The 72,089-nt window shown below is 44.8% G+C and overlaps 1 protein-coding gene across 1 annotated transcript; it reads left to right on the top strand.

Moving 5' to 3' along the window:
- The first annotated feature begins 55,690 nt into the window (after window positions 1-55,690).
- Window positions 55,691-57,214, top strand: LOC104656162. The gene is given in 4 exon segments (XM_030913277.1): window positions 55,691-55,752; window positions 56,065-56,272; window positions 56,275-56,394; window positions 56,426-57,214. Coding segments are annotated over 4 exon segments (438 nt in total). The 3' UTR covers window positions 56,474-57,214.
- Window positions 57,215-72,089: the final 14,875 nt, after the last annotated feature.

Here is a 72,089-nt window from a genome sequence, read left to right as displayed (position 1 = left end):
CTAACAAAGGTGCTGGTGGGCCATGCATCTTAAAACAGCTTCTTGGGGACTTTAATTGTCGGGATGTTCAGGAGAAGAATATGACCTTACGGGGCATTTTCCAGAATAGAAGAGTCTATATATTAAAAGGCAGCAAATGATTCATAACTGGTTAGCGGCAGGGCCTATGGGTCCATGTTTCCCATGTGAATTTTTTTTTTCTGCATTGCAAACTCTTACATTAAATTGTGATAAATGAAGAGTGGGGGCTACTCATACAAATCAATGACTCTAGTGTGTGTGTCATTAGCCTGAGAGATGCAGGCAGCGGTCAGTCCCATAAATCATGTGATGATCTGCTGTCTGCAACACGATGCAAGCAAGCAGGCACATTAGGGAGGTTAAGAAATGAAATTAATCTGTGCATTCTCCTCTCCCCCTGCCTCCTTCACCATCACCTGGTCATACGGAAAGAATTAAAATCACATGATCCGAACTAAACCAGCTCCAGAACAGTAAATTGGTTAAGTTTGACTTCACCTTTCAACTCCAAGTTAATTATATATTAGGGGATTAATTTATTCACAGGGACTGGGAAGGGAAATGGAGAATGGGAGAAACCTGCCAGGGCCTCTCATCCAGGTGCCAAAGTTATTAATTGCTCTGGCTATGCCACAGGCTACCTGGACAGACCCTGGGGTGGGGGTGGGCTGTGGGATCGGCCATGGATATGGCGCTGAGGATCAGCCAGCTTGGGTTGCAGAAGAGGCCCCAGTCTATGCTCCACAGGGATGCTTGTGATGCTTGGTTGCTGGAGTATCTTGGAAGCCTATGCTTTCCCCAGGGTGTATAGCCAGATTACACTTCAGATGGTAACTGATACCTCTTCCAGGGCCACTCGCCTTGCCTGGAACTCCTCCAGGTAGCTCTCCATTTGCAAAACTGCCCATTTTATACATGCAACTCTGATTTGCGCAACTCAAGCGTCCTACTCCTCCCACTTGGGATCCTATGGAATACCAGAACTACGTCTCCCTCACACATGATGCCCTCTGTTCACCCGAGGACAGGGAGCATGTTCTCCTCAAACATCCTCCAGGGTGCCTCTCCAGTGGCAGCCTTTGCAGACCTCTCGCCATTGTGGTCTTCTTGGGAGGTGGGAGGTCAGTGTTGATCTCTCTTCTGTGGTGCGGTGCCAACCAGTTGAGAACAGCTGCAGGTGCAGAAGTACCAAGTGGGGCTCCTGGAGATGAGACCTGGAGCAAGATAAGGGAGCTCCTTTCTCAGTGCTGCTACCTGATGGTGATTGGGCACCAGATCCAGCAGGATATCCCAGGAAACTCCCGCTTATTTAAGGGTCATGTCTGACCACACCAGAAACAGCCTCTTGAAAGAGCCCAAATGCTAGCATCGTCTGCATGGAGCCATGCAAGAGAAATTGTTAGGCACATTTGACCATTTGTTGTTAAGACACAAGGATACTGAATGGATTTGACACAGATCCTTTGCTTATAAAAACTCCCAACACCCAACACGAATGGTAGCGTTAATGCTCTGTGTGTGAACAGCACTTCACAACGTTCTGAACACGTTCCCATGTGTATAGGATATTGTTTAATCTTCCCAGCAGTCCATGAGTTAGGTCCAACAATTCCCATTTGACTCCCTAAGTAAACTGAGGTTCTGAGAGTTTGAAAGACTTGGCTGAGTTCACATGCCTGGGAAGTGGCTCAGCCACCATAAGATTTAGTTGCAGGAAGGGTGGGACCATCTAGGGGCTTTCTTCCTATCAGATCTACAGATGGAAAGTTCTCAGAGTCCAAGCACCCATGACCATCTCTAGAGGCTCTATGCAGCTCCCAGATCTGTGTGCTATGCTCCAAAGGGGTTACAAAAATAAGTTGAGCTAACATCTAAAAATTAAAAGCTTTCATAGAAGGAAGGGATTTGAGCTTCTCTTGAAAACTTGGAATCTCGCCATTGGGCTGACATTTCACTGTGGTGATACTGGGTGCATGATACTGGCTCCACTCAAAGGGGTCTGAGCTCTCACAGGCTCAAGAGACACATTTTGGCCAGTACACACATTGAGACACTGACCCCTCAAATCTTCACTCTGCTCAATGACCCAGTGGCCCTCCTCTAACCCTCCTATAACCGTCTTACTGCTTCGCCCTCCTCCTGAGGCACCCATGCATCACTATCCTGCCCATACACTTTCTCTGTCTCTGTCCAAGCCTTTCTTGGCTTCGAGTCAAGCTCTGATCATTTCAGCAGCTCCTCTGCCCGACTTCTCCTTCCTAAGCTCCAAAAGGATTTTTCAGCTGGTTGATGCAGGTGAGCACGCCAGAGCCAGATGCACCCTGGAGACATCTAAATCCAACCTTCTCGTCTGTAGTAATGAAATTAAGGTGAGACAGGGTGCCTGACCTTCTATGTCACTGACCCCATTCCCAGACCCTTTCCTGGCCCCAAGAAGTCACCCTGATCATATTGCTATCTGAGGGTTCACCTTGCTTGCTCTTTTTGGGAAAAAGTACCAAAAACACAGAGAAAAGGGAAATATCTAAATGCCCAACATTCAGAATTAACTAAAAATCAAAATGTCCTGTATTTCTTGCAGATGTTTAAAAAAATATGAAGGAATTCTGAGTCCCATCCAGGAAGCTGGCTGCATTATACTCTTAAGGTCTCTACACATCTCTTCCTGATCCCCTTCCGTTCTCTTCTTCCAGAAGGAAGCATTATTGTGACTTTTCCTCCAAATCCTTCTAATCTATGTTTACACACACACACACGTTTGTAAATTACATATGTTGTTTGGTTACATGCATGTGTTTAGATCTACGTAAATCACTTCTGCTTTTTTCCATCACCATTGCATTTTTTAGGTTGATGTGGTTTGGCTGTGTCCCCGCCTCCAAATCTCATATTGAATTGTAGTTCCCATAATCCCTACATGTCATGGGTGAGACCTGGTAGGAGACAACTGAATCATGGGGGTGGGTTTTTCCTGTGCTATTCTCTTGATAGTAAGTCTCACGAGATCTGATGGTTTTATAAAGGGGAGTTCCCCTGCACATGCTCTCCTGCCTGCCACCATATAAGATGTGCCTTCGCTCCTCCTTCACCTTCCACCATGATTGTGAGGCCTCCTCAGCCATGTGGAACTGTGAGTTCATTAAACCTCTTTCCTTAACAAATTACCCGGTCTTGGGTATGTCTTTATTAGCAGCATGAAAATGAACTAATACAGAGGTCGATTCCCACCTGCACCTGTAAATCCAGGTGCAGGATTTACCAAATCCCATCCTCTGAGGGATATACAATTTTGTTTACCTGATCTCCTTTATAATTAATTAATTATTTTTTTAGACAGAGTCTCACTCTGTTGCCCAGGCTGGAGTGCAGTGGCATGATCTCGGCTCACTGCAACCTCCACCTCCCAGGTTCAAGTGATTCTTCTGCCTCAGCCTCCTGAGTATCTGGGACTACAGGCGCTCACGACTATGCCCAGCTGACTTTTGTATTTTTAGTAGAGATGGAGTTGCACCATATTAGCCAGGCTGGTCTTGAACTCCTGACCTCATGATCCACCTGCCTCAGCCTCCCAAAGTTCTGGGATTACAGACGTGAGCCACCACGCCCGGCCCCCTGATCCCTTTTTGATGGGCATGTGCATTGTGGATTTTTTACTATCACCAATAAAGCTAGAACAACACTGCATCTTTTCTGGGGTTTGCTAATGAGGTTTGCCTAGAGTTTTATTTGCTCTCTAAATGTGTCATGGTCCCTCTCCCCAGTGGTACTGAGACCTTCTGGGGGCCCCTAGGGACCACATGTGAAGATACCCAGCACAGCCCCCAATTGGTCCCTCAGCATTTTCCCTGGCATGTGTGGTCACATCTCTCCCTTAGCTCTCCACTGAGGATGCACGTGCTGGTCACAGAGCCCTCCAGCTGGCTGTGTCCCCACATGCAAGCCCCAGGGAGCCCTAGCCCACGGCCTGTGCATCTCAGGCCCATTAAACCTCTCACTTTGTATTTCCTAATTCCTTTAAGAAATCCCAAACCTGTCTCCTTGGATAGAAATAAAATAAATGTAATATCTATTGCTATCGCTTAAACACAAATTATAGTATTTTTTATTAAATACTCTGTTGTCAAATGCTTGACATTCCTCATAATAGATAAAAAAGCAACTAAAACTAGTTATTTTCTGTTACCTTAGAGGCTTGCAACGTGGTTTGTATTGTATTTACTTGTTATGTTCTGCTTGTCGCATTTCATTATAAGCACGTGAATTATTTTCCCTATTAAATTAAAAGGCAATTCTCCCCGCCCCCAGCTACCCTTGAGCTTGTATAAAAGGTGAAGATCTGGAGCTATGGGCTCTGGGAAACCACCTGGTGATCAGGGTTACAGATCCTCTGCCAGCTCACCAGTCCTCCTCTGGCATAGGCTGGCCCAGCCCCCATGCTTGGTAATGGGGTCAGGGGAACCACCCCAATAAACTGTGCGGTGGGGAAAGGCTACATGTATCATTGTTCTAGCCTTACACTCTTTTCTACCCACTGTTTCTTATCATCATCATAGCACCCCTATAAGGCAGCAGGTTGGGACTACTGTACCTATTTTACAGATGAGGCAACAATCCTGAAAGAAGGGGCTTTTGAGTTATGGTCAGGCTTAGGGCTAGAGCCCTGCAGCTTCCACCACTTCCACCAGCACTGTTGCCACACACATGTGCCAACGGGAGGTTACCGTGCACCAGGCGCTTGGGGAATCATTTCACGTGCAATGCCTTCTTCGATCCTAACAGCAGTTCCTTGAGGTAGCAGTACTGTTACCTCTCTTTATAGTTTTTATGAAACTGTGGCTCATGGAGGACAAATAAGTGCCTCTGGCTGTGTAAGTTTCACATGGAAGAGCAGAGGTTGGAGCCAGGTCTGTCTGACTTTAGAGCCCAGTTCAGAAGCAGTGAGAAGAAACATCTTCAGCTCTTTGGGGTCACCATCTCTTTTAAGAATGGGATGAAATCTATGCCCCGACCCACTTCCCCCAGGAAGTACCTATTTCTCACATCACCGGCATTTTACCTATCATGTTATGATCTGCTAGGACTAGCTGGAGCTCATGTCTGGATCAACCCAAGTCTCTGTGATCCAGGTCAGAAACTCCCTCACGAGAACTTGGAATCAGATGCTTTTGTTGCATACACAGCCTAAATCAATTGCAACCTCACCAAATGCTCTGTCTCCTGCCCTGCCTTTCCTTCATAAACTCTTTCTGGCAGTTGAGATTTGCCAGACTCAGAATTTGAAATGGGTTCCAGTGGAACTTGGGGGAGTGGAGTTTCTTACAGTGCTGGGATTTGACCTGTTTCTCTGAGCCCATGGGGACTTGGAGAGTAATGAGTCTGTGCGCCCCTGTCAGATCCTTCCGCTCTCTCAGTGCTACCCTCCCTCCCGCCATGGCACTTCTTTGGAAGAGGACTAGATACCTGAGTAGTAATTCATGGTACAGATCCACGTTTTCCTTATCCACCCATCCACTGAGGAACAGTTAGGTTGGGTCCATATCTTTGCCATCGTGAATTGTGCTGCAATCAACACACACCTGATGGTGTCTTATTTATATAATGATTGCTTTTCCTTTCGGTAGACATCCAGCATGGGATGGCTGGATCAAATGGTAACTCTACTTTTAGTTCTTTGAGAAATCTCCATACTGTTTTTCCATAAAAGTTGTACTAATTTGTATTCCCATCAGCAGTGTCCGAGCGATTCCTTTTCACCACATCCACCCCCACGTCTTTTTTTTTTTTTTTTTTTTTCTCCTTTTAAAACATGGCCATTCTGACCAGGATAAAGTGGTATCTCATTATGGTTCTAACTTGCATTTCACTAATGGCTAGCAATGTTGAACATGTTTTCATCTTTGTTGCCATTTGTATGTCATCTTTTGAGAAATGTCACTCATGTCGTTCACCCACTTCATAATGCGATTATTTGTTTTTCTCTTGCTGATTTGTTTGAGCTCCTTGTGGATTCTAGATGTTAATCCTTTGTTGGGTGTACAGTTCCTTCAGGTCACCTGCAAGTCTGGCAGGTTCTCCAGCCAAGAGCCCAGACAGGCTTGGTACCTGGCAGAAAGTCATGAAAGCTCAGTTTGCACATCTGTAAAATGCAGAATCCTTTCCAGGCACTTCCATGTCAATGAGAGAACTCTAACTCCTTTATTTCTAAGGACTACATACCTTACTATTTCTCCTCTCCCTACACATTTAGACAGTGGGTCTCTGGTTTGACCTGTTCTTGCTGCTTAATCTTACAGAGAACATTCTCCGGATTCCTGCTATCTTGATGTGTCTCTCTGCACTAGCCACTCCATCACCTGAAAGCTTTGTAGTAACACAGCACTTCTCAGCTGAGGCTTGCTTCCCTAACACAAGTGCTTCCCAGCATGCACTGATAACACTCAGCCACGCAGGGAGAGAGGAGCTGATAAGGCCACATGCTCATCAGAAAATGATGCCTTTTAAATGCAACAGCCCCCTAACTCTCGTGCTAAATCACAGCACTGAAAAATATCTACAGGTACCTATGGAGAAGGAAGATGAAAGAAAAATACCTTTTGTTGGATGGAAAAGAAGTAGCCAAGAAGAAAAAGGTTTTCATGCATGGACTATGTCAAGGTCCCACAATTGTCACCAAGACCACCATGACGGAAGCATCTTCTTCATTGGCCAATGGACATCAGTGCAAGGATGGTTGTGCATGGAAAAGAGGAGGCAGAAGGGCAGGAGGGACCTGGTCAACCTTTGGAGTGAGCAGACTCTAAACTTGACTTTTGCCTGGCCCATCGGATCATACTGCTCAGGCAGTCTGTTTGGGTTTTGTTTCCTTTGAGGACCTCTCTCACTCCCACAAATATCCTACAACCCTTGAGTAGTAATTAAAACCCATCAGAGATTAAAATAGTCAGAACTGGTTATGGTAAAAGGGACCTGAAACAGTGAGAAAGGGAGGAGAAGGGAAGAAAGATTAAGGCAGACAGGGGAACCTATGGAGAGAGTGAGAGCTAGAGACAGAAGGAGAGAAGAGGCAGGGCCATGGAAACAGAGGCAGCGTCTCTCCAAGTCCTTCTCAAAGACACTGGAAGAGTTCTGGAAGCCAAACAGGTGTGTAACATGGCAAGCAGTAGAATGGAGGACTCAGTCCATTTTCTGGATTTTTAGGGCCTCAGATCACATACCCTGGAATTTCTCATGCTGTTCTCTTTATCTTTCTTACCCATCCCAGGCCTAGATTTTCAGCCTGCAAAAACACTCTTGCTTTCATCAAAACCAGAATTCTCTCTGTGTTTTTGTCAAGCATCTTTGCCTTCCTCCTGGGATTCTCATCTGCCTTTTTTGTTTCAATTCCATATCTGTCTACCCTTTCTTCTCCTTCTCCTTCTTTTTTTTTTTTTTTTTTTTTGGTCTCACTCTGTCACATAGGCCAGAGTGCAGTGGCGTGATCTCAGCTCACCGCAGCCTCCACTTCCTGGGTTCAAACAATCCTCGTGCCTCAGCTTCCCAAGTAGCTGGGATTACAGGCATGTGCCACCATGCCCAGCTAATTTTTTTATTTTTGGTAGAGATGGGTTTTCACCGTGTTGGCCAGGCTGGTTTCCAGCTCCTGGCCTCAAGTGATCCACCTTCCTCGTCCTCCCAAAGTGCTGGGATTACAGGTGTGAGCCACTGCACCTGACCAACCTTGTCTTCCTCTTTAGGTCAGAATTATCTTGATGCCTTCCCAAACCAAAGCTGGTTGGCTGCTTCTTCCACCACTGTGACGGAACTCAGCTCAGTCCATCATCTCCACTCCATACAAGGAACCCCAGTTGGCCAGCACGGTCTCCCTGACAGGGGAAGTGTTTCTCCAAGCTCAGAGGGGTTGACAAAGTGGAAACTGCCCACCTGGAGGTGGCCTCTTCTCCCCAAGGCCAGCACAGAATTCTTCTCGGCCGTGGCATTCTCTTGGAGAGCATCTTGATGCAGATGAAGGATGCTATATAAATCAATGGATCATAAGTCTGTTGGACAGCACTTAGATAGGTAAATGCATGTGTGTTATTCACTCAGTAAACCTTCCTAAAAAAGATAATATGCTCAGTATCTCACCGTGCTGACATATTTCAACTCAATTGATAATGGGTCAGGATTGCGCAAAACTTACAGAGTGAATTACCTTTTAGCCATCCCTTCCAGTTTAGGGTTGCAGTCACCAACAAAATCAATGTCGAAGGATTCTTGTTGTCTCAGACAATACCAACAGTGACTCCTAATGAAATAAACCATTGAAGCCTTTTAATCAGACCACCTGCCTAAAAGGAGGAAGCCATCCAGAGGAGGCTGGGGCTCTAGGGACCTATTTTCCCCTTACCAGTCAACGCATGAGTGATTCTTTAATTGTAGTAATGATGTGCTTACCCTGGACCCAGACACTCGGGCAGCAAGAGGCAGCAATTCTCTGGGGCAGAGGGTTGGCGTGACCTCAGCTGGGGCTGCACAGGTCCCAGAGCAGGGCTGCATCACCAGGGGCTGTGCAAATGCCTCCAGGTTAGGGGCCTGTTTGACTCCCAGACATGTGATAAATCTCTATTGAAAGAAAGCCCTGCAATAAATGAACCCTGCTCTACATCTGAATTCTAGGGTCACTGTTACAAAAATAGGAGCTGGCTGCAAATGTGACCGTCAATGGGCTTCTGCCCCTACCCCTTGCTCTTCCCTCCTCCCCAACCTGCAAATTTCTGAAAAATTAGCTAACATCACCTTAAATATATTTAAATATTAGGAAGCTGAAGGGAGTCCAGAAACATAAGAATTGACCTAGTAGCTCTCTGCAAGGCTCTCTTTTGTGTCCACTGATTCACTCTGAGGCACATTTATGATTTCCTTCTTCTTTACGGATCATCCCCAGATTTTCTTTGGAAATTCATCTTTTCCTCATGCTCCTGTCTGAGTGTGCTCTTCTCTTAGCTCCATGGTGGACCTAGGATTCAGGTCTGTATTAGTCTGTTCTGCATTGCTATAAAGGAATATCTGAGGCTGGGTAGTTTACAAAGAAAAGAGGTTTATTCGACTCATGGTTCCACAGGCTGTACAAGCACAGCACCATGAATTTCTTCTGGAGAGGCCTCTAGAAGATTTTACTCATTGCAGAAGGTGAGTAGGTAGCACTTAGATAGGTAAATGCATGTGTGTTATTCACTCAGTGAACCTTCCTAAAAAAGATGCTATGCTTAGTATCTCACCATGCTGACATATTTCAACTCAGTTGATAATGGGTCAGGATTGAGCAAAGCTTACAGAGTGAATTACCTTTTAGCCAGAAGGATGGGGGCAGGCAGGTCACATGGCAAGAGGGAGCAAGAGACATGCTAGGCTCGTTTAAACAACCAGCTCCCACGTGAACTAATAGGAGTGAGGACTCACTCATTACCATGGGGAGGGCGCCAAGCCATTGATGAGGGATCCACGCCCATGACCAAAACATCTCCCACCAGGCCCCACCTCAAACACTGGGGATCTCATTTCAGCCTGAGATGAGAAGGGTACAAAACATTCCAATGATATCAAGGTCTAACTTAGTAGTTGATTCCCTAATAAATCTCATCCTGTCAACCAGAGTGTCAACTCAGGACTTCTAATGGGGTGACTAACAGAGAAAGGCCTGGTTCTCTCTTTCTGAGCAGACATGGACCTGTGGAGTGTGTTTCCAGTTGGTCATTAGCTGATGGAAAGCCCATCTGAAAATGTGACCCACACCAAGAAGGTTGAGATAAGAGGCTAAGGCAGTGATTCCAAGCCTCAGGATTCCTACCTGAAGTTCTGACCCCCAAGCAAGATCTTCTTGGATTCTTTAGTTCGTGAGCCAAGAAATTCCCTCTTCACTCTGGCCACTTAGACTTGGTTTTATCTCCCTCCTTGTCCTCCTCCTCCCTCCACCTCCCTCCTCTTTCTTCTCTTCCTCCTTCATCTCTTCTTCCTCATCCTCCTTCTTCTTCCTCCTCCTCTTCTTCTTCTCTTTCTTCTTCTCCTACTTTTTTTTCTCTCTCTCTCACTCTCTCTCTTTCTCTCTCTCTGTTGTCACAGGCAATCAAAGAATCCTGATGGATTTCCCCCACCTACAAGGAAAAACCCATGAGCATTGGGAAATAAGGCTTTCTTTCCATCTGAGGAGGAAGTCCTTCCTGGGAGTCCTCTGAGGAAGGGCTCTTGTGCTCCTGTGACCACAGCACCAATCCATGACTACTGCTTTTGAGTACTAACCAGTAAATTTACAAAGAGCCTTTTTAAAAGCCCTAGGAAAGAATTAAGGGCACAGATAGGAAGGGAACTGCCTTTCTTAGAAACAAATTAAAACAAGAACCACTATCTGTGTAGTTGGTCATACTCAGAGGCACATGATCTCCTGAAGTCCCATTTTTCTGACTGATGATGATGGCTAGAGAGGAGCTCCTGCTATGGATAACTTTGTTGAATCCCCAGTGTGTCTAGAATGGGCGAGAATGAGTCTCTCAGCAGCCAGCACCCCTTAACTCTTCCCATGAAAGATCTTTCGGGTCCCTAGAAAAGATCCATTCATACTCTGGATAGCTGGATCAGTGGACATGACAAATAAGGTAACTGGGATCAGGCATGACAGCATGTTGGAAGAAGCCAAAGTCAAGCCAACAGCGTATGAGTTCTCCTTTCCCTTGAGTCTATGTGGAGGCTTCCTAGATATCTGAGCAGCCAGACCCCAATAACTTCCTCTCACCACCAGCCTTCTTTTGGGGCCAGTGCCACGGGACCAGTTAGTGCAATGGAGGTCCAGCATTCAGCAGGATCCTTGAGTAGGAAGCTGGTGGAGGGCCCACCGCCCTTTGTCTACCACGGTGATGAATGGTTGTTGACACGGCTAAACAAAGGTATTATTAGTAGATTACATCTGAGAGGCTGGACTCGTGCAGAAAGAGGGCAACAAGAGCCCTGGGCCCTGCTCAGCTCCCAATTAGTCCACAAAAGCCTAAACCACCAGGTCAGGGATAAAAGTGAATAAATGTTTCTAAATTCTTATCTTAAACACACTTAAGCTTAAAGCTATTTAACTGGGGCTTTAAAAGCATGTGAGCTTCCTGGAGCCCAGCTACCTGCCTCATTCTCTTGCTCTTATTTTTGCTTTTATCCTTTTAGTCTTGAAGAAGCCTAATTAGAAGCTTGAACAGGGCTCTCTCTCCCTGCCCTTAAATCAGTAATTGGCTTCAGTGCAGAGACTGTCAGGAAATTAACACATCACAACATGACAGCTGTTAATTTTTTCTCCTTATTTGTCATATGAATCACCGCTGATTTGCCAGAGTGCATAACAAATTAGTGGGCTGTAATCAGCGGCCTCTCTTCTGTGAGCTGCACCTTCCCTTTTTTTTCCCTTTTTCCCCCTCTCTCTCTTTTTCTCTCTCCCCCTACAGTCCATTACTTCACTGCCTCAGCAGAGATGACTGTTCCTAGGTGTGTCATTGTCAATAAATCAGAATAAGCAAATGCTAAAAGCGCAAGAAGCTCTTTAAACTTTGATGAAGGCTTTTAGTTACATTTTAAAACTTACACTCATAACTTGAATCGTTTTTTTTTTTTAAATTGTCACTCGCTGGTAGTGATAGACTGTCAGGTTTCCAGTCATTTCCTCATCCGACGTGCCAGGGAAGGTGGAACTCCAAGTGTCATTTGCACAAGTTCTGGCTGGCAGAGGAGGTGGAGGAGGTGTTAAGGAAGGCAGGGGAAGGGAGAGAGATCAGAGATTCCAACAGGGTCAGACCAAGGCACTTTCCCTTTTGAGTGAGAGGTTTAGTGGGGGCCAGGTATGGTGGCTCACACCAGTAATCCCAACAATTTGGAGGCCGAGGTGGGTGGATCACTTGAGGTCAGGAATTCGAGACCAGCCTGGCCAACATGGTGAAACCCGATCTCTATTAAAAAAATACAAAAATTAGCCGGGTATGGCGGCATGCACCTGTTGTACCCGGGGAGGCTGAGGTGGGAAAATCACTTGAACCTAGGGGCAAAGGTTGCAGTGAGTCAAGATCACGCCACTGCACTCCAGTCTGGACAACAGAGTGAGACCCTGTCTCAAAAAAAAAAAAAAAAAAAAAAAAAAAGTGAGACTTAGGGGAGAGAGAAAAACAGGAGGAAGAATGGGAGGTGAACACACAGGGTGGGAGGAAGAGATATGGATTCTGGAATCTCATCCTCCTCAACCTTTCCAACTTGACTTATTGTCCACTGTGTCTGGGTCATCTGAGGAGTGTGGGCTTTTAACCAGGACTACCAAGAAGAGTCATGGGTTCTCAGACTTTATTCCTCATTCAGCCTGCCAGAAGACCTATTGGTGGGCCTTAAATTCAATACTTATTGCCTCTGGCAAGGAGGGAGCATAGGAAGATTGGTACCACTGGAAGGCTTCACCACGTGGGTTTCAGTTCTAGAGTCTAAGATTTGCCAAACAAATCTATGTTCTCTGCATCCATACTGTGGATGCAGAAGGGGAAGGCACTTCTTCCTTCTCCTCCTGGATCTATTGTACTGACAAGTCCATGTCTTTCTAACCTGGGGCCAGTAGAGAGTTGGTGGTGGTGGCTTCACATTGGGGCACCGCCTCTCAGGGACCTATCAGCATGTTCTCTTGGTTATTACAGACTGATGTTGAACCTAGGAGTGAGAGTATTTCAGGGGTGAATTTCTTCTTTCCTTTCATTTACTACACATCCATCCATCCATCCATCCGTGCATCCATCCACCAATTCATCCTTTCATCCATCCACCAATTTATCCACCAACCCATCTATCCATTCATCCACCCATCCAACTGTCCATCCATCCATCCACCCATCTACCCATCCATGCACCCATTTATCCATCCTCCCATCCATCCACCTATCCATCCATCCATCTACCCATCCATCCACTCATTTATCCATCCATTTACTCATTCATCCATACACCTATCCATCCACCCATCCATCTATCCATCCATCCATCCATCCATCCATCCGTCCGTCCATCAATCCATTCATCCATTATCAGTGTATTTTGCATGCAGCAGCATGGCATGAGCCCAATGCATGAACAAGAGGGTCAGAGGGAGAGAGCAGAGGGAGAGTGTGGAAAATGCTATCTATCTCAAGATAAGCCCCTCTCAAGGTACTCCAGGATGTCCCCATGGTGGATATGGAGGAGAGTGAAAAAGCCTTGCATTCTTAACCATAGCCATAAGCAGATTTTATGTATCCATATTGGTCTTAAGTCACCCTTTTCCCAAGAGTTACTCTAATGACGTTTTTGCACTGAATTCCAATTTGGCTACTTGAGAATTGAGTTTAGTTCAGTTTATCAAGTACATTGGCAGGACTATTATGCACTGGATACTAGTTTAGGAGCAAAAAAATTCAATAAATTAGGGTCTATGCCCTTGAAAATTATATAAATTTTAGAAAAGCTGTCATAATTTTAAAACTGTGTTTTGTTTGTGTTTGTTTGTTTGTTTTTCAATTCTCAACACCCAGGACATGGAATGTATCTCCTGCAGACTGGTCTCTTTCCTGAGAGCTGAGATGTCCTGTCCTAAGGTACACAAAGCAGTTTTCTAAATATTAGTCATTTTAATAGACAGAGTCATTAGGTCTTGCTCATGTGAAAGCCACTGAAATCTTTTGGAAACATAATAATTGTCTTTTTTTTTTTTTTTTTTGCTTGTGATAATTTATGTATGTTCAATGTATTTAAATACAGTTTAATATGCTACATTTTATAAAAATCACCGCTGAGAAAGTTTCTCTCTAATGTCATTTTTGCAAGCTCCAAGAAAGGGTTTTTGAGCAAAATACCAATTTTACAATTACTCCGTTGAATCCTAATTTAAGAAAAGAATCATTTATTCATTATGTGAGGTGGAATGAATTTTCCAGGAGAGACTAAGATTGACAGTAATGAAGTAGGAGCTTCACAGAAGAAGCAGTAGTGGGAGTTTTGAAATTCTGAGACCAGCACCAGGCCCACCATAGGTATGGACACCTGGCGGGTCTTGAGGGCCCCCACAGGAGTGGGGTATATCAGGTTAGATGCCTCTGAAGACAATAGGGATGGATTCAATAAGTGTTTCCAACACTTGGTAGAATCCAACGGATCAATGAATCCTGTCGCCTGCTGGCTGGCCCTTCAGGGCAAGGGTGCTCTTCCTCCACTCACTAGTATCTCTCCAGTATAGGCTGACTTCACTGTCTTCCCATTCCTGCTGTCTTTGACCTCTAGTCATCTTCTATTCCTATGTTATACAGAGCTTGCTTTTCTCTGAGCACATACCTTGTGCTCCTCTCCGTTCTAAATTGATCTATGGAAGCCACGTTTCTTTATAAACAAACCTCCTTAAATACACCTTATATCTTCAATGTCCCTGTTCTGTCACAGTGAATGCTGTGGTCTTGGTGATACACTTTAGGAAGAAACTTTCCCTGCAGCCCTCAAGGGTGGCATGTCAGGATCAGGAGTTTGTGTCTTCTTTGTATCCCAAGCCTTTTGAGAACTATTTCTACTTCTGCCTCTGCACCTTTTAGATTAGCACCATCTGGCTCTGCTACCTTCTACTTCTTGTGATCCCCAGCATTTACCAATCTCCCGGGCACTTTTGTCATTCACTAGGAATCATGAGAACTGGGTCAACATCCTCCTTTATCACCAAATATTGTCATTATGAAGGGTGAACTCAGGTTTAACAAGGATGATCTCTAGCCCATCACTGTTGCATTACAGATAGTTGATCCACTTGCCCATCTCAGTGACCTCACCCTACTTTAGCCAGCCAGCCAGGTGCTGGGCCATCTGTGTACCTAGGTGCACCGTACCTTCTCCCCAAAACTACAACTCTCTCAAGTCTTAACTACTAGAACCATCTCATTCTCAGATCCAATGTCTTATCCTAGCTCCCTTAAAGATTTACTCATTTTTGTACATTTACTTCTATTTTTCTGAGACTTCTGGGTCTCAGATGCTGATATGGTTTGTAGTCCCACCCAAATTTTGACCTGTCATTCCAAGGTGTCAAGGGAGGGACCTGGAGGGAGGTAATTGGATCATGTGGGAGGTTTCTCCCATGCTGTTCTCATGATAGTGAGGGAGCTCTCACCAGATCTGATGGTTTTATAAGGGGCTCTTCCCTCTTCACTCATACTCTATATGCCTACAGAATATGTAGGGTAAAGAGAAAAAATACAATAAAACTCCAAAGGAATGACATATTGTGTGGAGAGAGAGAGAGAGACAGAGAGAATCTCACTCTGTTACCCAGGCTGGAGTGCAGTGGCACGATCTCAGCTCACTGCTAAGTCCACTTCCTGGGTTCAAGTGATTCTCCTGCCTCAGCCTCCCAAGTAGCTGGGATTACAGGAATGCACCACCACACCCAGTTGATTTTTGTATTTGTAGTAGAGTCGAAGCTTCACCATGTTGCCCAGGCTAGTCTTGATCTCCCATCCTCAGATGATCCACCTGTCTGGGCCTCCCAAAGTGCTGGGATTACAGGTGTGAGCCACCGTGCCCAGCTTTCTTCTAGATTGCATCATCTCTCACTTTTTCTCTCTCTTTGCTTATTCCTTCCAACAATTAAGCATACTTAAACATCTCCCATCCTTATGAAGAAAGAGATCTCCTACAGTCCTAAAGACCTCTTTGTTCTCACAACCAGCAAGTTTCTAAAGAGTTATCATCTCTTGCTGGACCCACTTCTCATAGCTCCATTCCCTCTTTAACATACTGCTGTTTGACTTTGGAGCCCTCCAACTCTCACCAAGACTGCTTAAATGCTTGCAGACAGATAACACTTTTCAATTTTCAGCTAACCTGTTTTATTTTTCTGCGATCATGAGGGCATAACTGCCTCTTAAAAATTTGACTTATGAGACACCACAGCCTCCCTGGGTTCTTTCTTTGCTACCTTTTTCTGGCCATTCCTTTTTGGGCTCCTTCAGAGACTTACTTCTCATGATCTCCTCGCTCTCTCTCTTTCTCTCTCCATACAATATGTCATTTCCTTGGGGTTTTATTGTATTTTTTCTCTTTACCCTACATACTCTATAGGCAAGCTTGGCCTCTCCTTTTGGGCTTCAAATAACTTTAAGCTTAAACTTTTTGGGCATCTGCTCTTAGATCTCTCATGAGTATCTCCAAAGCTAACCTGCCATCTCTCTCCCCATCTTCAATGGACTTCGGTTCTTTTCTAGAGATGAATGACAAGAGGTCATCCTGGGTTTCTTCCTCTCCAATACAGCCATTGTCTAATCAATCACCAAATTATATTGATTCCCCCATCTGTCCATTCTTGCTGTTCCCACCACCATGACCCTGATCCACCACCACCACTTTCTCTCATTTGATTAATACAACAGCTTCTATCTTGCCAGCCTTCACTATACCCAACATATACCACACTGCAGCCAGCATCCTTTTTCTCAATGCAATTTTATTTATTTATTTATTTTGAAATAGAGTATTGCTCTGTTGCCCAGGCTGGAGTGCAGTAGTGCAATCATGGCTCACTGCAGGCTTGACCTCCTAGGCTCAAGCAATTCTCCCACCTCAGCCTTCTGAGTAGCTAGGACTACAGGTATGCCCCACCATGCCTGGATAATTTTTAAAATTTTTTGTAAAGACAGGGTCTTGCTATGATGCCCAGGCTGGTCTTGAACTCCTGGGCTCAAGCAAAATTTGACCTTGTCACTTGCACACTGAGACACTGCTGCAAACTGTAGCAGTGTCATCCTTAACACAGTTTACAAGAACCTTTATGACGACACATCAGCCTAGGGTGGGTCCTCATTTGCCCACCCACATCACAGGTTCTAATCCAGAAATATTGAATTCATTCAGTTTCCTGAAGTTCTGATTTTTCTCTTATCTTCAGGCCTTTGTCCATGATATGTCCTCTACCTAGAACACTGCTGTCTACGCTTTTACTCCTCAGGTTTAAGCTTCACTGTTGCTTCCTCTCTGTAGCCCTCCCTAATGTCTGTCCCCACCTCCCAACCTCCCAACCCAGAGATTGGGGCCTGGGTTTCTGTTACTAGCATGACAGCAGGATGTGGCAGCTCATATCACATGGCCTTGATGACATGTCTGTGCCACATGAGGCCCCACTCCAAGAAGACAGTACCCTGTGTCGGGTTGAAACTTTGTTGTGTTCATTGCTGGAGCCCTGCCAAGCACCACACCTTGCCCAAATAGTTTCTCTGGAGGTGTCAGTCGAGTTGGTCAGATGCCTTAGTCATCAGTATCCACAGGGACAGACCTGGAGGTGCCTTTTCATTTCTTTGCCTGAAAATCAGTCTGTGTCTTAGACTCTAAAGTTTGGAATTAAATTTATTATCTACACATCTTTTGGATTTTATCTAATTTTCTACGACATCTGGGTCAATGAAAGTATCTCTAGATTCCCAAATAAAAACTTACAAGCACCTAGGGTTATTTCTTCTGCATGACTCTAAGTAGCTGGTGATTTCAATCTCCTAGCAGATGCTTGGCCCTGCAACAGGCCCAGCTGGGCTGTGCCCTAGGGCTACCACCCCTCGCACATGTTGGAACCCACCCCTGGTATTCTGGAGAAGTCCTCTCAGCTAGAATTATTTTCAATTGAGCAGTTCCTGAAACCCTAGAACCTGTAGAAGGGAAAAAAACAGAAATAATTTCCAGTCCAGGGCAAAGTAAGGCTGGATGGAAAAAGAGAGAAAGTCAGTTGTTGGACAGCATCAAAAGTCAGCCTGTTCTATTAGGCAAAAATAAACAGAAGCACGGAGTAACCAAACAAGACAAAAATGTTCATTAGCTGCGCCAATCCAGACCACCCACTTCGTTGAACTGACCACATCACTTCAAGATTCCCTACACATGGCCCCACCCTTCCCTGACCTCCCCAGGGATAGACAGGGCATCAGAGTGGAAAGGAAGAGACCAGCTCAAAAGTGGGGGGTGGGGGTTATTCTCTCCACCCCCCAATTCCAAAGCTGCCCAGAGATGCGCTTTGGCAGCATATCCAACAAGACGTCAGCCATGGGGGAGTTCCCTGCCTGACTGCCTCGGTTTCTCCTTGATAGCATGGAATCATTGTTGTCCATTTACCAAAATGAGTCTAAAACAGGGGTCAGAACAGATCAGTATCTGTGGGGAAGGGCAGCATTCTTTGAAGAGGCGTATTCAGGATTCATTATCTCTTTATAATTAAAAACAAACTATTTTTTTCCTATTAAACTTAAGAGAAAGTTAAGTTCAATTAAAGCATCTGGCCTCCTTGGGGAGTGCGGAGATAGCGTCCTCATTAGCTCCTGGGGTTGGGGGAGGAAGGGCATGGGGATTTCACTTCATTTGTTTGTTCACTGAGTTTCTTCCTCACTCTGTCGGCATGTGAAGGTGGGGACCTGCACATTTTGCTCACCACTGTATCCTCCACTCCTAGAACAGAGCCTGGCACGTGTCAGACAACTGTGAAAGGAACTGATGAGTGGAAGAGAGAATGTAGAAATGAATGAATCAGCATAAGCCCCACAGGGACGAAGACTGGAACTGGAGCACCCTTTCATCCCCACTGCTGGACACAGGGTGGGGAACACTAAATGTGCGCTATGCATTGTTTACTGAAACAGGCTCTACATCAAAATAAAAAACAAAACAAACAGGAAGCTTTTCTGGATCAAGGTTTACGTTTTCCAGTTGAGATGCAGAGGCCCAGGGAAGAAGGGAGATTTGAGATTTGCTTGTAGCCTCTGAGATGGTCGGCTGGGAGGCTCTGGCCAAGGTGGGGTTGTTGAGCCCCAGGTAAAAGCCCCAACCAGCCCCTCTTCTTGCTGTCTGAAACAGGGCAGCCACACTCTGTCTTTACCAGGGAGTCCTATCTGAAGTTCGAGTTCCAAGACTGGACCTTCGGGGCCTCCCAATAGAAGGACAGAGATCTTTCCTCATGAATATGTTGGGCCCTTGTGGCTCCCTCAACTCTCAGCAGCTGCCACAGATCCATTCTCCTCTCTGGCCCCAAGAGCACACCTGATGGCAGGTTTCCGGATATGGCTAAAATGAAGCCAGGACAGGTGTCAGGTGAAGGGCTTAGGTCTAGGCATAAGGGGTGCTGCTCTGCCCAGGAGAGACCCAGATTAGCAAGCCTGGATTGGCAGCACTTGAAAGAGCCCCCGGGGCTTTTGGCAACTCAGGACAGTAGGTGAACTCCCAGGAAACTCACTCTCCTTCCAGGCCCAGCCCAAATGCTACCTTCTCCAGAAGGCTTTGCTGTCCCCAGCATTGGTGCGATGTACCCCTACTTGGTGGGAGTCCCCTCCTCTGGGTCTCCAGTCACTTCTCAGTGGCCTCCCTCTCAGCTTGTTCATCTGTCTGTGCATAGGATCGTGTGCATCAACACCAGGACAATGTTTCTGGTCTTCTTTGAACCTTCTGTGTCCAGCACAGTACCTGATTCCAAGCGGCTACTCAGGAAATACTTCTGACAAGTAGACAAGGCCTCTCTGCATCTTTAGGACCAGAGAAGCCAAAAGAAACTGAAAAGATGGTCTATAAGAGGTTCAGGGGTTGCAGGGGGAAAAGCTGTGAAGGAAAAAGACGCAGTCCTGGCCAACAAGCTGAGATCTCTGGCTGTCCTGTCACCTTTTTGGCCCCAGGGCCTTAAGGCTGCTGGATGCAGTGGGAATGACCCCTGGTGTCCACCCTGGCACTGTCAGATCACATAATCCATATTAGATAAAAAGAGCAGATATATGCCTTTGTTTAAGATGCCACATGCCTCATCAAAGTAAAGGCTGTTTACTCAACCACTTGTAAAACTCAAGAATAGCAGACTTACTCATCTGAACCCAAACTTGCAGACAGCACTGGAGAGCAGAACTCATGCCTGAGGGCATTCCCTGGAGAGAAGTCAGGGCTGGAATGCTGGCCAGGATGGCTGGGGAGGTGGAAGGGGGCGGCAGTGCCTGTCCTCAGTGTGTGTGTGTGATTCTTCTCACCTCTCTTCCCTTCCCCAGTCTCTTCTCTCTTTGCAGGCCACTTGTGGGGCACATAGGCTGGGTTTCCTGGGAAGTAGACTCTTGGGAAGGAGATTAGTGTGCAGGAGTTTGCTAATGAGTGCACCTGAGATCCCATCTATGACAAGGAAGGAAATAGGATTGAGCAGAGGAGGAAGTCAGGCCGCCATGAAGTCTCTGCCAAACGCTGCAACCAGCCCGGCAGAGAGTCCTGAAGATGGGATGAGCCTTCAGAGCTGCCCAGCTCAAGGGAGAGAGTGCTGACTGGGCCTCTACACACCCTTTCCCCATCAATCAACACTAGGTGCCATTGCCTGGGACAGCAGTAGAGCTTGGGCGAGGCAGTGGTCTTCAGCCAAGGCAATCCTGAAAGGGGCTGGCAGCTGAGGGCTGTCTGTCAGGGGCTCTCCCAGCAGAGAGGAGAATCTATGCATAGAGTCCCGAAAGGAGGTCTATGCAGCCCCTCCCAGCAGGCCACCACATAGGGTTGACAGTGAAGGTGATCGGAGTGGCATCAGCCATGGTAGCCAGAGAGCTATTTGGCTTGATGGGAAACGGGAGTAAGGAATGAAGACTGCAACCCATGTGAATTCTTCTAGTCATGCCTTCTGTAACCCCCAACACATTGATCTTGCCTGGCTTAGGAGGGAGTCAAGTGTCAAATTTAAGGCTATTCTACTTGTTTTTTCTTTTAATTCTATTTCCATAGGTTATTGGGGAACAGGTGGTGTTTGGTTACCTGAGTAAGTTCTTTAATAGTGATCTGTGCACCCGTCACCCAAGCAGTGTACACTGCACCCAATTTGTAGTCTTTTATCCTTCACCTCCATCCCACCCTTTCCCCCTGAGTCCCTGAAGTCCATTGTGTCATTCTTATTCCTTTGCATCCTCACATCTTTGTTTCCACTTATGAGTGAGAACATACGATGTTTGATTTTCCATTCCTGAGTTACTTTACTTAGAATACTAGTCTCCAATCTCATCCAGGTTGCTGCAAATGCCATTGGTTCATTCATTTTCATGGCTGAGTAGTATTCCATCATACATGTGTACCACAGGTTAGTTTCTTTATCCACTTGTTAAATGTTGGGCATTTGGATTGGTTCTACATTTTGCAATTGAGAATTGTGCTGTTATAAACAAACATGCACCTACAAGTATCTTTTTCATATAATGACTTCTTTTCCTCTGGGTAGTTACCCACTAGTGGGATTGCTGGATCAAATGGCAGTTCTACTTCTAGTTCTTTAAAGAATCTCCACACTATTTTCCATAGTGACTGTACTAGTTTACATTCCCACCGGCAGGGTAGAAGTGTTCCCTGTTCACTGTATCCACGCCAACATCTATTATTTCTTGCTTTTTGATTATGGCCATTCTTGCAGGAGCAAAGTGATATCACATTGTGGTTAATTGATTTACATTTCCCTGATCATTAGTGAGTTTAGTGAAGTTAGCATTTTTTCATTTTTCTTTGGCCATGTTTATATATTCTACTTGAGCAACCTGCATTCTACAAACTCAGATGTCCAACCCGGAAGCCCTTCTTCTTCATTGATCAGAAGAGGAGCAGAGGCCTGGAGAGGGGAAAGGAATGACTCAGGGCCATGCAGCATATGGAGCCAAGACTAGAGCCACTGATGTTGTCTCCCAGTCCAGAGTTGAGCTGAGAGCACCTTTTGGGCCTATGCCTTGCAGATGACCATCTTTCTCTCCCATCAACACTGCACTGTAGACCCAACTTTGTGAAATTTTTACACTTTAACAAAACCCAGTTGAAACCAGTGAGGCTTTCGTGAGTTCTTACTGGCTGCTCAGTAGTGTCCTCAGGCTACAAGGAAGCAAGAAAGAGATGAGTCAAAGCGCTGCCTTTGGTCCAGGAGACAAAAACCATGGCCAGAGAGTGACCAGGCATGGTGGCTCATGCCTGTAACCCCAGCATTTTGGGAGGCCTAGGTGGGTGGATCACTTGAGGTCAGGAGTTCGAGACCAGGCTGGCCAACATGATGAAACCCCATCTCTACTAAAAGTACAAAAATTAGCCAGGTGGGGTGGTATGTGCCTGTAATACCAATTCCTCAGGAGGCTGAGGCAGGAGAATTGCTTGAACCCGAGAGGTAGAGGTTGTAATGAGCTGAGATCACACCACTGCACTCCAGCCTGGGCAACAGAGTGAGAGATGGTCCCAAACAAAATAAAGCTAAACAAAAACCATAGCCAGAGAGCAAAGGGACAGCATGGCCAGGCAGGCCAGAAGCAAACACCCTGCGAGCATATTCTGACACAAGGGGCAGGTCTATACTGCTCAAGGTGGGCCAGGAGAGAGGCTGTGGATGAGACTCGGGAATGGCTTTCTGTCTTGGCAGTACTGTAAGGATGTCAAGAAAGATGTACGGGAGGACAAAGGGATTGCCTAAGGCAGGTGGTCCAGGCGGGGCACCCCTGCACCTCTTAGCAGAACTTGAGGTGAGCCAGGAAGTCACATTGCAGAAGGACAGAATTGTGTCTGATGGTCACTGTGGAGGGCCCCTGTCCTGCCTTGGAAAAGGCCACTCTCTTTGGAGTTCAGTCAATGAGTAGTCACACTGGAGGACAGTGATCCTTGATGCTCTGGTGGCATCCAGAGTTCTGCAGAGGACCTGCCATGGTCAGGGGGTTGCAATTCATAAGGAGGCCACTCGCTGCAGGCAGGCCAAGGTTGCAGAAGGAGACATCAGGGAAACAGAGGGAAGACCCAGCAGCGGGGACATCCACATGGTAAAGATCACAGTAGCTATAGCCCTGCAGGATTTAAAGCCACCAGAGATTAGAGTCAACAACAGCAAAGGAGAATTTGGGGAGCCTCACTGGGACATTGGGCCATCCCAGGCTTTTCCATGAAAGTGGGGACATCTGGTGCTTTTATGGTGAGGGTCACCCAAGCCAGGCAAGTGTCTTTCCCAGGTTGCTGCAGAGGTGGGTGGCATTGAGTGCTCACAGGCATGAGGATGGCCAGCAGCAGCCCAGGGGTCATTGTATTTTGCAGCATTGCATTTGTACTCCCAAAAAGCTGCATTCATGGAGCTCCTTCCCAGTTATTTTGGAAAAGGTCAGAGCAACAACTGCAATTTCTAGTACCACATCAGCAATCAAACTCCACACCTGGATTGGCCTTGTTGAGGGGACGATATTTCTAAGTGGTTCAATGGTGGAACACAGGCCCATGAATGCTGGGATGACAGGGACTATTGCTGGGTCCCTAGGCTCACCTTCTACCAAAACGTGCCCTGTGTAATAGCCATTAGTGCCAGCAACAAGTATTCCTGAAGAAAGGCAAGCATGAATGGCTAGGTTTGCCAAGGAAACGGGACAGATATTACCTGTGTTGTTCCCATGGTGGATACCTTTGAAAGAGTGTGACCTGCCCTTCTTCATGTCATGGGGACTAACAACATTCCAGGAGGCAGATTGCCTGTCAATCTGAGATTTCTGATGAAACCACGAGGAACAGATTTCCAACTCCATCCAAACCCACCCTGCCAAGATGGAGAAATTGTTCTAAGTTCATGAATTCATATAGTTGTTTGTTACTGCAGCACAACTTCTCCTATGCTGACCCACACAGCACATCTCTGCTTAAACTCTTCAGTGGTTTCCCTGGCAACTAAGGTATAATCTCAAATCCCCATGACAGCCTATAAGGCTTCATTTTTTCTGCCTCTCCCTTCCAACTTCATCGTCCACTGGTCCTGCCTTGCTCACTTGGTTTCAGCCACAGTGAACTTTCTGTTTCTCAAATATGCCATGCTTACTCTGGTCCCAGAGTCCTGGCACTTGCTGTTATCTCTGCCTGGGATAATCTTCCTGACCCTCAGCTCTGACTGGATTCAGATCCACTTAGATACCACTGCCTTGAGCAGGCCCTTCCCTCACCATTCTGTCTACAGTAGCCCTCTTTTAAATATCTGTCTATCATAGTAACCTCTTTTAAATTTTCTTTTGAGCATTCATTACTTTCTCAAGTTACTCAGGCTTTTGTTTATGTCTCTCTTTTCCCCTGGAATATGAAACAGGAATCTTATCTCTTGACAGCACCTAGAATAAGGCCTGGTACGCAGTGAGAGTTCAGTGAACATTTCATGAGTGAATGAATGGATGTGTAATCCGTGGAATTCATTGCCTCATGGACGACACACAAAGGAAAGGCTAGATGAATGGTATCATTTTTGCAAACAGACAACTCAATGCATCCCAGAAATCCAGCACTGCTGGCCCTACCTCATTCCTGGCAGGGAACTCAGCTCTGATTTGGAGCACTGACCATTTCCTCCCAGATTCAGGCACGAGATTCACTGTGATAAATGGCCTGAGCTCCTCATTGCATTTAATGGCAAACTCTGATCCAAGTGGAACTGCAGCCAGGTGGCCCGTGGGAGCCCTGGAATATGACTTCCAAGGAGACCACAAAACCTGGACAGGCAGACGCCATTCCAGATACATTAACTCATAATCCCCAGGAAGCACGCACTTCTGATGAAGGAAGAGGAGACTTCCCCTCTCACAAACACTAATAGCCGTGGTTAATCCTCATCCCAGGAAAAGCTTCTTGCCCAAGCGTCTGGAGAAGCTTCATCAACGTCAGCACAAGGGCCCAATGCAGGAACAGACAATGGTTCCCGAAGGCGTCTGCTCAGTGGCTTTCTTGGATTATGGATTGTGCGGAGCCATTGCTGGGGTAGTCCCTGGGCAGCAGGGAGACTGGTGCAGCCCCAAACAGCTACCTGGCTGAGTTCACCTGCCTGTTCTAGGTGTCCAGAGGCGGCTGTGGTTGTTCCTGGAATTTCGGATGTGTGCTTTTATGCTCAGTAGGGATGCAGGAGCCTGTGTCTGGGCTCCTAAAGTGAAAAGGGTGGGGCTCCAGTGATTTTGAATCAAGTTGGAAGTCTGAGATGCCCATGGAGTCAACCAGGCCACCTCAGGCCTCCGAACGCATCTCACTTGAGCTCGTTATGCTGCCCTGCAACCCTGACACTCACCCCTTCCTCTTTGTCTCCTGCTGTCTTCTAGCCTTGACTGAGAACATCCTCCAGGTCTTAAAACTAGCCTCCTGATTTTTGCTTCTCTCCCCCAGGCTGAGTGGTGCTGGGGGGCTCCTGTGTCGTTCCAAATTTCCCATCTTCCCTCTCGTGACTACTGCCACACTCCACCTAGTTTCTTCTTGCGAACCAGAGCAGAGGCTCTCAAACAGCAATTCACACACCTGTGTCATTTGTATTAAATGAAATAAAAAGAAAGCCCAGAGAGCCAGCTTTTTTAAAAAAATATTTTTTGAAACACTTTTGTTTTCTTTTTTTCTTTTTTGAGATGGGATTTTGCTCTATCATCCAGCCTGGGATACAGTGGTGCAATCATAGCTCATTAACACCTCAACTTCCTGGGTTCAAGCAGCCCTACCACCTCAGCCTCCCGAGTAGCTGAGACTATAGGTGCATGCCATCACGCCTGGCTAATTTTTTTTTCTTTCTTTTTTTTTTCTTTGTAGAGATGGGGTTTTGCTGTGTTGCTCAGGCCAGTCTTGAATGCCTGTCCTCAAACAATCTGCCCACCTCAGTCTCCCAAAGTGTTGGGACTACAGGTGTGAGCCACCATGCCCAGCCTTCCAAGGAATAAGATTTTCATAAAAAGCTAAATGTATTTTCTTTAAAGGATTATCTGTTATTTGGGGAGCATTTTCATTCCGAGACAACATAGAGATGGTAGCTATTTATGCTCACAGTTTTATAATGTGGACTGCACCTGGAATCCCGAAGCCTGAGCATGTCCACGACACGGGACATTTCTACCTGCCCGTCCTGTTGCTACCTAGAGTGCGTTAGGCTGAGACCTCATCATCCACCTTTCTGGATCCTGTATCCCACAGGGAGGTCTCTGGGCTTGTCTGTCCTCTAACCTCTTAACCCAGGAATCTCCTGCAGGAACCATGGTGAGCTCACCTGTCATTCAGTGGATCACATTCATTAGTGCTTTTTCCTCCACTTCTTTGGGCTCTTCCTCCTTTTCTCCATGCCATTGCCACTCTGCAATTCAGTGACCTGTCTTCTCCCACTCACCTAGCAGCATAACCTCCAACTATTCCCAAGCCAGTGCATTTTCAGCCCACCCTCATCCGCCAAGCAAGGGCCAGTGTGCCCATCTAGTTTAAACATGGCTTTAGTCTAGAAGTCACACACTGGAGGCCTTGGGGCTATGCCCAATAAGGAGACATAGTAGCGACCCACGGATAGTTGTTTCTTCTTCTTCCTCTTCTTCTACTTCTTCTTCTTCCTCTTCCTCTTCCTCTTCCTCTTCCTCTTCTTCTTCTTCCTCCTCCTCCTCCTCCTCCTCCTCCTCCTCCTCCTCTTCTTCTTCTTCTTCTTCTTCTTCTTCTTCTTCTTCTTCTTCTTCTTCTTCTTCTTCTTCTTCTTCTTCTTCTTCTTTTCTTTTTGGTCAAAATGTGTATATCTAAATATCAGAAGACCTGGCAAGGCTGGGTTTGCATTCTTGCATGTCAGTAATTACCTGGGGCTAAGCTTCCCCTTTTAGGCAGCTGGCCCTCTCCAGTTTGCCCAGATCCTGCCACTCCATGTTGTCTCACACATGGTCCACTCCATTCACGAAGGTCACCTACCCATCATCTGAAGGCCCTGGTGGCTGCAACCCCTAAGTGGTTTCCATCACCCTTCTTTCCAAGAAATGTAAGCCCATAGATTCTACATAGAACTAAAAAAATCTATTAAGTTAGGAGGCTGCCGTTAAGTTCCCTCCATGGTTTGGTGAGCCACCAATAGCTCTCTGCATTAACTTCCCTTTCTGTGAAATGGGGACGCAATCAATCCTCATGTCTGGAGTACAAAGAGATGCCATGAAGAAGCACATTTATTTTGAATGCTCTGAGCTCGTTGGAGAGCAGGTAACATAAAAATCCAAGGTGTTATTATTAGATAGTAAGAAATTTTGTTCCATGCTAATTAAACTCACACCTTAACCACTTCCACACGGGGAAGAGGCAGCATGACAGCCTGACATGTTAGGAGCGGGAAGAGTTCTGCATGCGAGCACAAGACAGGCTGCCTCCTCCTCGCCGCGCCTGGCCGTGATGTGTGTGTAAATCTGCCTTCCCGCTCCTTCCTCTCATCCAACTGGGACTCCGACATTTGCAGAGAGGCTGATGGAACTCTCGGCTCTGCACAGAGCATTGACTGTTCTCCGCGCGTGTTAAGAAGTTGTCAGGCTGGGGTCAGGCAGGTGAAGATTTAGTGAGGCAGCCAACAAAGTTTCCCCGCCACTGGGTTGCCACCACTTATGGAAGCGCCTGCAGAACGCACACGAGAAAACAGATATTTCTCCTGCGATGGCTTTAGCACTCCTTTGGGGATGGGGACATTAAGTCTTCCTCCACGACCAGGAGGCTGCTGACACAGCTGCCTCCCGAAGACTTGGTAGGAGGCCCCATGAAGGAGAGTGGGCGCCAGCTCTATCGATCCGAATGCCCTATTGCAAGGGACAATTGCAGGAGAAAACAGCGGGTTTTTTTTTTCTCCTCCCTATTCCAGGGCCAAAGAAAAGACTATCCATGGAAGGTAATGTAGCTGTCACCAAGGAGAGAGAAGTGGAAATTCACGGTTCTCTTGTGAGGCAAAGACATCTGTGTTATTGCACCCTAAGCCAATAGTTTTTAAAACAAAGTCATAAAACAAGCTACTGTATATAAAAGAGGTGGAAGCTATGCAGGGCTCCCCCTTACTCTGTGCAGGGATTTGAAAAGAAGCAAACCTTAAAAGAAAAAAAGCAGAATGAAGATGACTGACTACAGGAAGCCCAAGGGATGTGGGTGGAGCTAAGAGATGGCAGGGCGGCTTCCCTCCAACAAGAAGGACTCCTGCTTGCACTCAGGAGGGAGGGTCTGGGGGCACATGAAGAGTGAGGAGTTGGACAGAGGTGACACCCGGGCCTCCTTCAACTCCAGCCTGGGAGAAGGTCAGGGCAGGTGCAGTCCCAGAGTTCTGTCACTGTCTTGCACAAACTCACTTGTGCTGAGCACCCATGGGCATACTCAGCTTCCACAAACATCTACACAATCTGATTTCCAAAACCACCTGGGAGACAGGCCGGATGGAATCACCATGCCCCCCCCCCCTTTTTTTTAAGATGAAAGAACAGCATCTTGGAGAGATCCTCCTCGTTGGCCAATGCCATGGTGCAGGTCTTCTGACCTAAAATCCAGTGCCCTATTTTATTTTTTTAAATAAAACCTTCTTTCTTCTTCTCTGTCAAGGTAGGTCTGTCAGCCTGAGTCTAAAGCCCACTTCACTATAGTGGACGGTGACATGCACCTGGCTGTTCTTGCCAATCCTATAGAAAACCATGTGTCTGGCCCTCATGGCCATTGTAGATCACCGGGACCTACTAGAATTCTAGCTACAGCCTGTTGGCAGACTGTTTCTTGGATGGCTGGACTGGAAAGACTTCGCCAAATGGGCCAGCTATCTAGGTGGTGAGTTGTTGTTCTGTTTATTTCTAAGGGGTACAGTTTGGGCCCTAGAACCACAGAATTCAGAATGGGAGGGAGCCTTCATTCAGCCTCCATCAGCATAAGAATCTTCTCCCAAAGTTCTTGACCAGTGATGCTCTGGTCTCCCTGCACTACAGAGGGCATGGATTCTGTCCTGTGCACAGACCTCGTGAAGGGCACCGGCCACCCTTTTGTACCAGATATGCCTGCCCTGTGTCCTGGCCACACCCTTCATTGCATCGTTCCCACGTGGAACATTCCCTACACTGGCCAGTGACCTCTGGCCCAGCAGCAAAAGATAAGCTGAACCACCGTCCTTCCAGGAATGGGAGCTAAGATCAGTGTCAGAGGGCAGGGGACTTCTAAGTGGCAGGCCAGTTTCAAGTAGACAGATCCAATTAAAACCAGAGCCACATTGGCAAGCCAACAACCAATGAGAGCTGAGGTTTGGAGGAAGGGAAACTGTGAGAAGGAAACAAGGCTAGTGGGATGCAGGGAAGGATGCAGTAGACCCATGCCATGTGGCCGGCCTACGCTAGCATTTATCATCCAGCTCACCACGGGGGTCTGACCCCAGCTCAAGTCAGTATGAACAGGAGGAGGCCTGCGGTATACGACTGCACAAGCTGCACACTGCACAAATTATGACATGGGCAGCTCTCCTGGTGGCAGCGTTATGGGAGCCTTTGCCTAGAATCCAGAACCAAGGCTATAGGTCACACACTGGAGGATTGGGTTTGAGCTCAGCTCTGCCTCTAACTGGGTGGCTTCAGGTGGAACCCTGCCTCTCTTAGGCCTCAGTGCTGGCTGGTTGTGAAATGGAATAGCAATCTCAGTCCCACCTCCCTCAATGTGCTCAGGAAACAAGATGATTGTGATGAGAAGGGGCTTTTAACACAAAAGCCCCATGGAAACATAAAAGTTATCTTTCTTTAAAAAATGATCTGTAGTGTGAAAAGCGGACATAGATTCAGCAGTGGAAACAGGAAATGGGTGGATGAGTCAGCTGGGCCCGGGTGGACACAGTTCACAGGGGACACACGTGCTCTCCAGCATTGGGGAAAACAGTATGGTCCCCTCCAGATGGCTCTTGGCAGCCAGTGCCCTCCTCCTCCAAGTGCAGCAAGTATGGCCATAGCTCATAGGTGCCCCTTCTCTGGATAACCACCTCTGCTATCAGAGATGCCATGCCTGAGAAGTCATGTCCCTGTCACCCGCTCCCAGGGCAGCCACAGTCAGTGGCCGGCTGAGATGAAAGGACCAGGGCCTTGCCACCAGTTGCAGGCTGTGCTCCAGAACCCTCTCCTCATGGATCCAAGGTGAGGCTTTCCCTGAGACCATGTCCTGCTGGGGTGTTTCTCAAGCCCTATCCTGCACCCTCTAGCTCTTTTTCTATTTTTATTATTTTAGAGACAAGGTCTTGCTCTGTTGCCCAGGCTGGAGTGCAGTGGCAGGATCATAGCTCACCTGTAGCCTTGAACTCCTGGGCTCAAGTGATCCTTCTGCTTCAGTTTTCCAAAGTCCTGCGACTACAGGTGCATGCCACCTATAGTGCTTGGCTCTCCCTCCATCTCTTAATAGGCCCTGCACAAGGATACTCCTTCAGAGGTCATCTCATAAAAATCCCTGGGGCAGGCCCTGCTTTATCAGAGCCCACCATACAGTGGCAGCAGGCAGAGAAGTGAGTGCAGGAGCACTCGATTGAATTTTCATTCAGCCAGGTCCTCTGCATGCCTGGGACACTGTATTAGGGCATAGGGTAGGGGAGCCTGGAAGCAAACTCTGCACTCTAGATTCACGTGCAGAAGTCTCCTTAAGAGGGATCCCTGAACCCAAACGCCCATCAATGATAGACTGGATAAAGAAAATGTGGCACATATACACAATGGAATACTACTGTGCAGCCGTAAAAAAGAATGAGTTCATGTCCTTTGCAGGGACATGGATGAAGCTGGAAACCATCATCCTCAGCAAACTAACACAGGGACAGAAAACCAAACACCCCATGTTCTCACTCATAAGTGGGAACTGAACAATGAGAACACATGGATGCAGGGATAGGGGGCCTGCCGGGGAGAAAGGGGAGGGAGAGTATTAGGACAAATACCTAATGCATGCGGAACTTAAAACCTAGGTGATGGGTTGATAGGTACAGCAAACTATGGCACATGTATACCTATGTAACAAACTTGTACTTTCAGCACATGTATCCCAAAACTTAAAGTAAAATTAAAAAAAAAAAAGAGGGATTTCTGGAGTCAACATTTTAATGAAAGGAGGAAAGTACTGAGCAGAGGGAGAAGGTGAACTGGGATTCAGGCACACGTGAGGCCTCGGCCAGTCCCACAGGCAGCTCTGAACTGAATATCTATGTCCTCTGCAAATTCTATGTTGAAATCCTACCCCCCAATGTGATGGTACCAGGAGCTGATGCATTTGGGAGGGGAGTAGGTCGTGAGGATGGAGTCCTCATGAGTGGGATTAGGGACCTTGTAAGAGGCCCCATGGCCAGGTACAGTGGCTCATGCCTGTACTCCCAGTACTTCGGGAGGCTGAGGAAGGAAGATCACTTGAGCTGGAGAGTATGAGACAAGCCTGGGCAACATAGCAAGGCCTTGTCTCCATTAAAAATAAAAATATCAGCTAGGCATGGTGGTGAATGCCTGTAGTCCCAAGTACTCAGGAGGCTGAGTGGGGAGAATCTCCTGAGCAGGGGAGATGGAGACTGCAGTGAGCTATGATGGTGCCACTGCACTCCAACCTGGGTGACAGAGCCAGATCCTGTCTCAAAAGAATAAATAAGGCCGGGCGCAGTGGCTCAAGCCTGTAATCCCAGCACTTTGGGAGGCCGAGACGGGCGGATCACGAGGTCAGGAGATCGAGACCATCCTGGCTAACGCTGAAACCCCGTCTCTACTAAAAAATACAAAAAACTAACTGGGCGAGGTGGCGGGCGCCTGTAGTCCCAGCCACTCGGGAGGCTGAGGCAGGAGAATGGCGTAAACCCGGGAGGCGGAGCTTGCAGTGAGCTGAGATCCAGCCACTGCACTCCAGCCTGGGCGACAGAGCGAGACTCCGTCTCAAAAAAAAAAAAAAAAAAAAAAAAGAATAAATAAAATACAGTAAGATACATAAATAAAAGAGGCCCGGGAGAGCTCCCTCATCCCTTCTGCCATGGGAGGATTTGGAGAAAATGGTCGTCTGTAAACCAGGAAAACTATTCCCACCAGATACTGAATCTGTAAGAACCTTGGTGTTGGACTTCCCAGTCTTCAGAACTGTGAGAAATAAATTTCTATTGCTTGTCATCCACTTAGTCTGAACTATTTTTTTTTTCAACAGCAGCCAAAATGGACTAAGACCTTTGGAAGGGCCCCATCTTTGCATCCTGTCTCAACCAGTAATTGGGTGTGGGCTGCCCCCAGGGAGTGGTATGACCTTGGGGAGCCAGCTTTCTCTAGCAGAGGTCAATTCTTAGAAGGAATTCAGCTGAAAGCTGTCAGGGACCAGCCTTCTCAGGAGCCGGAGAATGCATCTCTTCTTCCTAAAGGATGGTGTAGCTACTACGCCCTTCCATCCTGGGGCAAGCAAAGCTTTTCCTCAGAGTCAATTTATCTCAAACATAAAGGATTCAGTTTTTGCAACAGAATTTCCAGTGCATTGCTGGGTACCTAGTGCTGTACAGGTGAATCCATCAGGTACATGGCATCTGCCTGTAAAGAGACCACTATGTGGGAAGAGAGGCGGGCAAGGCACGGCTTATACATTGGCCACACTGACTGCATGTCTGCAGGGAGGTTCAGGCCTTTCCTCCCCATTCCCTCCCCAAGCTCTGTGGACCTACCTGCCTTTATAGGTGGTGAATCCAGAAAATCTGAGATAGATCTCAATTAAATTAGAAAGCTTATTTGGCCAACATTGAGGACGCACCCACGACACAGCCTCAGGAAGTCCTGATGACACGTGCCCAAGGTGGTCGGGGCACAGCTTGGTTTTATACATTTTAGGGAAACATGTGGTTCAGTCTGGAAAGATGAGACAACTTGAAGCAAAGGCAGGAAGACTGGAAGTGGGGAGCTAGCTTCCAGGTCACATATAGGTGGACACAAACCCTTACATTCTTTTGAGTTTCTGATTAGCCTTTCCAAAGGAAGCAAATCAGATATGCATCTATCCCACAGAGCAGAGGGGTGACTGAAGAGAATGAGAGGCAAGTTTGCCCCAGGCAGTTTCCAGCTTGAGTTTTCCTTAGTGATTTTGGGGGCCCAGGATATTTTCCTTTCTCAAGGTGCTGAAGGGATCCCAAGAAGCGAGTGACAGATTTTTTCTCAGCCCCATTGCAATGGAATTTTTTCACTGTTTTCCTCATGTTCTACCTGCAGGAGTATCCCCTGCACCCTTTTATGCAGGACATTCTGAATAGTGTGAGAAGCAAAAAAAGAATCTTTGCAATGTATATTAGTAACATTTAATTAGCCTTGGATTACTTATTAAGTGACAATTATCCCTATTATGTCTGTCACAGATGAGCGACTACATACTGTCTATGGTTTATGGGCCTAAAGTTCTCCACCGAGTGTCACAAATTCCCATTATGTCCCCAGCGCTGGGTTTTGCATTTAGAATGTGAGCAGAGGTGAATGGTACCCTTTGCACAGCCAGATGTTTCCCAGTTGACTTGGCAATGAGGTGGGGTTGGGCCAGCCTTCCTTCTGGTAAATGCAGAAAACTCATTAGCAGACAAACTATTGATGAGGTGCCCTGGCTGGCAGAAGGAAATTGAGCCACTGAAACTGGACAGCTCCCCTCCCCAAGCATCATCCTAAATTCTAGTCTCACGGATGTCACATTGGAGAGCCCCTGGAAATCACATCTTCAAACCTTTGATTTTGTTGCTAGGAAATCAGAGTTGCAGAGAGCATGTATGGTGTGTCTCTGGACCACAGTTGCATCCCTGAACCTTCCCGCTATGCCAGAGACATGCCCTAGACACAGAAGCCTGGACACCTCGCTACAGAAAGGTCCTTTTTAGCCAAATGTCTAAATGTCCCATAAGCCACGTTCCCTCTCTATGACCTCTTTCCAACAACTCCCTTTCCGTAGAAGCTGGAGATCTCAGGAATATGTAGACAGCTAACGACCTCCCCCATCTTCACCACCCCAAAAGTCAATGTGATACATGGAGAGATGGGCGCCATATTCTGCAAGTTCTATGGTACTTGAAATCCTGCCTTTAGACTTTTTATGTGGAATATGCCATACTCTTTAAAGAATGTAGACTGTCTCCAACACAAGCCATCAACTCTTCAGCATAAACGAGTTTTCGAATTACGTCTGTAAAGTGCATTTTAAAACACTAAGCTGAGGTCTAATAAAAGTCAGACATGGAGAGGGGACCCAAAGGTAAATCAAGGGCAGTCCCACCCTGGGAAAGAAACTGACCAAGGTGGGGACTTGCAGGCTCACCAAGGAGGGAAGCAAGTGGGCAAAATGAGGATGGATTATGAGCAGCCTTAGAGGCCAAATGCCCCTTGGGGGAGGTGGGGGAGAAAAATATAAGCTAGGGAAACACCCTGGTGGTTTCTTCCCATCTGACCATTTTACACAACTGAAACTCAGAGCTTTTCTACAAGGGCAGCCAAAACAGATTTGCAAATTAAATGTAAACGAAACCACAAAACTATTACATTTAAATAGAAGGTATTACAAAACAATGGAATTTAAATCAGCAATATTAATTCAGCACAATGGATTTGTCCTGCCCTGACACAAAAGGCTGTTCACAGTGTGTGAGTGGCAATCAGGGCCACCCAGTGCGCTGTGTCCTGTTTGGCCAGCCCGCCTTGGCGTGGACTATCGGCTGATCCCCTCACCTAACACAGTGAAACCTTCACACATCCAGCCACTGTGCACCAGGCCTATCCTTGGACAGAACACATCACCTATTCATAGCAAGTCTCTCTCAGCGATTCTCATTAGCCTGCAACAACTGGGACTGCACTACTTTGCCAAACTGATCAAACCATAAAATCAAACACCAGCTCTGACATCACATGGTGGCATTCAGGCTGGTCTTCCATAATCCTTGTCAACGTAACATTATACAATTCACAAATAATAAGAGCTTATAATCTACCAGTTAAAAGCTGAGACATAGAGATCAGGCTGAAACTCTCTTTCATCACTGCCATGAACTTCATCCCATCTAAGTACAACCTTGTCCAAAGCGGAGGCAGATGTTGTAGGATTCTCAGGATGGATTCTAGGGCCCAGAGGCCTGGGGTGGAGTCATCATTCTGCTGCTTTGTGCTGTGTGATCTTGGACAAGTGACTTCACCATTCTGTGCTTCAACTCCCCATTCTGTAAAATAAAACTCGGACGGTAACTACCCCTATAAAATTGCTGCGAGGATCATAGGCATGTTAATGTATGTGAAATATTTAGAACAGTGCCTGGCACTATGTTAGCACATGTAATGTAAACAAGCATTACTCTCAGGTTGATGTGGCTCTTTCCAGATCATTTGTACACATTTACTAATGTGCAAATATATTCAGTACGTTTTGATGTTTTAAAAAATGTTTAAGGATACAACCATATTCCTGAATCATTCTGCAACTAGCCTTTGCTCTAAATAATCCATGAGGTTCAATATTTCCTCCCGAACACATCACTACATACATGCCAAGTAGATGTGAAGCAGCATTTGAATGACTGCAGCAGCCCACACCTGTGATGTCAGCACTTTGGGAGGCTAAGGTGGGAGGATTGCTTAAGTCCAGGAGTCTGAGTCCAGCCTGGGCAACATAGTGAAACTCTGTCTCTACCAAAAGATACAAAAATTAGCTGGGCGTAGTGGCACGTGCCTGCAATCTCAGCACTTTGGGAGGCTGAGGCAGGGGATTGCTTGAGACCAGGAGTTCAAGGTTTCAGTGAGCCATGATTACACCACTGCACTCCACCCTGGGTGATAGAATGAGATCCTGTCTGTAATCCGACGAACCAACCAAACCAACAAACAAAAGCAGACACGTAGAGCCGAGACTAAGGGTGATGCTGGCTCATCATCCTCCTGCTCCACTGGTCCTCTCTGGCCCAACCTTTCAGAGCACAGCACTACAGAAGCTCTCTCTGCTGATTCTGCCCTGCTGGGGCCTCCAAGTGCCTTTTACATCACAGTACGGACCTGGGACCATAAGCACTCAACTTTCCTAAACTGAAGTTCATTTTAAATGCACTAAGGCAAAGAACAATTCAGAGGAAATTTAGTCCATCTGTGTGTGTGTGTGTGTGTGTGTGTGTGTGTGCATGCATGTGTGCAATGTGTGCATGCATGCAAGTGTGCAAAGAGTCCCTTCGGAATTGCTCTAGCTCATGCATTAGGGCACATGTGGACTGTGTGTTGTGAGAGCAGAGCTACCTACAGCAGCAGCCACTGTATTTTTCAATATTAAAAAACACTCCTGGCTACTGGCAAACAGCCACCTTCTCTGCTGTGGAAAGCCTCATGTCTTGGGCTCCCCACCTTACCTAATGACAAGATATGCCCATAGGCAACATGTTTGGAGGATGGTAGGGGCTGAAGGGATTATGGCTGGAGCACCCGGCCAGCAGTCAGCTCTCCTCCGCAGAAGACGGAGCACAAAGCATGGCGGCAGGCATTTAACTCTGCACTTAGCCGTTGCTCATTAACGAGCTCTCTGGTGGAAGTCTTTGCAGCAACTCTCTGGCACTGGAGGCTTTGTCATCCCACCCACGACAACCTCTGTTAGTCAATAATAACAGCTTATTTAAAAATAGCAGCATCAACTGTTTGCATTGTTATTATCTGTGCCTGGCTTCTAGCCCCAGAAGACTTGGGAAAGGTGTCCGACCTGCTTTTCCGGAGCTTCTCTTGCTGAACCTGTTTCCAGATCTGGGAAAAAGACAGACACATCTTTAGCAGACACTCACAATGTAATTGCCAGGCAGTTATGGGCTGCAACAGTAAAATACAGCAGTTGGCGGCACGGTAGGTTCATTAGTCAATAAAGCATTGCCACGCGTTTTATTGAATTGTAACCCTATTTTGCCCTGATGCGGACCTTGTGGAGCCTCTACCTCCATATAAATCTGAGTGATTCATTTAGCATTCAAAGTCGAGCAAAAGGAGGATTTGGTCCAATTCCAATGCAACCCTGCTCCATTAGCTATCTCTATTATTATCTGCCTTTGCCTCCTCCATCAGTGGGGACATTTTGATAAAAGCTCACATTGGAAATAAATCGGGGACTGAATGGCAAGACATGAACAAAATAACTTTCCTATAGGCCACTCTGTCCCTGAAATGCCCAGGAATAGCTAAGGCCTGGTAAGGAGACCGAGTGGATGATTCCCCTGGCATCCCTGCATCCAGCCATCCAACCCACTCAAGATGCCACTGGTAAAAGTATACAACGCTGCCATTTTTCTAGCATCTGACTTGAAATACATTTGACATGGTCTACTTAATGTTAGATGGCTGAAAAATGTTTTATTATTTACATTGTTTATTTCGGGACAGAGATTTAGCTCTATCACTAAAATTTCCACCCCCAAAGTCAGCAGGATTCTAAAACTAGAAAATAATAATAGGGTATCAGTCAATGTTATTCATTCCATATCTGTGAGAAGTACCCCAAATAATTTGCTAGTTTAAAAAAATCATATCTGTTTGCAAGCAATATTCGCATATGGTTGCGGGGATCTGGGATAATCAGAGCAAGAATGTAGATTTACAAATTGTAGGGAGTGGAAAATAGAAAAAGGATTTATAAAATAATGTGAAAATATGGGTGCTGATGAAAAATACCATTTTTACTTTTAGGAAATGGTATTTTAAAAGTGTAAGAAATGCAGAATTGATTACTGGGATCTAGGGTCCATGACCAGCTATTTTTTTAAAAAAACTGGCCAAAAAAAAAAAAAAAAAATAGGAGGAAAGTACTAAAAAATAAGGCAAATTCAAAAGAGAATAAGATAGGAAGACAGGAATTTCAACAAGCCAACATCAAGTCCGTACTCTGACCTGCCTGGCCCACTAGAAGGAAAATGAGCGTATCTTTTTACCCATTCCTTGTCTGAGAACCCCGAAGTGTCCAGTTATTTCTGAGACTTGAACACAGTGCCCCATAATCCCATGGTGGGGTGCTGCTTGGCTTTTTGATTATGTTAATTACGTGTTTGCTTCCTTGGAATTTGAGGCCAGTGGTCCCGTTCAGCACCTTATACAGAACCAGTAATAGCAGCATCGGGGGAGGAAGCATCAGTTAAGGGAACCACAGGAGTGCTGTTTGTTTCCGATGGCCTTCCTCTTCTCCTGATAGCTGACAGTTCAGCAAAGGGAATTAGCAGCACATGTGGGCAAAGAACCGAAGAGACTCTTTTTCCCTATTTGATGAGTGCCATACGAAAGGTTGTTTCCGTAGCAGCTCAGAGCCCTCCTTGCTATCTCCTAAAGAGAAGCCTGCCAAGTTGGGGCTGTGGGTTTTAAGAGGTACAAACAAAGCTGGCATGGTAGGGCAGACCAGAGGTGTGGGGACTCAATGCAGTCTTCCCCATGGTTTCGTGGTGTCAGTTTCCAAAAGGCGGTCCCCGCTGCCCTTCCCACCAGACTCTGAGAAGCAAACCTTGCTGGCAGGAAACCTAGGCAGGAGTGGCTCCCTTCCCTGGCCTCTTCTTTTTTTCTGCCATGTGCAGCCCTGATGCCCATAACTAAAAATCAAGTTCATAATTTAATTTGGGGGGATCGGTTGCCAAATGCTCATTAAACAATTGGGTCTTTGAAAATGCTATCTTTAGATTTTTTTTAATTGACCTATTATTTTCTGGCTCTAGCTGCCAGATCCCCCACCGCAAACAAGGAGAAGCTTGCTACCTGGACTTTCTTTGATGAATAGTTTTAATTAAAAAATTCTGTACCATAAGTATTTTAATGTTACAAACATACCAAAGGTATGCAGTCATAAATTTACAAACACGTTTAAATTAATCTATAAATATGCTGCAAAATTGACAGGGCATATTTAAGCCGAGGGATGCGCCATGGATGTGCTAATAATGACAATTAAGAATCCTGTGAAATAAATGAAAATCAATACTAAGAACAGGTTGACAAAAAGGAAAAAAGAGAGGAACTAAACAACATGTAGTTGTCTATTGGGGAAAAAATTAGTAGCTGCTTGTAGTTTTGAAATGTCTACTATCGTGAAGGAAGGGCTCCTGCTGGCATTTTTTTCCCTCATTTTTGTGGGTCATAAAAACGCCCCTGCTGGGGTGACAAGACAGACCTACTAAGGGTTGGGTGGTCTGGAAGGAGGAGGGCTCTGCTTCAATTCTCTAAGCAAAATATACACCTTGCCAGTTACAGATCCGAAAGGAAACCATCCAAGGTAAGCTATGTGCCTAGACGCTGGCACATGGACACATTTTTTTTTTTTTTTTTTTTGCACGTGATGATCTGTTTTCTGCTTTTTAAGCACCGGGCAAGTTGTGAGGGTGTTTGTGCTCCAGGAGGCAGGAATGTTTTGGGGCCAAGGCGGGTAGCTAACTTTACCTGTGCTATAGGCACCACAGGTCATCCACTCACAGGAGCAGTAGGTGCTCAGGAGCTCCTTTGTGTCTCCCTACAGAAAGCACCAACTGCAAAGAGACGTGAGTGTGCTGCTCCCACTAATTCACAGAGTGCCTTGCTATGCCGAACCAGGAAACACACGCTAACCTTCATGGCTACATTCATATTAAAAGACAACTTTGCGTCTTTCAATCATGTATTTCCCTCTAATTAAGGCATATTCACTTTTTTCCCCTAATTAGGTATTCTTTGTTGCATAATGTTTGCTCTAATCTTTCGGAATCTTTCTCAATATCCAGTCATTACAGGCTCCCCTCGAATTCAACCAAAGCATGTTATTTTTTCTGCTAATTACATCCTCATTTACAGATTGGCGCCTCCTCTGATTGGCTCTGCGCACCAGTTGCTATGACTTCATTAGTCGTGTCTCCTGACCCTGTTATTTCTCGTGACAGGACTTGCTCCTCGTGTCCTGTGGCTCCATATCCCTGGGTCACTTCTCGCCAGGGTTGAAATCGTGTCAAACACACAAGGATTTAGGGTGTAGGAATCACTGCTGCGGTTGTTAATTACTACGCACAGTAACGGTACGAATTGCTGCTGCTGGCTGGGCCTTTATTTCCTCTTCTTTTTTTAAAAAAATTAATGTTTTAAAGGTATCAGTAAAAGGTTAGTTTCATTTTAAAAATGTGCCTGATTAAAAACAAAATGAAACAAAGCAAAATATGTCTCCCTGCTAAGGCTCCTTCACACACAGAAGCCCAAAACCTTTAGTTTTGTAGGGGCTGCTGTCTTGGGAGCACAGAACGTCAGCTTCGGCTCAGTTCCCGTCAATCTCAAAACAATTGAATTTGAAAATCTCGAAGGTGGCGCTCATAGAATTTTCTAACCCAATGCATTCACCCATTTTTAAAAAAAGCAAAATTTTTAAAACTCTATAAAATTTCAACACATGAACACAAATTGTATTTATTAAATAACAAGATGAAGCCCTCTAGGTAACCATATTAAAAAAAAAAGAATGTAGCTGATTAGATGAGTTATGTATGTTAAGGGATAATTAAAATGAATGAATTACATTTGAGTACCAATGCTATCTTTTTAACGAGCAGAATGGGGTAACAGGACCTTAACGTTTGGGGGGTACCCAGGGCAGAGAGTGTGTGTGATCCTCACTTTTGGATTCTAGGCCTTCGGAATATCCCAGTTTCCTGGAATCAAAGATCCAGAAACAATCAAGCCTGCAGAGTTTAAATGCAAGTTAGTTAATATGAAAAATGCTGTATCTAGTTGTTTGCAAAATTACTTTTGTTGATTAAAAGGCTCTTCAGAACTTCCGGCTGGTGAAAGGGTTTTAAATTGTCTAATGCTGATTGTGATTGCTATGCAGAAAAAAGGCAGTGCAAAGCAAACCATTATATCACTGAATCTTTGTTAAGCAGGCCTTGAAAGTGTCTGACAGCATAATTAATCTTGTGATATTAACAAAGAAACCAACTCAATAGTATTGAAGATGCTTATTAAAAATACTAAATACCTTTTTCCACTTAAAAAACCTTTTGAAACGGTGTGGGAAGTGGCATTACTTTTTGTTTTTGCAGCATTTTCAACTAAAATTGATACTACGGTCTACAGCGCAGCAGCAAAATTGTGAAGTGGACAACAATAAGAATTAGTTTAAAAAATCATAAATCCCAGCCAAGAACACCGGCTGGGCTCATCATCCTGACAGCCAGAGGCTCCAACAACACCCCTTGCAGCAAACCCACTTGCCGAAGTTTAGGCAGAAAGAATGGTTGGTAACAAAAATCTGCAAAATATGAGCCTTCTACACATTGTTCTTTTCACTTGAGGATCGCAAGTGAAAAAAATAAAGTGTGTACAACCATTTATGTTTCTAAACATGTGGATTACTCAGGGTTCTTTTTTGTGAAGGCAGGGTTTGAGGGCCAGCTATTTAGGGCTTCCTGGGCCCCCTGGGGAACTGAACCATGTCCACATCTTGGGAAAATAACTGGGACCCCAACAAGCCTCAGCACTGTATTTCACTTGTGCTGGCAGTGTGCATGGCAATGGTGTCATGTAAGCTGGATGAGACACAGGGGGTATGGGCACGGGCCTTGGTGAGCAGGGGTAGAGGAGAGGGTTCCCCTTTGATATGGTTTGGCTCTGTGTCCCCACCCAAATCTTATCTGGAATTGTACTCTCGTAGTTCCCACGTGTTGTGGGAGGGACTCGGTGGAAGATGGTTTGAATGATGGGGGCGGTTTCCCCCATACTGTTCGACTGGTGGTGAGTGGGTATCACGAGATCTGATGGTTTTGTTGGGGGTTTCAGCTGTTGCCTCTTCCTCATTTTCTCTTGCCACCACCACGCAAAAAGTGCTTTTCACTTCCCGCCGTGATTCTGAGGCCTCCTCAGCCATGTGGAACTGTGGGTCCATTTGAACCTCTTTTTCTTCCTAGTCTCAGGTACGTCTTTATCAGCAGCGTGACAAGTGACAAATACCTATTGGCAGAATTCTTACCTTGTATGGTGACTAAAGAGAGCATTAATACGTGACAAATTTGCAATTGGCAATTGCTGTGTAACTAAACTAGTAACCACACAATGCAATCACCTGAATGCCTAGAACGATAGCAATTATCCAGATCACATGTCTGTGGGATGACCTGAAGATTGGCGGGTCTTCGCTGGGCAGTTCCACTGATTTTGGTTGGGCTGGCTCATGACTGCATCTGCAAGTTGGCTACACTATCCTGGTGGACCAGGCTGGGGCCGTTCAGCTCCACGAATCTCTCATGCTCACTGTCCCCAGCATGGCCTTCTCATGGTCATGGCAGAAACAAGAAAATAAGTGGAAACCCAGGAGGCTGCCTAAGACTGAGGGTCCTAACTGGGAGTAAATGTCACGTTGAGTGGCCAGGATAGAGTTAATGGAACAGAAACACTCTGGGAGGAAGTCACTAATAGGACTGAAAGGCATATATTAACGTGTTTGGATTTATCCTGCTTCCATCCTGCACTTTTCTTAAAGAAAGTTTTAACACCTAATTATAACTCAACTCTTCTGCAAAGTAAAAATAAGAGGTAATTTATTTACTTGGGTATGGAGGAAAAAAAAATATTAGAATGCAGTATGGGTTTTCCACGATGTCAGTAGTTAAAAGAGAGCTGGTTAGAAGAGAATGGGTTGGACGATGTTTTAAACCATCATCATTTTCAGATGACATGATCATCGGCCAAGCAAGCACACAAACAGAAAAATCCAAACTCAACAGAAAAATTCTTGTGATGAACGATAGTTATTTTATTTGTCAATTATCTCTCAATAAATATGGGCAAATTAAATTCAGCAGAAATGTTGGATAGAACATCAAACGACAAAATTCAATGGTATTTCTTTTTATCAACTATAACCAATTAGGACATATAATTTTAAAATATAATACCATTTACAATAGCAACAACATACAAAGGATACGGAAATAATACTTCAATAATCCTGACAGATAACAATATAAGCAGATCAACTTTCCTATACTAAATCTATATATTTAATTCAATCTAAATGAATATTCCAGTTGGGATTCAAAAAAAATAGATGTTTACTCTAAAATGTACATGGATTTTAAAATCGCTCTAAAATTTGGTAAACATACAAAATCGCTAATTAAACAATAAAGAAAATCAAAGAGGGAAAAATTGTTGTATCAAATATAAAGTCATATTACAAAGTCATCACAATATAAACAGTGTGGCATTGGCATAGAAAAAAATAGACTAATAAACAAATAATGGCACTGATCTAGGGCAAGTTAAACCACTCTACAGAGAAATGTAAAACAAGATCTCTGCTTAATATCACAGTCAAGTGAGCTCAAAGTTGATTAAATGTGAACATGTGATATGTAAATTTGAAAGGTAAAAATAGGTAATTATTAGAAAAGAATACAGAGTCTTTATGACTTTTTAAACAGAACTTCAACAATAAAAACAATAGACCAAAAAATTTTAAAAGATTTGAAACTTTAAAAGATTTGATCACATGAAAATTAAGGCTTTGGTTCAATGAAGGACAAGATAAAGTTAATAAACCAATGGCAGAATGGGAGATTATTTTGCAGTATTTTCAAATGAAAAGGGATTAATAGCTAGACAGTAACCCCAAAAGGAAAATACCAAATAAGATGTTCAGACAATTTATTTATTTATTTTAATTATTTTATTACTATTTTTTTTTTAGGTGGAATCTCACTTTGTTGCCTAAGCTGGAATACAGTGGCGTGATCTCAGCTCACTGCAACCTCTGCCTCCCAGGTTCAAGCAATTCTCGTTTCTCAGCCTCCCAAGTAGCTGGCACTACAGGCGTGAGCCACCACTCCTAGCTAATTTTTGTATTTTTAGTAGAGATGGGGTTTCACCATATTGGTAAGGCTGGTCTTGAACTCCTGACCTCAGGTGATCCACCCATCTCGGCCTCTCGAAGTGCTGAGATTACAGGCATGAGCCACCATGCCCATTCTGTTCAATTTATAAAGAGAGACCAAAAATCATTAATAGAGAAATGCAAGTTGAAACAAAATGATACTACTTTATATTTAAAACATTTGTTAAAATAACCTGGACTACTAGAAAATCCCAAGTGCTCACAGGGATGAGGGAAGGTAGGACATTTCTGTGGGGCTGGTGGAGTGCTGGCTGTATCTCATATCCACCCTGGAGGGCAGCCATGACTGCTTTCAGTGCACACACTATCTGCGACTCAGGTTGGTTGCAGAGTATGCAGTGCATGCAGGAAATTTCCCAGGGAGCATGTTCAGAATTAACATTCAAGGGAGTGAAATCGGTAGAAGTTGAACTGAAATGCACTCACCACAGAGGCCTCAGCTATTCCATTATCTTTTTTTTTTTTTTTTTTTTTTTTTTAGACGAAGTCTCGCTCTGTCGCCGAGGCTGGAGTGCAGTGGCATGATCTTCAGCTCACTGCAACCTCTGCCTCCCGGATTCAAGCGACTCTCCTGCCTCAGCCTCTCGAGAAGCTGGGACTACAGGTGCACACCTGCATGCCTGGCTAAATTTTGTATTTTTAGTAGAGATGGGCTTTCATTATATTGGCCAGGCTGGTCTCGAACTCCTGACTTCGTGATCCACCTGCCTCGGCCTCCCAAAGTGCTGGGATTACAGGCATGAGCCACTGCGCTCAGCCCAGCTATTCTGTTATCTTACAGGGAAATCTGGAGCTGAGATGACCCTTCAAAGCTGTCTACCATGCCCCACCAGATACAAAGGGGCAAGTCGCAGGACCTAGGGCCAAGACCTCTCTTAGTCCCCTGGAGAAAGACTCAGTTGAGAGCTATTGGCAGCAGCTGAGGCTCCCTTGGTCCTGAACTGGATGCCTGGGTGGCCCAAAATTGTAACCACCATACTCTATGATCCAGGAATTCTACCACTTGAAGTGTCTCTCCAAGAAGCTCTCACAGAGGACCCCAAGAGGCACAGTATGGATGTTGGTCACAATATTAATTGTCGGGGGCAGGAACTGGAAGCCTGTATGGGGAAGGTAAGTAAAATGTGAAAATGTGTAGTGACTCAAAGTAATGGATCATATGTTCACACAGCAATAGGGAACTTATCATTTATATCAATTAAAATACATGCCCACTAACAATATATACCTGGTCAAGAACACATACAAGGCTGGGTGTGGTGACTCATTCCTGTAATCCCAGCACTGTGGGAGGCTGAGCTGGGAGGATCACTTGAGCCCAGGAGTTGGAGACCAGCCTGGGCAATAGAGTAAGAATCTGTCTCTATGAATAATAATAATAATAATAATAATAATAATAATAGCCAGGTGTGGTGGTGTGTGCCTGTAGTTCCAACTACTCAGGAGGCAGAGGCAGGAGGATTGCTTGAGACTGGGAAGTTGAGGCTGGACGACAAAACAAGACCCTATCTCAAAGAAAATAACACATGCTAAAGAACAGATAAGCATTAAACACACTGCAGTGATCTACAGAGGGAAGGGAATTGGGTTAAAAGAAAATAAATAAATAGACAAATCAAAACCAAGGAATCTGGCTGGGCATGGTGGCTCATGCCTATAATCCCAGCACTTTGGAAGGCTGAGGTGAGCAGATCACCTGAGGTCAGCAGTTCAAGGCCAGCCTGGCCAACACAGTGAAATCCTGTCCCTACTTAAAAAAAAAAAAATAGCTGCATGTGGTGGCTCACACCTGTATTGGAAATACAGCACTTTGGGAAGCTGAAGTGGGTGGATCACCTGACGTCAGGAGTTCGAGACCAGCCTGGTCAACATGGTGAAACTCAGTCCCTACTAAAAATACAAAAAAATGGGCTGGGTGTGGTGGCGCATGCCTGGAGTCTCAGCTACTTGCAAGGCTGAAGTGGGAGGATTGTTTGAATCCGGGAGGTGGAGGTTGCAGTGAGCCAAGATCGTGCCACTGCACTCCAGCCCGGGCAACAGAGTGAAACTCTGTCTCAAATAAATAAATAAACAAACAAAACCATGGGATCTTGCATAGATCAATGATGACAATGTGTTATAAATTGAAGAATACAATGAACTCAAACCTCTGCACCTGAGTCCGGGGGGGAACTAATAGTAGTGTCAGAAATTCCTATCCATTATTTAGGTTAAGCTCAGATTATTCCACATACCTTTTTTTTCCCCACATCTAACCTGCAGTAGGTCTCCTGGAGCTGTGGTCTAGCTGATGTATCTATTTTTTAGGAAATCAGGGATGATTTTCCAGATGTTTTAGATAGATGTTTTCATATTTGAATATAATTAAGGGTTTGCAAAAAAAAAAAAAAAATGTAGAAAAAGGTTTACATTCTTTCTTCACACTTTGGATTTGGTTTGAAGAGAACGAATCCAAGCATGGGGTTTATGTTGCCAATGGCAGTTGAGCATGGAGGAAATCAGGAATTAGGAGAAGAGGGAAGAGAGCGTTGCATTGCTCCAGCCGGGTGGAGGGTGTTCCTGGAGGAAACACAAGTGAAAAGTGAAGTTTTACAATGAGAAGGAGAAACAAAGTTAAAGAGATCCTCAAGTATTTTTAAACTGTGAAACTGCCAAAGAGAATTTGAGGCAGAATGTACACAGTCCACATGGGGAAATGTTTTTTATAGAAAAATCCAGTTTCTAGGATATTCTTATCACAGGGCTGGGAGGCAGAGAACAGATTCAGAACAATGGCTTTGTCGAACTCTTAATGCCAAGAGAGTCCAGCTCCTTGTCTGAAAGTCTGGACTCCTGAAAGAAAGAAAATACATACAGGAAGATGCATTAAGAGGCAGTCTAGGTTCCAGTACCAACAGCCACAGCCCTGCTCTATTGCTTCCGCAAGCCTCACTCTTCTTTGAGCCTCAGCTTGACCATCTGTAGAAGGAAAAGGTCAACTTTTTTTTTTTTCTGAACTTTTAGGAACTGATGGAAAAGAGTGATGTAAGAAAGTGTTGATAAAATCTCTGCCCCAGCTGTCAGGAAGCTGCAGACAAACAGCTGAGTCCCATCATGTAAGCAACAAACTAATGGTATTCTTTGGGAGGAGGAGAAGGAGGAGAAGGAGGGGGAGGAGAGACAGCAGGAGGAGGGTCTGGGTGGTGGTGGGAGAGGAGAAAGAAGAGGGAAAATAAAAATAATATTTTCAGTGGAGTGGCTGGTAATATTTGTCATTCTCTCAGTCGGTTGTAGTGTGAGCATCTTACCACCCTTGTGTGAGCATAGGGTTCTTAAATAAACAAATATATACATACAGATTTTCTATTATATGACCTCAATGCAAGTCAGCTACATCATCTGCGGCTCAGAGGAAGTAGCAACAATTTATTCCAACTCTGGAGAAAAAGTAACTCTGTTGGATTTATTGAAAATTGACATACCTGTACACGAACAGAAAATTGGATGATTTAATAATATTTAGGGCAATTTGGATCAGATGTGATTTCATTTTTAATTTACACGCATTATTAGACATGTGCTATTACAATTGTCCCAGCATCAGATCACCCTTCTTTATGAGACAAAGTCCACCTGCCTTTATAGAGATCAATATTTTCAAATATTTTTCTATCTTTTATTGAAAAGAGGGAATAGAGACATGAGTCTTTAAATGAAACCTTAATGAAGAAATAAAGTGGGGACTTCACGAAATCCATTCTGCAGAGTGTGGTGGCAGCAAACTGTCCACACCTTACTTCCTGAAGCACCAATAGCATAATGAAAACACCAGTGATAGGGGTGTGGTGTCTGTGGTGTTGACAGTATAGGCCGTGGTGTCTGGACTCAGTTGTGTGACTGTGGCACCTCTCCAGAGGTAAGTGGGATGTCCTTCTCAGTTCACAATTGCCATACCTGGCTCTACAAGCCTTCTGGATAGAAAGGTTACTCAAAATCTTTTTAGTATTTTTTTTTTTAATCCTAAATTAGTCTGACTTTATTTCTGATGCTTGGAACTAAGAATCTATGCAGACTGGAATTCAACTCTCATGCAAGATGCAAAAATACTTCTCTAAATGTTTGGTTTATTCACCAAGGAATCCATCTGGATTTGTTGTTTTCATTGTGATAAGTTGTTTAATTACTTTGTTGTTGTTGTTGATAATATATAGGGCTATTTAAATTTTGTAACTATTCTTGTGTCTTTGGTAATGTATAATTTTTGATGTCTTTTATTCTAAGTTGTTGAAATTATTTAGATTAACTGTCTCACACCATTCCTTTGTTATCTTTTAAATATGGATAGAAGATCAACATTAAAAAGGGGATGTATCATCTTTCATTACTGTTACTCTCCATCGGTGTCTTCTCTTTTATTTGGTTCAGTTTATATTTATTTTGTTGATTTTATTAATCAAGTCAAACAACTTTGGTTTCATTGATTTTTTTCTATAGTTTTGTACCTTCATATTTTATTAATTTGTTTATTGTTATTTTTTCTACTTATTTGGCTTTAATTTTCCTGAATTTCTAGTTTCTTAAGATATAAGCCTATATCTTTTATTTTAGACCTTTTTTTTTCTAATGTAAGCATATAAGGCTATACATTTTCCTCTAAAGAATCGCTTTAACCGCATCGGATGAATATGCATGTTGTATTTTATATTCACTCAGTTCAAACTCTTTTGGATTTCCTCTTGTGACTTCTTTTTTGATCCATGAGATTCCCAGAAATATTTTCTCCAAATATTTGGGGATTTTTAGATCTCTTTGTTTATTGCTAATTTTTTTTATATTGGAAATATATCCTGTATGATTTCAATCCTTTTGAATGTAGGTACACTTTTTCTAATGGCTTACGATGTTGTTTATCTTGGCAAATGTTCTACGTGTCATCGAAAAGAAAAGCATTTTGCTGCTGTTGGGTGAAGTGGTGAAGTGTTCAATAGATGTCATGTCAATTAAGTCCCACTGATTGACAGTTTTATCCAGGATTTCTGTATCCTTATAGATTTTACATTCTTTCTATTAATTAGTAAGAGAACTGTTGAAATCTTCAACTATATTTTGTATTTGTCTTTTTATCCCCTTTTAATTCTACCATGTTTGCTTTAGTACTTTGAGGATTTTTTTGGTGCATACATGTTTAAGTTTGTTACATGTACATATATATATTATAATTATATTGAGATTTGAGCATTATGTCCTTATGAAATGTCTTTTTTATCTCTGGTAATAGTTATTGCACCTAAGTCTACTTTGTCTTATATTAATATAGTAATGCCAGTCTCATAATTAGTTTCTGCATGGTATACTTTCTCCTATCATTTTCTTTTAAACCATTCATATATTTATTTTTAAAGTAAGTTTTCTGTAGATATATATTAATCTTTGGTATTCAGAAACAAAAATAGAATTCCAAGGAAATCTTGGGAATCCCTTCAATTATGTTATTCTGTATTTTTCGTAACACCTTTTTGCTAAAGTACCCATTTGTAGGTAGTTTTTTTTTTCAGTAACATAAATGTAATCTCCACCTGACATAGACATTTGAGAATGGAAAATATTTTAAAGGTGAATATTAACATAAAATAAATTCCATGCAAAAATCATTGAAAATTTTGAAAAATAATACCACAAAAATTAATACCCCAAAGGGATCATTAAAACATTGAAATACACAAAGCATTAATTGTCCTATGCACTAGTCTTTTCTCTTTTTTCATGACAAATCTTACAGATGTGGAAATTTTTCATTCATTTTTGCACTGATGTTGGTTGAATGGCCAAGAGGGTACTGGAAAGCATTTGTAAATTGGTCTTTAGGGCACATGTTTCTTCATATCAGATTATATCATCTTTTAACAATAACAATATTTTATGTGCTTGCCTTGATTTTGATTTCTGCTAATGAAATTGATATTCTTTTTGCAATTCAGGTTTTAGATCAGTTTCTAATCTTATTTCAGAGTATTCCACAAACATGTGTTTACAGCCTGGCAAGAGCTATGACTGAGACTCACTGAGGAGGTTATGGTTATTCTCCCGCCTGCTCCTTCCCTGGTTTCTGTAAATGTTTATCTTAACCTTAGACTCTGAACATCAGTGATTCCTGTTCATGCTTTTGAGTTGACATCAGTGGATTCCTTAAAACTACTAGGTTGGTGCAAAAGTAGTTGCGATTTTTGTCTTTGAAAGTAATTAAAAGAAATGTCTATATTTATTGTTTAGCTTGAATTTGCACCCAAGATTTATACTTTTTTTGTTTTCCCAATTTCTTGACTGAAATATAAAAATTTCCCAAAACGCAGAGCAGGAATTTTCACATGGAAACATTAAGCATGTATTTGGTCTTGTTTCTTCATCAAGTCTGATCATCTCTGGCTCTTAATCAGTATGTTAGACTATTATATTTACTACAATTATTAATATGGTAGGGTTTCAGTCTACCATTTCAGTATTTGTTTTCTATCTCTCCCATCTGTTCTTTGTTTCTTTTCCTACCATCTTTTGAATCAATGGAGGATTTTTTAATATTCCATTTTATTTTTACCTTAGACTTATCAGGTATATATTTTTGCTCAATTTTTCAGCAATTGCTTGTGGCTTGCCATGCGTACCTTTACTTCTTTAAAGGCTACTTTGAAATACTATTATGGTACCTCAGGTTTAACACAAAAACCTGAAAATAACATCTTCCACCTTCTCCTTCCCATCCTCCCATCCATTGTGCTATTGTGCCCAGAGATTTTAATTCTGCAGATACTTTGAACTACACTACTGTCTATATCTATATCTTTCTAAAGTTATCCTATCTAAAAACAAAATTGAAAACCCGTTTTATGATTACTCACTTATTAGCCATTTCTGGCAGTGTGTTTACTGGAGTTGTTGATGCACAGTATGCTTACTAGAGTTGTACGCATGCTCGCGTGAAGCATTCTTCCCTTACCAGTCCGAAAGTTACACCGGTTAAACTCTGCCATTTTGCTTCTTAGTGGGCATGCTTAAGCCCACTTGCCCAATTCTTGATCTATCAAGAATTGACAGAATCTTATCAAGAATCTTATAAGATCCCAGTTCTTGAGATCTTATCAGGAAGCTGCTGATCACCAGTTTCAGGTGTTTCTGTCCATCGGGAGACTGCCTTTCCCTGGCACTTACCCTTTTTATAGATCTGTTTCAATTTGGTGTCATTTTCCCTCTACCCAAAAAGCTTTCTTTAATATTTTTGTAGCCTTTGCATATGCCATTGCTTCTGCTTGAAAAATGCTCTTCCCCACTACCTGCATGGTCAGTTCCCTCAATCCTTTATGTAGTTTGCTCGAATGTCACAGTCTATATGGGGTCCTTTAACCATCTTTCGATATTGCAATGCTCTGTCCCCGTGACTCTCTCTGTAACCCCGCCTTACTTTATTTTTCTTACAACACTTAGTATTTGACCTGTCTGGTAGTTTGGTTTTTTGTCTGTCTCCTCGTCATTAGAATGTAAGTTCCATGAGGATAGAATTTTATTCATATTTTTTCCACCCATATGCCTATACACCACTTCCTAGTTATGTTACCAGCTGAACGTACCCCAGTCACACAGCACCAAAGTATGTAAGAGGCGGCGAATCCATACGGATCTGCAGCAGCCTCAATTCTTGTCTCCTCAGAAGAAAGAATCCAAACGAAGAGCAGAGTGAGAGACTGAGGCAAGTTTAGAGAAGGAGTGAAAATTTATTAAAACCTTCTCCCCGGATTCTTCCCTTGGGGTGGGCTGTGCACATGCGCAGTGGCCCACTAGCGCTTGGGAGGGGCCGCATGCGTGGTGCGTTTACTGGAGTTGTACGCATGCTCACATGAGGCATTCTGCTTTTACCAGTCCAAATGTTATACCAGTTAAACTCCACCATTTTGCCTCTTAGTGTTCATGCTTGAGCCCGCTTACCCGGCTCCTGAGATCTCATCGGGAACTGCTGATCAGCAATTACAGGTGTTTCTGTGTATCGGGAGACTGCCTTTCCCTGGCATTGGCCGTGACCAATTATTTTAGAGAGATAGCTTAACAGCTACCTCACCATCACCTGATGGTTGCCTGACATTCCTGATTGGTGAGGGAGAGAGAGAGGGGGTCAGGGGACTCTCCTGCCCTGTTCCTGTCTGATTAGCTACCTGCTGTAACAATTATACTATTACTAGTGATAAACCTATCACTTGTGCCTATGACAGGGCCTTGCACAAGGTAGATCACCAATGATTATGGTTGAATTAATAAACAAGGCCTCTCTTATGCCCCCAAGAGTAGCAGAGATGCTCTTCTCACCTCTTATTCTGAAGCTACTCTCAATTATATATAAGACAGATTAGTCAACTCACTCTCATCAGGTGGTTAACGTGCTAGTGGTTAATCCAATCCAGTTACTTGTTCCAATAATTAGACCCATGCTGGATGTGTTCCTTCAGCTCAGCCCTGCCTTCTCTGAAACTATTTCAGAACCAGTGGCTTCGGTTGGGCACTGAAAATACATAAAGAAGAAGACATACATGCTGTCTCAGGGTACTCGTGGGTCTCTAGCCAGGAGTCAGACAACATCACCACCATCACAAGCTGGTGATGCCAGAGAGGTGTGAATGGAGAACAGAGTTGAAATTCATATGGAAGTGACCAGTGGAGTTGTCAGGGACGTTTTAAAAAGAAAATAACAAGTAAACTGGGTTTTGACAAAAAATAAAATAGGGATTTATATTCTGCATGTGAGTACATATCTAAAGTAGAAAAGTATAACAGTTAAAAAAAAATACACAGTTATGTGGTTCAGGTTAATGCCCACAGGCCAGAAGAAGGCTCAGAGCCTTCTCTGTGAGTGTAAAGTTTATCCAAGTCACCTTGGACACCATCACATTCTCTGCTTAAGCAAAGCTGCTTGTCAGAGGAGTTTCTGAATATTCTGAATATGCAGGGACTCTCCTGGCCCTGCAGGTGCCTCAGGAAACCCTAGAGAGGAAACACATCCTCATTGGTGAAAGGATCTCATGTGGCTCTTGCCAAGGGTGAGCAGTGTAGAGGGAGCATAATAAACTCTCTTAGACAACATCTGATTTGCAACAGCTGTCCCACTTCCGAGGCTTCGTGCTTTCAGTGCAGCCACCGCCAATGCAATATCCTCCGGTTTAAGGTTAGGTATCAGAAATACTTCTGCCAGAAGTTCTTGATGTAATCAAAATGGGATTTTCATGGACTTGCACAATTTTAGGATCTGGGAGAAGAAGTGTTACCCAGGCCTGCTTTGAGGCTGGCCCTCAGTCTGTCCCACAGTGAAATAGCCTGACATCTGACTTTGAAGCCAGGTTCTTGGGTCAGTTCCTACCTTTTTGTGTGTACCAAAGAACTCCTCCAAATGCTTCCTTTCCCCACCCATCTGTCCCCACAGACATGTACCCCAATGCCCTTAACTTGTTCCTAAATGAGTAAACAAAGCTTCAGTAACATATAAACATGATTTATGAAAACAAATCTCTCCCCAAATCTGCTTAGAGAAGCAGTGTCACATAACTGTAAGCAAAGATGAAAGACCACGATTAACAGGGTCCACATCTGTTTGGGGGAGGACGCCACTTGAGTCTCTGTCAGCCTTTACCTCAAAGAATGTGTACTCTAGTTCGATAATGAAACTCGCGGCCCGTCTGTCCTTCCGGTGTGCCCTGTGCTGTGCTGAGAACTTCCCATCCACTGGATCTCATGGAAGTTCACAGTCATGTGAAGAGGGGGTCTTGTCTTCACCTGTATCTTGCAAGTGAGTGGACAGAGATGCGGAAAGCATGAGAGCTAGTGCAGAGAAGAGCTGGGGCACCAGCAGTAGGACTGGAGGCAGGACAATGTCTTAGATTACTACCTGGATGGACAAACTACATAGATGAAGATTAAAAACAAAACAAAACAAAACAAAACAAAAAAGAACCCTGGACCTGATTTATAAAATTGAGATGTCTCCACTGATCCAGTTGCTTGCATCATGTGTTAATTCTCTGCTGTTCTCTTTCTCATGTAAGCACCACCTGTCTTCCACATTATGATATGAAGCTGAAGATCCACTCCACTAGGTCAACGGGGACACTAATTGGGGAATATTTGAGGTGCAGAGAGGAGGGAGATGCTACATCCTGTGAACCTCAGTAAGGGGGATGCCTCTGTGTGTAGGGATGTCAAGGCCCTGGCCCTGTGTCATCACCAGGCAAGCCCTGTATTACCCTGGGAGCTCTGCAAGGACAGAATCTGTGTGACACTTTGGGAATTTCTAGGATGCTAATCAGAGGTCTTCTCTTGGGAATTTCTAGGATGCTAATCAGAGGTCTTCTCTGAGTTCTCAAACAAATGAGAAGTAGACCCTAGGGTCAAGGATGGATGAAAATATCAGCATGGTGGTTTGCAGAGCTAGATTGGATCTGCAGAGAGCCCAAGGCTCCCTGTCTTCCTCTGCCTAGTCTCCAGCCACTGAGTCCAGGCAGCTGTGTGCCCATTGTTTCTGGGGGCAGAGACAGAACCGGACCATAGACTTGCTGTGGGGAGGGATATCTGCCATATGGAAGCAGAAGCCAAGAGCATCTTTCCCCTGTGGTCCCTAAAGGAAAAATTGAGGAAGACCACAGGGAATAGCAAATCTTTCATAGCTTAAGACACACATAGACATCAGACTCTTTTCACCCTTCCCAGCAGCTGTCCTTCAGGAAAGAGGAAATGGAGTGGGAATTTTTCCCCCAATACTTTCAGGACAGAAGTCATCATTTGCTACTATCTGAATGTTTGTGTTTTCCCCAAATTCCTATAAGGAAATTCACCCCCAAGGTGTTGGCCTTAGGAGGTGGAGTCTTTGGAAGGTGATTAAGTCATGGAGATGGAGCCCTCATGCATAGGATTAGTAGTTTTATAAAAGAGGCCCAAGAGAGATCTCTTTTCTTTTCCACCATGTGAGAACACAACAAGCAGTCACCATCTATGAACCAGAAAACTGATTCGCCAGACACTGAATCTGCCAGCACCTTGGTCTTGGACTTCCCAGCCTCCAGAACTGTGAGAAATAAATGCCTGTCATTTGTGGGCCACTCAGTCTATAGTATTTGGTTAAAGCAGCCTTAATGGACCAAAACACCATTCCTGTGCCCATCAGCAGCATGAAGAATAGGAAATGATATCTTCCCACTGTAGGTGTCACTGTTGACCTCCATCACACCTTCTTGCATCCACACCCTTGCTGCGGCCTCATCGCAGGTGGCATATGCTTCCCTGACTCTGGGCTCTGAGGTTGGCTATGTGATTTACTTTTAGCCAATGGAATGTAGATGGAGACAGGAGGGTGCCAATTTTGGATGAGGCATTTAGAAGCCCTTGGGTTTCAGTAGACCCTCTTGTGCCTCTGATATCACCATGCAGAGAACATGCCCCAGTTACCTCTCTGGTCCAAAAAGTGTGAGAGACAGGTGGAAAGAGACATGGTAGACACCCTAGCAATCCCAGATGCGGAGCTGCTTAGTCAATACCATTCTAGATCATCCGAGTCCTAGCCAACTCATAGACACCCAGGTGGTAATGCAGGATTGCTGCTTAAGTCCACAAGTTTTGGGGCTGTCTGTTATGCAGCAACAACTAACTCATACACTTACCTTTTGTATTTATTTTGGAATCCCCCAGGCCTAGTAAAAGTCCCAGAATAGTGTAGGTGCTCAAAAAGTATTTGTTGTTTGAATGAATGAATGAAATCTCCTTTTTGTAAACCAGCTCATCATAATGTCTCACTAATGGCTGCCTTACATTGCAGTATTTATCTCTGTGATTTTGGAGGAATAATTAAAAAAAAAAAAAAAAACAAGGTAAGACAGTAACCTCTCTTGATATGAGCTGCTAAGCATTTAAAGTCCTAGGAGTCAGAGATCACCTGGCTGTCTTCAACATCACCTGCAGGCAGCTGGTGCATCACACACTATGGTGTGATGAAGCCAGCCTCCTTCACCCCCCTCTAAACTCGGACGGGAAGAAATGACCCAACATGGCCATGCATTTATCTGGAGTCAACGCTGATTCTGACTGCATGACCACCTTTACCCTCAGGCATGTGAGTCCCATCAGAGAGGTTGCTAGTATGACATCAGATCCACTTTTCTTCCTATTTTTCAGAGGAAATGTTCCAACACATCCGAGGAAACACATGCCTTCCCAGACTGGCCTGATGCTGTTTCCCAGGAGCTGCATTCTGGAAGGTAGACCATCAGGTGGAAGAAGTATTCTTCAGAGAGCTGCCTTCCCAAGGGAATGGTGACAGCTTGCGCTTGCCGGGGAGTCCTGCTGCCTTCCGAGGTGTGAAGGGAAGGCATGCACTGTGCATATGCTGTACCATACAGTTTTGCCTACAACTGCTTGTAGCTTCATTGTAGCTGTGAATGCTCTGTTCCTCTCCTTTTCACCCCTGAAGATTCGCGAACATGCAGGATTGAGCTGTGTGAGGCATAGCATTCCCCACATGGTAGACAAAGGAGGATGTGGGTCTGACGGCTCTACTGCCGCCCACCCGGGTGAATGGACGTGTGTTCCGGGATATCAGAGCTTGCGGCTGACCAGCCGACATGTCCACAGGCAGCCCTCTCACTGGCTGTCTCGACATTTTGGGTTTCATTGAAGGATTTTACTGGTACAGACTTTACAAAGGCAGAATTGTTTCTCAAGGAAGTGGACACGAAAGATCTCAAATCAGAGGCTGCTAAAAATGAGAGGCCGTCAGTTGCAGAAAAGCAAGCACAGATTAATGACCTATCTATGTCCTACATGGTTTTAGGACTGCGCCTAGATGGGCTTAAAGACCCTAGCCTAAAAACTATAAATGTGCTTCCATTTTTGCCCTGTAGGACAAGAAAACCTTATAGACTTGCTTCTAACTGTGAGAGGAGGAGAGGCCGGGAAGGGAGAGGGAGAAGAGGAGGAGAACAGGAGACAAGAAGAAGGGGAGGAGAGGGAGGGGAGGAGGAGAGAGTCGTGTCAATATCTTTTTAGTGCACAAAACTAATTTTGTTCATCTTGGATTTGGTGAGCTGGATAATATTCTGTGCACAGCTCCTAAATGAATTATTAAATGTCAACTCAAGATGGCTTAACTAAAATACTCAATTTAATAACCAAAAGTATCGAAGGCAACAACAATAATTTTGCAGGTGATTGTAGAGTTGTCAAGTCAAACCATTATAGACAAGCATTTGGGGTTTTCACATAATCTCCTTCCACATCTCATCTTCTGTCACTAAATATCCACTCTGGTGAGCATATTCCATTTCAATAAAGATCATCCCTTCAGTGCCAGCTTCTTTTTATTCAGATCGAGCCAGAAAACCTTTTTTTTTTTCTATAATATAAGCTAAACAAGATCTCAGTCACAACCACCAAATCTTTATTAATGCATTCCTTGTGCTACTTCTGAATATTAATAAAAATTAATAATTAATTTTGCCTTTGGCATTGCAAGATATACTAGTTTTAATTAGTGTACTGTACTCCTATACAATTAAAAAATAATTGATGTCCACGCTTATTGGCGGTGTCTGTGATCTTCCTTTCTGTTGTTGTCAACAAATGCCTTAAAAAACAAGTTCAAGAATGTTGTGCTGTCCGCTTGATTTACACACCCAAAGTAACAGGCAAATCTTTTATGATGAAACAGAACAGTTTTCTGTTTAAATTATACACAAGTATATTAACTAGAAAGAGAAAATTAAAAGCTGATGGCTACAAGGAATAATGGAAAGTCTATAAAAATGTTTTATCTATCAACAAATTTGCCTGGAAAATATCAATGGTTGGCACCATCTCTCCACTGAAACATGGAGAGGCCATCTTGGATCTGTTATGTCAATTCCATCAAGCATTTAATTCTGACGTCCTCCTTAATCAGCTTTAGTTATTTAAATTCAGCATATCATGTTACTGTTATACTACATCATTTTAATTGTACCATGAACTACTTTATTATAGAATGCTAAAGTATTTCCCTGCGCCTCCTTCTTCCTCTTTCTGAACAATGCCGGTTGTATAGAGACAGCCCATGGTGAAAGGAGGGAAATCGCTTCCTTTGAAAATATTTGTGTCAAGAATCTTGCATAGAGAGAGGGTGGTGGTTGTTTTAGCAAAAAATAATTCAAATCCCACAGCACATGTTTCTTAGTTTTCTTTCCTTGAGCCAGGATTTTTATTTTTTATGAAATCTCCATTGAACAACTACAAATGTATCTGTAATACCAAGAGGTAATAGGCTAAGAGGAAAGAGACTTAGAAAAACACACTGCAAGGAAGAAAGAGTCAATGTGAGATGCGGATTTCACACTTTACCCTGGACTCACTGATTAATAAGGATGTTTAAGGCAGAAAAATCACAAATTGACGCAAATTTTTATCATATTCGTGATCTTAATAGCAATTTTGTTTTTTTAAAAATCTACTCTACCAAAATATCTGTCCTAAAAATGTAATCTTTGGTTTATTTTTCATAAGAGAATTGGCTTCAGAGAATTTATCACAATCTAAAATCATGTTGGCCATGTATCTGTTTACTTGTTCATAATCTGCATCTCCTCCTAGGTCCAAATGCATGAGCCCCGGTGCCTGACTGTTCCCTTCACAGCTGCACTCACAGTGCCGAGCACAAGCTCTAGCAGAGCACTGGCATTTCACAAACATCCATGGAATGAATGTATTAATTCTGACTCAAAATATGTTTTTATTCTCCCCCTTTCTAGAGTCTTCTCAATTTTCTTTTCCCATGCCCATCAAAACGTAAATGGATTAAACAGCTGTGGTCTAACTGGAGAATGTCCATTACTCAGTGATAAAAAAAATAAGCCATGAATACACACAATACCATGTATGAGTCTCAAAACAATGGGTTGAGCCATATAAGCCAGCTTCCAAAGAGTCTACACTGTAGGATCTAATGCATATGGAGTTGCAGAGCAGGGAAGGCTAAGCTGTGGTGAGAGAAATCAGAACAGAGCACACTTTCTTCTCAAGAGAGTCTCCCCAAAAAGAGGCATGAGGGAACATGCTGGGGTCATGGAAAAGTCATAGAGCTTGATCAGGCTGATGTTTGCATGGATATTATACATGAAACTACACACCTAAGAGCTGTGCATGCATCCTATGTTAATTACATCTTAATTTTTAAAATTTTAGTAACACACATTTTGTTTTGTAGTTCATTGGCAATGGAAGGAGGAAACACAGAATATGAATACGGTTAAGAGGCCCTGGAATTCCTGTTTCCATATCACGACCTCCCTCCCTCCACAGATGCAGGGAACAGTGCTACTAAGCAGCAGAGTTGACAGATGTTCTTACAACCCCCCCTCCGCCCTGATGCATTTTCCTACCTGGCTTCACCCCGCCCCCGGAGGCTGTAACAGGTCTCTCTCACGCACAGGTGATGAAGGCAGGGGTTCCTTCATTGCAAGCACGCCGTCTTGGATGCAGGGAAGCACCCAGCTCCTCTGCCAGAAGCTGTGAATAACACTCTTAACAGTCCATGCAAATGCTGTGGTCTATGTCTGCATGCCCAGCTGGTCTGCTGATCAATTTTTACTTCTCAAATTGGGTCAGTGAAAAAGGACAGCGCTTTCTGTTCCCGCGATCTAAATTCTCAATGTGATCTAAATTCTATTAACACCGAGGAACCTGAAAATTCCAAAGCAAGCCTTTAGCTTCACTGGGACCACCTTTCAGAAAGGCCCATTGACCTCTTTTCTTTTAAAACCTTCCCTTTCTTTTAATTAAAAGGTCCAGATTTCCTGGATGTTAATCAAAGATTAGCTTGAGAATTAAAATGCTATGCATCACTCAGAAAAAGAACCAAGTCGAATGGTGAACCACACTTCTCTCCTAATCAGTCCCAAACCACCTCGAAAGGGCCTTCTATGCAACTTCCTCATGTCTGTGAGAGGAACCAAGTGGGAGGGCTTCCTGCTGTCATGCTCTGATGGGGAGATGAGCTGTGGAGCTGGGGTAGCCTTTGGGGATTCTCTGTTGACTTCCTGTAAGAATTGGATCTCCTCCTCTGACTGCACCTGAGAAGTCCTGATTTTCTCATCCTGATTTTGCTTCTCTTTTCTTTTACTCATGGGTGATGGGTCCATAATCGACCAAAGGGTCTAGGTATCGCAGCTGGCCTTGAGCTTTCTAGTCCACTGTTTTTGATTGGCTCCTGGGGTGCATTGGAGAAGCAAAAGTGAGTTCCACACCTGGCACGAACGCTCTTGGTCTGTCCAGAGCTGTCTCTTCCACAAATCTCTGCCTGTTATTGTCCCTCAGGTTCACCTAGGAGAGCCTAGGTCATGTCTCAAGGACGTTGAATGGCAAACAACACACCCCCCCGGGCAGTGCAGGCCTCTAAGAATGACTGTCATTGCATGCAACGTGGGAACATTATCAGGGAGGAGACGAGATGCTGCCTCCAGCCAGAGGCAGAGGATGTCAGGCACAGCGTGTCCCGCAAGAGTGAAACTCAGGCTGCATCCTCAAGGGAGGGATGGTTTCAGGTGGAGGAGGATGTTCTGGGCTCCGCAGGCAAAGGAATGTTGTCTGATGAAAGAATAAGAGCTGTTTTCTGAAAAGCAGTTTTTCCCTGAAATTCAGACATTCCCATGCTGGCTTCATGTGTGTTGCCATCTCGCATCCCCTCTGAGCACATATGGCCTCCCCAAAGCTTGCTGCAGTCAGGGCAGACAGGAGGCACACTGCGGAGAGCTGTGGGTGGCACCAGCCACCGCGCAGATCAGGGAAAAGTGTCAGGTGGTTCCACTGCGCATCTCAGGTCTGCCCACTGCTCCCTGTCTCTGTGCCCCATCTGTAAGTGGGGCCTGTGGGGTTGGGCTCAGGGAGTTGTTGTGAAGGCTAATAAGGCCCACTGCACCCTGTCCCTTAACATGTTGTAAAGGCTGAATGTTTGATAGCTATTATTAATCATTTTGTAGGTTAGAATCAAAGGATAATAATTTTTGCCTTAAATAAAAAGCCACAAAAGGGTGACTTTTAAAGACCAAGAAACAAGCACTTTGGGAGGTGGAGATGGGTGGATCACTTGAGGTCAGTAGATCGAGACCAGGCTGAGCAACATGGTGAAACCCGGTCTCTAATAAAAATACAAAAAACTTTAGCTCACCGTGGTGGTGCACACCTGTGATCCAAGCTACTTGGGAGACTGAGGCAGGAGAATCACTTGAACCTGGGAGGCAAAGGTTGCAGTGAGCCAAGATCACGCCATTGCACTGCAGCCTTGGCAACGAGAGCGAAACTCCATCTCAATAAATAAATTAATAATAATAATTATAATAAAAAATAAGAAACAACAAAAACTCACAGAATCATATACTCAGGCCACTCCAGTTCCTGTTTTCTTTTCCGTCACACAGCCCCATCCTCAGTCAGCTCTGCCTTATCCCGACCGCTGAGTCTCACCTGCCCTCTCTCAGAATGCAGTGTCCTCCGCTGAGCCCATTTCAGTCAAAGTCACCTTTAAAGAAGTTTGTTTTAAATGGACCCAAGACCAATGCCCCAACTGCAATCCTGTTCCCACCACAGTGTAGTTTAGTGCATGCCCTGGCAGACTTCAGCTTTCACTGCTCCCTCCACTCCCATGTCACCAAGGGCGAGGTTGGCCTTCTGGAGTCTGCAGCTCTATGTGTCCCCAACAGGGTGGAGCTTATTTAGCAATGGCATCAGGCTGCAATGTAGGCTGAAACACACATACCGCACACTGTGTGTGTGAAATGCTTTCACACGCATTAATTAGTATGTGAGCTCTCCTCTGCCCTGGAGATGAAGGCTTTTTTAATGAATGTACCTTATTTTGCTTTATTTGGCAATACATTCTTTAAGACTGGGGACCTGGTCTCGTCCTTATGATCCCTGACAATACCTAAGTGTCCCTTGTGCATTTTAGATAGTCAATCTGTCAATATATGTTTTATTTATTTATTTATTTATTTATTTATTTATTTATTTAGACAGAGTCTCACTCTGTCACTCAGGCTGGAGTGCAGTGGCTCACTGCAACCTCTGGCTCCCGGGTTCAAGCAGTTCTCCTGCCTCAGCCTCCCAAGTAGCTGGGATTACAGGTGTGTGCTGCCACACCCAGCTAAGTTTTGTATTTTTAGTAGAGACGGGGTTTCACCATGTTGGCCAGGATGCTTTTGATCTCCTGACCTCATAATCCACCCGCCTTGGCATCCCAAAGTGCTGGGATTACAGGCATGAGCCAATGTGCCCAGCCTTATTTATTTTACTTTATTTTTCCATAAGTTACTGGGGTACAGGTGGTATTTGGTTACATGAGTAAATTCTTTAATGGTGATTTGTGAGATTCTGGTACACCCATCACCTAAGCAGTATACGCTGCACCATATTTGTTGCCTTTTATCCCTTGCCCCCTTTCCTCTCTTTCCCCCAAGTCCCCAAAGTCCATTTTGTCATCCTTACACCTTTACGGCCTCATAGAGGCCAGGAGTTTGAGACCAACCTGGGTAAGATAGTGAGACCCTGTTTCTACAAAAAAAAATAATTAATTAGCCAGGCATGGTAATGTGAGCGTGTGCAGCTACTCAGAAGGCTGAGGTGGGAGGATCACTGGAGCCCAGGAGGTCAAGGCTGCAGTGAGCTATGATCAAGTCACTGCACTCCAGCCTCAGAGACAGAACAAGGACCTGTCTCCAAAACAACAAAAACAGTTCATCTCATCTTTTTCCCACCCAACCCTGCTAACATTGTGGACCTGGAAATGGGCTTAAATCCTGATCTGCCATCAAGGTCACAAAGGACCTGAATTATGTTTGCCAGCCTTCCTCACTGCTGCCCTTAGAGAAGGCATCCAGGCATCCTTCATTCTAGGGGACTTCACGCCATCAGCACTATGGCGTGAACACCCGCAGGAGAGGGGAGCGGAAGCCTCATGGGGCTTTTTCTGCTCAGTCATTCCTCTGCTGTTGGATGGAGCTTGTTTCCAGCCTAGTCCACTCTAGGCCTCTCCTTGGACTACACAGAGAGACATCAAGATGAGAGCTGGCCCCAAATGGGATTGAATGTTGCGTGTGCTTAACTTTTTGTGTAACTGGCCAACATGACATGTCTAACTATACAAATGGAAATTTTATGATGATAAGATCAGTAGTTACTGAGATATTTATGTGACAAGCTGACAGATATAAAACTACAAAGCTTGCTTTTATGCCTCCCATCTTTTCAGAGGAAAAATATAAATACCGAGATGATGGGTCACTTTGAGGAGAATTTATGGTCTAAATTACCTAATACCTGCTGAACTTCTAATATGCATGATGAAGTCTGTCTATGGTATTAAAAAGATAAACTTCATTTCCCAAGACTGTAGCAAATAAATTCATCCTGAAGAGGGATCCAAGTGTCTCATCGTCTCCTACCCCAGATAAAAAACTAAAAACCCTGCCCTGGAGGAAGGGACTTTCACCAGGTTGCATTGCACAAGCATCTTCCCAGCCTGGGTCACAATGGCCTCACGTGGTCATCAAACATTAATCCATTTTTTGGAGAGAAATCTAAGTCCTGAAATAATTGTGTGTTGATAAAATACAGCAATAAAACACAACATTCCCTTGCCACTGCAGAGTGCACGTGAACTGAGAAAAACAGCAGAGGAAGCTACCGGACACGTTGTGGGCAATGCAGCTGTGGCTGCTGCCAGATCTGTCCTTCAGTCCAGGTGACAATTGGCAATGCAACACCTCACCTGCGTGCCTGGGGTCAGCCTTCTTTCCATGCCTGGCTGCTGCCACTTTTCCTGCTCAGATGGGCATGGGAGTTGCCAGGCTGACACTGGTGGTGTCTGGGATCAGACCTTGTCAGCTGGACAACCTGAGCTTTCTTGTTGCCGCGGGTACCCCTTGTTACCCACTTCTGGAGAGCACAGCCAAGCCCCAGGGCCATGAATTCATCTCTGTGCCAGCCACGACCAGGCACTCTGCAAGCCTAACTTCCTTTCACATTCACAGGTGCTCTGCGAGCAGAGGCACCATTCACCATCCTCACCACCAGATGATAACAAGAGCCCGGGAAGAAGGGGAGGGAGCCCTGCGCTCTGGTTGGGAAGGCTGAAAGAAGCCCCACGCTTTGAGTTTCTAAACGTTACCTTCTCACCCTGCTTACTCAAGGTTGTGCGGTCCTGATGGAGCTGGTGTTTAAAACCCAGTCTCCCTGTGTTCAAAACCTCAAACCCTGGCTGTCTGGGTAACAGCAATAGATTAGAGGTGGCGAGACAGCAAGTTTCTTTCTTCTTTTGTCATTGCTCCTTTACAATAGTGTCTCTTCCAGGGAATCATGGAGTGTCAGAGCTGAGTGGGCTCATTTCTAGACCGATCCATGGAACTCCAGAGAAGAGAGGGGCTTCTCCAAGGCCACACAGCAAGATAGTCTGCAAGGGAGGCTGAAAGCCCAGCTTCCTTCAGATCCTAGATCAACTTTCCACTGTGCCTCCTCCTGCCTTCTTTCAATTTCATATTTCACTTCGCTAACGTCCTGCCTCTGCCCAGTGCACTGTCATGGTTTGATTATTGTAGGGGTGTTGGCAGGGCACTAACCTTTCCCGTTGGTGTGGTTGTGAATTCGTGTGTCAGCCTGTGTGTGTGTGTGAGCTGCGTATTAAACCCAAATTAAACTCTTTTACTGTATTTTATCCGATCGATCTTCTGTGTACTCCTCAGCACCGTCTCATTTAAATAAAACTTCCATTTGTAACAATCCTATAAATAGAAAGTCTTATTGATCAGGGCCCCACCGGCAGGCTGCACTTTGGTTATCACTGAAGCCTGACCGGTTAATGTGAAGGCTACAATTTATTATGCAGCAAGACACAAGGCAAGGCCGTGCCATTTAGATCTCTAAACAGAAGCACGCTCAGCTCCAGCAAGCAGATCCAACAGGGCTGTCCTTGGGATCACAATTTACTCTTCGTTTGCCATTTCCCAACCTCAGATGCTCAACGGGCTTGACCTTGTTGGAGACACACTTGCCCCAGCCTGCATGGGGAGAGTCGGTTATTCACCATGGCAATGAAGATGTTAGCTCAGGAAGATTACAAAAGCTGGGTTCTGGCCTCATGTGGTGGCTTGTGCTTGTAATCTCAGCACTTTGGAAGGCCAAGGTGGGAGGATAGCTTGAGCTCAGGAGTTCCAGACCAACATGGGCAATATGGTAAAGCACCATTTCTACAAAAACATACAAAAGTTAGCCAGGCATGGTGGTGCACCCCTGGAATCCCACCTACCCAGGAGGCCGAGGTAGGAGGACCACTTGAGCCTAGGAGGCAGAGGTTGCAGTGAGCCAAAATCGCACCACTGCACTCCAGCCTGAACAACAGAGCAAGACCCTATCTTAAAAAAAATAAAATAATAATAATAATTTAAAAAGCTGGGTTATTCTCCATTGGGAAGTCATGCTGGGAAAACGTGAGTGGGCCTGTGGTGAACCAGAAATGTTAAACTAACCACATTGAAGTGTGAAGGTTCTCAGCAGTACTAAATGCTCACAATGAGAGGGGCAAGGTTACCTGGGAGTGGAGTTTCTTTCTGTTGGAAGCTGTAGGCTTAGATCATGCAGCTATTGCTTTGCTGAACAAGCCACTAACCATTGTTGTCATCATTCTGCTGGACCTTTCTTATAAATTGCCAATAACGCCAACCAGTGTTCCCAAGAGGTTTACAATCAAATGGCTTCGCCCAAATCCATGCAAGCCAGGGATAAGCGGAATGCTGGGCTACTCATGGAAATAAGGTCACGTTTATGCCTACATGTGGAGAAATTTGGCCCAAACCCCTTGCTTGCTCCCAGGGGCCCTGCTCCCCAGCCAGGCTGAGACTTCCTGCTGGGGCTTGCCTGTGACTGAAGCTCCGTGCTGGGTCTGCTGACAGATGGACCCGTGGATACTGAACACCATAGCCAACAATCTGAACGCTGGATGTGCTGGAAACTCACTGCCACCAGAATGCTGCAGAAACCCATCAGAGAAGCTGGTCTCTTATTCCAGACCCCAAAGCCTCCAGAACTGCTGGTTTCCTGTGCCCCAGCTGCCAGTATTGGATAGGGAGCCACCCTTCAGGTCCACATGGCACAGCAGAAGCTAGAGTGTAACATGCCTTGGTTTTTGTCTTTGGTTTTGTGGATCTTGTCTGTCCCTATTTACAGCAAAGAGCAGGTGATGATGTTAAGGAGCCAGTGTTGGTGTCCCCTGCCATTGGGCACCTATGTTTTCCATTAGATCTCTCCTGGGAACAGAATGATTGGCAGGTATCTCTGGACACACTGGGGTGAGGGCTTGTTAACTTGCTACATGGCTTCAGGGCAACTGGGAAAAGACCTGCCGTCAGACATGGGGGCCCTGACGTGCCAGTATCAACAGGAAACATCCCTGGGCCATTGGTGTCACACAGTAGCTCAGGTTCACACACACACACACACACGCGCGCGCGCACACAGCTATAAGCAAGAGTATCTCTTTCTGTTTACAGTGCTGTCTACTACTAGATCAGAAAAAATAAGCACAAGGACATGTCTCTCCAAAGCATCAACAGGGCCTACAGAAACTGAGTGGTCTGAACACCGAGCCTAAAACACCTAAAACACCTGTTTCCTCGGGTTTCTCCAGGAACAAAAGTTAGAACTTGCTTGGGTACTTGTTCTATATCGAGTAACTAGCACGTTCATTCGGAGAGGTGTCCCAGGAAAGATAAACTATGTATCAATGAAGTAATCCCGTCTCTTTTGTAACTAGTTGTAGGCAAAAATAATGGTTTTTCCAGTTACTTGTGGGTCTGTGGAAGTTAAAAAATCACTGGGCCCAAGTTCCTGTAGGGACACTTGGCTTCCAAAGTGGTCTCTAAACTCTCATTTATGTTCCTCTCTTGTTAGGCCAGATGCTGAACTTGTTTATCTGTTATACTGCACTCCGAGTCTTCATAAAGTCTTTTTTACTGTTAAATTTTAATAACTCGGGTTATAGGTAGGATAGAAACAATATCTAAGTGGCATTTAAAAGCAAATCTATTAAATTTGAGGGTAATGGCATTACATGGCTGGATACATTATCATTTCAATCCTGCGGGGGAAAATGGCTACCATACTAGCGAAGGAAAATTGTGTACTTTGGAAAACACAATCCAAGTCTAATATCATCTGTGAGAAGGAAATTCTTTGCTCATTACCAGGGAGATTGTTTTTATCTTACCTAGAACAAAAGTTATTAAAGTTTGAGAACTGTAAAATGCTTAATGAGAAACTGCAGACTAAATTAGAGCAGCCAGGACCTGCGCTGGTATTTGCCGATGATAAACTTCAAATCTTGATTGTGAGATAGTGCCCTGGCTTACCCAGACCCTCCCCACCCGCCGTGAGTGCACAATGACTAAATGGTTAAACCGACAGTGAAATATTAAGTAGGTAACCACGGAAACCATGATGCTGTCCAGTGTGGGGACAGACCTGGGAGCATTTCCTCTTGGATTCAAGGGAGGCGTTGATATTCCAGTTAAAAGCCAGGGCAGCTTGACCCATCTTCCACACTTGCTTCAATATCCTGCCCCTGTATATACCCTGCATGCAACGAAGAGGAGAATGTTCTGGCAGGCACAGAAAGAGATGCAGCAGCTTGCACACAAGAGAAGCAAAGAGAGGCACAAATGACTAGCTGCAGAATATTGCCACCTGCCAGGAGTGTCCACCAGGCCCCCCAAATCACACAGCTGAGGAGGTTCGATTGTAGCTCTGGGCATCTGCAAACTGTAACAAAAGTGCCAATATGATTAGCGGAGGAGAGGTTGGCTCTCTGCTTCTTTAGGGGAGGGGAGGTAGAACTGTTCACTAATCTCTTCTGCACTGGGCCCAGGGACTGTTCCACCTGGTGTTAACTCCTTGGGACCGTGAACTGTGTTGTCTACTTGCCACTGTACGTGATAGGTCACCTTCTACTAAAATGTCCCTTGTCCTCCTGGAGTCCCACTTTAAAGCACCTCCTGAACACTGCTATAGATCAGTGGTTAGACCTACCTGGGGAGCTTTTAAAAAAATATTCGGGAGGCTGAGGCAGGAGAATGGCGTGAACCCGGGAGGAGGAGCTTGCAGTGAGCTGAGATCCGGCCACTGCACTCCAGCCTGGGCCACAGAGCGAGACTCCGTCTCAAAAAAAAAAAAAAAAAAAAAAAAAAAAAAAATTCATGGCCAAGAGCCACACTGGGATATTCCAATTTTATTAGTTTGGAGAGAGGATGGATATTCATGTGTTTTAAAGGCTCCCTGGCACACGCCAAGGGCTCTGGCCGAGAACCGTGAACTCTGACCAGTTGTTCACAATCTGTACTGCACACGGGCTCACCTGGGGAGCATTAAAACTACTGATGCGATGCATGAGTCCCACCCCCAGGAATTCTGCTATGATTGTTCTAGGGTGCACAATCAGGGCTGAGAACCATTCCCGCCTTAGAGGGTGGGCCCTGAGTCAGTCTCAGCATTCAGGGAAGAAAGAACAGAGTGCCTCAGTGTCTCTGGGTAAAGTACAGGGTGTTGCAATTGCAGAAAGGGGATGCTGGTTGGTTGCAAATGGGCACTTGGACCTGTGAACTTTCCTCAGGGCTCTTGCAGACTCTTGGAGTGGTTTTCACACACTTGGTAAGAGTGTAAAAGTGCCGAGGGATCTTATAGATTCCCACCCGTGTTTCCCAAAGTCTCAGAGTAGAGAAAAGGAGTTACTGACTGCTTTCTGCACTTTCTGTGGGCACAGAAGCTGAGAGGGGCTAGAGTTCTGGTGGGAGATGGATGAGTGTTAAGCTTGGAAAGATGTTTGAGGATCAGGAGTGAAGAACCCTAAATGTCAGGTAGAGGGATCTGGCTCTTATTCTATAGGCAATGGTGCATCTTGGAAGGGTTTGGGGCACATTAGTTTGGGACACAGGGAGGGGAATGTGCTCAGAGCTGACTTTAGGAAAATTAACTTGCAGTGATATGTCTTGAGGAAGACACTAGAACGAAGAGATGCTGACTAGAAGTGGTTATAACAGGTCAAGAAAGGGGTGATGTTTGTCATCCTTTCCTTAGGAAGACCATGAACATACACCTGGTGTTGTTCAGGGTCTGTGGTCCCTCCCAGGTCTCACTTGGTATGAAGGATGGAATTCTGTTCAGACAAAGGACTTGTTCGGGCCAAAGAGCCAAAGTGGTCCCATAGGCGTGTGAATCAGGCTGTTGGAGAAGGCCTTTCCCAACTGGTGTCTCCTATGGAAAACTGGAAAACACACTTGCCCGCAGGTATTCCAATTCAAAAATACTAAATTCTGAGTCAGCCTGATACCTCCCCCTGGGTGCATTTGAGCTCCAACTTAGAGATGGGCACTGCATTGGGTGACTCTAGTTCTCTTGCTATCCCCTCCTACTCCTTGATGGAAGGTGATATGGTTTGGATCTGCCTCCCAACCCAAATCTCATGTAGAATTGTAATACTCAGTGTTGGAGCTGGGGCCTGGTGGGCGGTGAGTGGCTCATGGGGGCAGTTTCTCATGAATGGTTTAGCACCACCCCCACTTGGTACTGCACAGTAAGTTAACCCAAGATCTGGTTGATTTTCTTTTATTTTATTTTTGAGATGAAGTCTCACTCTATCACCCAGGCTGGAGTGCAGTGGCGTGATCTTGGCCCACTGCAGCCTCTGCCTCCCGGGTTCAGGCCGATTCTCTTGCCTCAGCCTCCCGAGTAGCTGGGCCTACAGGCATGCTCCACCAAGCTTGGCTAACTTTTGTATATTTTTTTAGTAGAGACGGGGTTTCACCATATTGGCCATGCTGGTCTCGAATTCTAGACTTCATGATCTGCCTGCCTCGGCCTCCCAAAGTGCTGGGATTATAGGTGTAATCCAATGCACCTAGTCGATCTGGTTGTTTAAAAGCGTGTAACACCCCCAACCCCTCTCTCTTCCTCTGGCTCCCACTGTGTGAAATGCCTCTCTCCCCTTTGCCTTCTGCCATGACTGCAAGCTCCCTGAGGCCCCTTGATGGGTGCTGTCATGCTTCCTGTGCAGACTGCAGGACCATGAGCCTATTAAACCTCTTTTCTTATAAATTACGCAGTGTTGGGTATTTCTTTATAACAATGCAAGAATAGACTAACACAGGAGGCATCTTCCTCCTGGTATTTTATGTCCTTCATCTTGTTCTCTCCACATACGGAGTGCTGTGGGGAAAATCTGCACGAGGTAATGATGGGTGGAGGAGAAGGTGCCAGGAGAGGCTTCAGATGTCTTGGCCATTCAACCAACTCTGTCCACTGACGGCTGTGTTCTAGCAAGTTCAGGACCAGCCCAGGGAGACTTCCCTGCACCCCTCCCTCCACCTGGCATAAAGTGTAAGCCCTCACCACCCACCCCCAACAACCCCTTATGTCCCCTTTCTGCTTACAAGCATGCAATTACCCACAACTCCAAGCCCAAGAGGGAGTTGGGGAGGGGAACAGCTCTACTTGCAAATCACTGAAGATTGACTCGCATCACTTTCCTTTAATTATGTAAGAATGTGTTAGAAATTATTAGGTAAAAATTTGATGTAACTCTTCTTTCAATTAAACACAATGATGGAGACAAAGTCTCTATTAGTGTGCAAATTCCCTGGGAGAGCATCTTCTCCGCAGAGCGGAATGTCTATTAGCTTTCTGCCAAAATAAAGGTCACCAGACAGGAGCCTTCCGCATCACACTCTTACTTCCTTGGACATGCAGTGTAATCAGGCAAGATGTGTCACACTCAGGAAACCAATGGTGCAATTATACTGAATATACCCAGTGCATTGCAACCTGGTCCCCTGTTCCCTCAAGGTGCTCAGAATCTCATGGAACCTGGAGGCTGGCTTAAGAGAGGAGAGGACAGATGTTTAGTTCCGAGAGCTGGAGTTTATCCTTCCTATTGTCCTGATTTAAGGAAGAGACAAATAATCCCAGTGCCTCTTGAACCACCCCAAGTACAGGAAGCTCACTGTGGGTGATGTAAGCTGTAAAGAACATTTACAGGGAGGCAGGGAGAGAGAGAGAGAGAGAGAGAGAGAGAGAGAGAGAGAGAGAGAGAGAGAACCTCAATCCACAAACTCAGTGAGCAAGAATGCAACCTTCTTCATTTTTTCTGCAAAAACTTAATGCTTGCTTTGAGTCTTCATTCTACTGTGTGACAAATTAATATCAGATAGTTTGCAGTTCTTGCCCATGATTGGTGTAAGTTTCAGAAATTTGTTATGCACAGCTAAGTGACTGACAGAAGGAAGAAGGGTTCAGTGCTTAGTCTTCAGTCCATGCTGGCATCCACCAAAAAGTGCATGGTTCTGCCTGATTCTTGGTTATTCATTTTGGCCGGCCACAGCTCACAGCATCTCACTTATCAGAACAGAAAACAGGATCTGAGACATATTTGCAAATGGGTATTTCTAAGAGACAAAAACAAACACAAACACACAACCGTGGGTACAAGACATCTTTGAACGAAGCTAGCCCAGCATCTATTATCCTTAATTCTAGTAAGAACACACTGATTTCCTTTTGGGAGACTAGCCCTTCTCAACTCTCAGTCTAGATGATTTGAGTAAAGTTGACTCTCTACCTTAGATCTAGAAGGGGAGATGTGACTTAGCCAACCAGCCCATTTTGTCACCCTAGAACCTTCAGGATTATCCACAGAGGGTCTGCCCCTGGAACTTGGCTAGAATGGCTTGGGAAGAAGCACTGTTTCCTGGGAGATCACTAAACTGGAAGGCTGAAAGTGGGATCGGCTGGTGGCAATCTGCCACAGGCTGGAGAGAACTTGCCTGAGAAAGAAAGCAATGTGGAAGACTACAGAGCTGAGAGATGGAAAGAGATGGGGTCCTCACGGCATTGTTGAAGCCATCTGTACCCAAACACTTTTCAGTTACTTGAATTGGTAATTTCCCTTCTCTGTTCAGGCCAGTTTGAGCTGGGCTTCTGTTGCATGTAACCAGAAAAAATGTAAGTAGAACACTACGAATCTAAAAGTGAAAATCATTCCAGCTCAAGAATGATTTACCGGCAGGATGGATCCAGGTATGGAGGGGCCTGAAACTTGTCCAATTTTAAGAAAAATAATACAACTTTTAAAAATACAAAAACAGGCACAGGGCCTGAGAAGGGGCGCATGCAAATGGGACCTGTGGAATTTAAGTTTCTTTAGCTTCATTGCCATTGGGAAGCCTGAGTACTAGTCCCCATTTCCCCAAAAAGCCTTTGATAAAATCACTTCATCTCTTAAAGTCTCTATCTCACCATTGAGAGCAAGACAGTTGATCTCAGTTAAATTTCATCCAGTTGGAAAAACACCATGTCTCCACAATCTTTGCTGAGGAAATGACATTGCT

This window comes from Rhinopithecus roxellana, chromosome 12, assembly GCF_007565055.1.
Source record: "Rhinopithecus roxellana isolate Shanxi Qingling chromosome 12, ASM756505v1, whole genome shotgun sequence".
Classification (NCBI taxonomy): Eukaryota; Metazoa; Chordata; class Mammalia; order Primates; family Cercopithecidae; genus Rhinopithecus; species Rhinopithecus roxellana.
This window is presented reverse-complemented; position numbering and strand designations above follow the sequence as displayed.